The sequence below is a fragment of the Bos javanicus genome, chromosome 19 (assembly GCF_032452875.1).
Source record: "Bos javanicus breed banteng chromosome 19, ARS-OSU_banteng_1.0, whole genome shotgun sequence".
NCBI classification, from domain to species: Eukaryota; Metazoa; Chordata; class Mammalia; order Artiodactyla; family Bovidae; genus Bos; species Bos javanicus.
The window spans coordinates 58,448,116-58,518,143 of record NC_083886.1 but is presented as its reverse complement, the minus strand read 5'-3'; the positions used below and the strand labels follow the sequence as shown (position 1 = coordinate 58,518,143).

General features: G+C 50.6%; 2 protein-coding genes and 1 long non-coding RNA gene across 3 annotated transcripts; 1 reads left to right on the top strand and 2 right to left on the bottom strand.

Moving 5' to 3' along the window:
* Positions 1-9,985: 9,985 nt before the first annotated feature.
* On the bottom strand, positions 9,986-13,622 carry LOC133232916 (uncharacterized). The gene is made up of 2 exons (XR_009731502.1): positions 13,542-13,622; positions 9,986-10,261 (listed from the first exon to the last, which is right to left on the bottom strand). It is a non-coding gene; the product is annotated as an uncharacterized LOC133232916 (long non-coding RNA).
* A 139-nt stretch (positions 13,623-13,761) lies between these two features.
* Positions 13,762-31,692, top strand: CD300A (CD300a molecule). The gene is made up of 7 exons (XM_061392918.1): positions 13,762-13,845; positions 19,437-19,778; positions 20,553-20,700; positions 24,256-24,350; positions 27,118-27,155; positions 27,589-27,696; positions 29,684-31,692. The coding sequence occupies exons 1-7, from the start codon at positions 13,785-13,787 to the stop codon at positions 29,801-29,803; spliced, it is 912 nt and encodes a 303-aa protein (XP_061248902.1). The 5' UTR covers positions 13,762-13,784; the 3' UTR covers positions 29,804-31,692.
* A 21,460-nt stretch (positions 31,693-53,152) lies between these two features.
* On the bottom strand, positions 53,153-69,324 carry LOC133232913 (CMRF35-like molecule 7). Its single transcript, XM_061392916.1, has 4 exons — positions 66,170-69,324; positions 56,438-56,767; positions 54,790-54,877; positions 53,153-54,152 (listed from the first exon to the last, which is right to left on the bottom strand). The coding sequence occupies exons 1-4, from the start codon at positions 66,207-66,209 to the stop codon at positions 53,987-53,989; spliced, it is 624 nt and encodes a 207-aa protein (XP_061248900.1). The 5' UTR covers positions 66,210-69,324; the 3' UTR covers positions 53,153-53,986.
* Between the last annotated feature and the right edge of the window lie 704 nt (positions 69,325-70,028).

Here is a 70,028-nt window from a genome sequence, read left to right as displayed (position 1 = left end):
TTCCCACGGGCCTGTGTGGTCCCTGCCCTGCCCTCACGGAGGCCAGACTCTGCGAAGTCACAGAGAAAGATAAGCTTCCCTCACCCTGCCTACTTTTTCCATTACATTCTTCCCTGGGGAGTTTTTTTTGAGAAGGCTGAGGCTGAGACCCTGGGGAAGACTGTGTGTGTTCTTCGCATGTAGGGGCATGGGACCCACCCCCTACACACACCCACCCCACCCCTCCTTGCTAAATAATTGCAATTCGGAGAACTCAGGATGTGATATTCACGGCACGCTTTGGTGTGCTCTTTGCAGTTTTTCTGTGTGTAGCTAGCTCATCGTTATAAAACATGCCGTGTCCAGACAGCATGGGAACAGACTTGGGAGCAACATTTAGCTGGTTCATTCATTCATTCATTCATTTTTTAAGAAAATATTGTCATCGATTCATTTGGCTGCTCCAGGTCTTAGCTGCGGCATGCAGGATTTTTAGCTGTGGCCTGTGAACTCTTAGTTAGGGCACGTGGGATCTAGTTCCCCGCCCAGGGATCCAACCCGGGGCCCCCTGCATTGGGAGCGTGGAGTCTTGTCCCTCGACCACCGGGGAGTCCCTCGACCACCGGGGAGTCCCTCATCCATTCTTTAGTTCTTCATCAGTATTTGTGAAAGGCTGTCCCCTGCCATCAGGCTCACTGCCGTCAGTTTCCAAACTGAACTCCGTCATGTACACGATCCTCCTAACACCTCAGACCTGTGAACTCCGTCTCCGGGTGTCACTTGAGCTCCGAATCAGATGTCTCTGGGAGTTACGCTACCGCCCACCACCTGTGTGATTTCTGCAGCCGCCTTACCGTTTCCGTAAGGTGCTGCCAAACTTTCGGCTGCAAGGACGGTTACCTGTGAGTGTGCAGGTGTCCGGGTACCTGTGTTGGGGCTGAGGGCTTCCCTGGGGGAGGTGGTCAGACCGGAAAGTGGAGCCCAGGGGACCAGCCTGGGCGGGACGAGGGGGTCTCTTCCTTGGTCAGAATCACCAAGGCCAACAGGGGAGTTTGTGAGTCATCGGAAGGTCCCTTCTCCACTGGGACCACTGAGTAGGGAATCTGATACATTTGGTGCTTCACCATCTGCTAAAGTACCACAGACTGGGCAACGTAACGGAAATGTATCATCTCATGGTTCTGGAGCCCGGAAGTCCCAAAATCACGGCGACAAGGGACTTCCCTGGTGGTCCAGTGGTTACGACTTCGAGACGCCACTGCAGGGAGTGCAAGTTCCATCCCTGGTCGAGGAATTAAAATCCCACGTGCTGTGTGTGTGTGCATGCGTGCTAAGTCGCTTCAGTTGTGTCCTACTCTTTGCGACCCCATGGACTGCAGCCCACCAGGCTCCTCTGCTCAGGTGATTGTCCCGGCAAGAACACTGGAGTGGGCAGCCATTCCCTTCTCCAGGGGATCTTCCCGACCCAGGGATCAAACCTGTGTCTCCCGCGGCGCCTGCATTGCAGACAGATTCGTTACCCCTGAGCCACCAGCAAAGGCCACGCTGTGCAGGGCAACCAAAGGAAAATGAAGGGAGTCAGGAGGCCCAGGCCCACCTGACGCTGAGGGAGGGGCCTGCTCCAGGCTCCCCTTGGCGGGCTGACGGCCGTCTCCTCTCTGTCCCATCACGTGTTCCTTCTGTGCGTATCTGTAAGTCCGAATGTCCCCTCTTCAAGGGGGCGCCAGTCATATTGGGCCAGGGGTCACCCTCACGACTTCATGTTAACTTGACCGCTCCTGTAAGGAGCATCTCTCCAAATCACATCTCCTTCTAGGACTTCCTTCACCATATGGATTCAGGGGGTGGGGAGATGCAAGCCTTCCCATACCCTCCTGGACCAGTCTCAGGTGAGATTGAGGAGGGGAGGGCTGTACGCTGGGGCGGCTTGACAAGAAGGACCCCAGAAAGGGACTGGGTGCATAATGAAGCCTTTTTGGTTTTGGATTCTAGTAGGTTTTATTTGTAATCAATCATATGCAAATCAGATCAGATCAGATCAGATTAGTCGCTCAGTCGTGTCCGACTCTTTGCGACCCCATGAATCCCAGCACGCCAGGCCTCCCTATCCATCACCAACTCCCGGAGTTCACTCAGACTCACGTCCATCGAGTCAGTGATGCCATCCAGCCATCTCATCCTCTGTCGTCCCCTTCTCCTCTTGCCCCTAATCCCTCCCAGCATCAGTCTTTTCCAGTGAGTCAACTCTTCGCATGAGGTGGCCAAAGTCCTCGAGTTTCAACCTTAGCATCATTCCTTCCAAAGAAATCCCAGGGCTGATCTCCTTCAGAATGGACTGGTTGGATCTCCTTGCAGTCCAAGGGACTCTCAAGAGTCTTCTCCAACACCACAGTTCAAAAGCATCAATTCTTCGGCGCTCAGCCTTCTTCATAGTCCAACTTTCACATCCATACATAACCACAGGAAAAGCCATAGCCTTGACTAGACGAACCTTTGTTGGCAAAGTAATGTCTCTGCTTTTGAATATGCTATCTCGGTTGGTCATAACTTTCCTTCCAAGGAGTAAGCGTCTTTTAATTTCATGGCTGCAGTTACCATCTGTAGTGATTTTGGAGCCCAAAAAAATAAAGTCTGACACTGTTTCCACTGTTTCCCCATCTATTTCCCATGAAGTGATGGGACCGGATGCCATGATCTTCGTTTTCTGAATGTTGAGCTTTAAGCCAACTTTTTCACTCTCCACTTTCACTTTCATCAAGAGGCTTTTTAGTTCCTCTTCACTTTCTGCCAAATCAGTTATCCATAAAATAATGACTAACAGCTATTCTCTAATTCACAAATATAGCACAAAACCAAAATTCTTCCCAAGAAAACCTCTTCGTAAACCAAGATATTACCACTATTTAGCTTAGGCTTTAACTCAGAGGTTGAAAGGGAAAATCAGAGAACGTGTCTTTTATCAGTCATCGTGGTCATGCAGACACGGCTATTGTTCTGTTTCAAGCACGTCCATGCGTACTTCACTTGGTTCTCTCTGGGATGGGTACCGCTGCCCGGAGGTTGAGACTCCCTGGCACCACCCCGCTGAGATTTTTTTTCCCTCCTCCAGGAAAGCAGATGGCATTAATAAATAAAGAAAGACAATTATCTCTCTTGTCCGTAAGCCAAGAATGTTGAGATCCATGTGCCTCTTCCCAGATATGGGCTACAGATCTGGGTCAAGGGAGGGCAGGCACTGAGCACATATCACATGGAAAGTCTCTGTTTAGGAAGCTGCATCCTTGCCCTTCATGTGTCAATAGAAGAACAGGGAAGGGGCTGTCTACCTGCCACCCCCCCCCCCTCACAGCGTCCCAAGTGAGGTAAGAGAGCTGTGATTGGATACACCAGTGACCCACCGTTGCCTACAAGGAAAGCCGTAAAAGCCACAGGCATCTCCCCATTCGGAGCCCAGCGGTCAAGTGTCAGCCACACCAGCTGTCAGCCCGAGACCACCTGGGTGGGTAGTTAAAGACCCCGTCCTCCAAGGAGGTGAAACCTGTCCACGGGGTCATATTCCAACCGGAGGCCACAAGGGACCGTGGTCCTTGACCAGTTTCGGGCTCACTGAGATTATGAAGGAAGTTCAACCTTGCCTGGCAGGAGGGAGAGCCCCCCCCTCCCCCCGCCCCGGCCCGGCATTTCCAGGGTGCAAGGCACCGGGGGAGGGGGGGTTCTTTTCAGACGAGATTGGGCATGCTCAGGGTGGTATGGCTGTAGACAGAGGAGGGATCTTTTCAGATGATCATCCTGCCCTCATGTCCTAGCGGTGACCAGGGGAAGGTTTTCTGGCCACTCCTGGACATCTCAGCAGGGAAGAGGGGCTCTGGGGACCGAGTCAGGACCTGCTGGAAGAATGTTGTTTATTTTGCTGCTGACCTTGGAAGTTCCAGGTTTTATCTTCCTAAGGGTCCTGGGTTTCTTTACAGACTCCCTCCTCTCCCAAGTTTCAAATCCTGAAATTGTTTCCACTGCCATATGCTCCCTCCCTTCCCCCTTCCCTCCCACCTCCTCTTGGGACTGACTTTCCTCCCCCTGGGGTCTTCCATTTCCAGCCCCCTCCTCCTCTCAGTCCAGCAGGACCCAGTTCTCCAAGTGCCCCTGGGCAAGCCCATCCCAGGCTGTATTTTTATCTTCGGGTTGGAATGCATTTTTGATAAACTGATTATATGAGTTTCTTTGCCTTTAAGTGATTTATATTTGATTTTGAGATCTCTGGTTACTTTGATTAAGGAATAAGTATTGTCCAATTGTCTTTATCAATTTATCAGATATTTAACCATGACTTTTAAGTCTTTTGTCATTTATAGATACTTTTATACTGTGGCACTCTTACAAAAAAGGACTTTACAAGTTTCTGACTTTCAGAAGATAATACTGAACTGAGTAAAAAAGATTGAAGAATTCTATTGAGAAACTGGAGAAGGAAATGGCAACTCACTCCGGTATTCTTGCCTGGAGAATTTCATGAACAGAGGAGCCTGACGGGCTACGGTCCATGGGATCGCAAAGAGTCAGACAGGACTGAGTGACTAACCTTACTTACCCCGTCTTTGGACCCAGCGCTTGGCACAATGTAGGTCTCCGTTGAACGGTTGTCAAAAGACCGATTAATAGTGCCTGGGCATAGAGCGCCCCCTGGTGGAGACAGATAGTACGGCAGGATCTTGGATCTCGCCTGGAATACTTAACCTGGAGCGACATGTCCTGGCGCTCGGGTTCAGGGCAGCCTGTCCAAGTGTGAGGTCATGTGGCTAGGGAGGGAGTTGGGGTCCCTGGACAAAGTCTGAGGGGAAGGAATGGCCTGGGTCTTTGAAAGGCATGGCTCTCCTAGGATAGGCAGGGTTAGCCTGGTAGTGGGACCCAGAATCTAAGCTCTTAAGCGCTTTCAGTGTCTGTCTGTCCATCCATGCTTTCATCCGTCCATTCACTTTCAGCACCACCACTGTGGATCTGACCTCGTGGAAGGATTGCGGTGGGACGCCAAATCCCCCGGTCATAGGTTTCACTGTCATGTTGGGTGCCCCTGTTTGAGTCCTCTCCTTCCCAGGAGAGCTGTTGGGTGCTGGTCCAGGGGTCAGAGAGTGGCTCCTTGAAGTGAGTCCCTGGCGGACTTCTGTGCTGCCCGCACTGGCTCCAGGGTGCATCCAGGGTCTGCCCAGAACATCTTCTCTCCCTTGGCGGCATGCTCCCTCCTCCCGCTTCCTTGGGGGCAAGAATGCCCTGCCAGGACTCCACGAAGATCAACTGAGTCAGGATCTTGGGGCCCAGCTGGCTAGGGAAAACGGGGAGGGAGGTGAAGGAGGTGGCTTAGGCGTGGGTGTTTTCTTGAAAGCTCCCTGGGAGAGAGTAATATGCATCCAGGGTGGAGACCCCCGCCAGCTTCTGTGCCCACTCAGGTTTATGCTTCTTTCTGCTTCTCCCCTCGCCCCAGGCCCCACAGTGCTCTGCCGGTTCTTCTACCCTCTCCCCTCCCTACCTGAGCCATACGTACATGCACTCTGACCCCTGAAACTGCCCATGAGGAGCTGAGCCTCCTGTTCTCTAGAGCTAGAAACCTCAGCAGTGTTTAAGGTCTCATGTTCTGGTCCTTGTGGCCAAAACACATGCTCAGAAAGGGGTTGCTGTCAGCAGGGAGCCCTGCAAGGCTGCAACACCCAGGACTCCCTGCTGACAGCAACCGAGCAGAGCCTGGTGGTGGAGGACATTACCAGGAGGGCAGGGCGTGTGTGTGTCGGGGGGTGAGACCTGATTCTGTCTCTGCTTCCCAACCCGCTACCCTCTACCACCTGCAGCCTCAGCCCCGTCCCTCTTCTAGAACAGTCCATAGGTAGCCGAAGTGAAGCACCAGCCTGCCCACCTTAATGGGGCAGCTGGACCATCCCTGGCTGGCCTCAGAGGTGAGGGTCTAGTTGGGAGTCTGAGTCGCTCCTGGTCTCACTGGCTGCAGACCAAAAGCCCAAGAGACCCCAGAGCCTGAGCTCCAGTGTCTGCCATCCCTCCTGGTCTGAGAGCCGGGCACTGTTCTCTTTCCAGCTCCATCCCTTCTGCTTTCATCTCCTATTCCTCCACCACCTCTCTGAAGCCCCCACATCCTCTCTTCAAGGGCCTCGAGACTTCCCCTTGTTCCTGGGCTCCTGGCTGGGGGATCTGGAAGCATCAGTGCCACACCCCTGCATACCTGAACAGAAGCCTCTGTACTTCCTCACTTGCAGAGAGGGAAACAAAGTTCAGTTCAGTTCAGTCGCTCAGTCATGTCCGACTCTCTGCGACCCCATGGACTGCAGGACACCAGGCCTCCCTGTCCATCACCAGCTCCCAGAGCTTACTCAAACTCATCTCCATTGAGTCGTTGATGCCATCCAGCCATCTCATCCTCTGTCGTCCCCTTCTCCAGCCTTCAGTCTTTCCCAGTATCAGGGTCTTTTCCAATGAGTCAGTTCTTTGCATCAGGTGGCCCAAGTATTGGAGTTTCAGCTTCAGCATCTGTCCTTCCAATGAACATTCAGGACTGAGTTCCTTTAGGATTGACTGGGTTTGATCTCCTTACAGTCCGAGAGACTCTCAAGAGTCTTCTCTAACACCACAGATCAAAAGCATCAAGAAAGTTACCTGCCCCAGAAAGCCGGCAGTTCTGGCGATCACCGCCAGATGGCAACAGGGACCGCTCACAGCTGGCCCGTTGCATCCTTGCAAGGGTGCTAAGGAAGCCTCTTCACTTGTCCCTGTGCGGGCCAGGCGTGCTCAGCACTCAGTCGTGTCGTCTCTTTGCGACCCTCGGAACTGTAGCCCACCAGGCTCCTCTGTCTCTAGTCCCTGCTGCACCGCTTCTCTGCTGCCTGACTAGCATTCCCTGGCTCTGGCCACCTTGGGAATTAGGCCCAGGCCTGTGGGACCTTCCAGCACTGCCCCAAGACCTGCCTGGGCCAAGGCTAGGCTTGGCCATCTGGTCCACCCCAACTCGCCTGTCCAGCCCCTGCTCACTCCTCTCCCTGTCACCCTGAATCCCTGAGAACCCTGGTAGAAGCCAGGGGTCTGGAGCCAGGTGGGCATTCAGGAGCTGAAGCACAGAAGGTGCTGGAATTCAGAGCATGATGGAGCAGGATGGGCATGCTTTGGGCACACGGAGTGGACACCAGGCTAGGGCAGCAAGCTGTCTTGCTTTCAGCTCTGCTGACAAGCGGCACCCACACCGCAGCCCTTAATTCCCCGCTCCCCAGGGAGAGACAGGTAGACACCCATCCCCTCTGCTGAAAGTTTCTGATGACTTTGTCCCGGCCTGTTGACAGCCTCCCCTGTTTTCCCCCCCTTTGCAGGAAGGAGGCAATCAGCCCTCTGGTGTAGTGACATTTGATCAGGAAGGGTCTGGTGGCGAGGGGCAGATGAGGGGACAAAACCCAAGAGGAAAGACCTGCAGGGCCCAGCACGATGGACGGGGTGCGGTTGGGTGGAGAGACCAACTTCAACTCCACTTTTCCTTTTTTTCTCCTTCCAGCAATCCACCTGTCCAGAGCATGAGGCAGGCAAGCGTGCGTGCTCAGTTGTGTCTGACTCTTTGCGGCCCCATGGACTGTAACCCACCAGGCTCCTCTGTCCACAGGATTTCCTGGGCAAGAATATTGGAGTGGGTTACCATGTCCTTCTGCAGGGAATCTTCCTGACCCAGAAGACTGAACCCACATTTCCTGCTTGGCAGGTGGATTCTTTACCTCTGAAGCTCCAGAAGTATCAGTATAATTCAATAATATCTAGTCCATTTACAGAGTTGTACAACCATCACCAGAACTCAATTTCAGAACATTTCCTCAAAATTAGTATTGACATTATTTTCAGTGACTTTCTCCATAAAGGCTCAGAAATTATGGGACTTGCCAGAAGAGAGAGGATGAGGGAGCCTTTCCAATAACTCTACACCTGGGGCCCATGACCAGCCTGTACCATGAATTAATATTTTTATAAATCTTGCAGAAGTCTAAAGAATTGTCCAATTCCTTGCTCTGTGTGTTTTGCAAAAACTCTGATTTGTTAAATACGCAATTTTCACTAGTTCTTTTTTGTGTCTCTTCATTTTGTAACGTGCTAAGAGGCTCAGGAAACAGAAGTGGGCTAGACTTCTCTGGGTATCACGGTGGTGCAGGAAACCAGAAAGAGATAAAGGGAAGACAAAAGACACAGGCCAGGTAAGTCAGCACAGCTGGCTCTTGCCTAACCGGCAGGGCGTATAATCCTCGACACAATGCCTTGGAACGTGAATGGAGACACATCCTTGTCTACAATTGCTTCTTCTTGTTTTTCCTAAGTCGCTTCGGTCGTGTCCGACTCTCTGGGACCCCATGGACTGTAGCCTGCCAGGTTCCTCTGTCCAGGGCAAGAATACTGGAGTGGGTTGCCATGCCCTCCTCCAGGGGATCTTCCTGACCCGGGGACTGAACCCACGTCTCTTAGGTCTCTTACACTGGCAGGCGGCTGTTTTACCACTTGCGCCACCTGGGAAGCTCTTGTCTATAGTTCAGTTTAGTTCAGTTCAGTCGCTCAGTCGTGTCCGACTCTGCGACCCCATGGACTGCAGCACGCCAGGCCTCCCTGTCCATCACCAACTCCCGGAGTTTACTCAAGCTCATGTCCATGGAGTTGGTGATGCATCTATCTCTATAGTTAGCGCTCTCTTATTACAAAGCCCTGTAGTCTGCACTGGCCCTTTGAATCATACACATTCTATCAGCTTCTGAAAAACGTCTGCAGGAAGGCTGCTGTGGTTGAGACAGATGAGCAGTGGGATCAGGATGTATTTTTTAAAATAAGTATTTACTTATTTTTAATTAATTACTTTGGCTGTGCTGGGTCTGAGTTTCGTCATGCAGGATCTTTAGCTGTGGCTTGTGGGATCTAGCTCCCTGACCAGGAATCAAACATGGGCCCCTGGCATTGGGAGCACAGAGTCTTAGCCACTGGAGCATCAGGGAAGGCCCAGGATCAGGATGCTTAGAGGAGTGCTGGGGGTGGGGAGAAAGCTTCTGACCTTCCCGAGGTCGGGAAGGGAGCTAGGGTCACCCTCAGCATGAAACTCACACATTCAAGCTCAAGGAGAAGTGTGCCTCTCAAAGTCAAAGAATAGAAATCTGTAAGTGGACCGCTTCCTGGTTGATCCCGCACTAGCACAGGGGAAGGTGTCCCTGGTCTGGCACCCAGGCCTTCCCCTGCAGGAGCAGGTATGCCCTTGCCTGGGGCGGCCCGCGAAAGAGAAGGAGACAGAGGGAGGTGGTGATGATGATGGGGGCGGGGGGTGGTGGGGGCGGGGCGGGGATGCCCTGGCAAAGCCGTCAGTTTGGTTCCCGAGGCCGCAACACCCTCTTCCTCACCCTGCTCCTGAGTCAGCAGTGTGGGTGCCCTCCACGCCTTCCGGAAGCAGCCTCTCCCTGCCGGCCCTGTGTGCTCACTGCCCTTTGAGTCACGGGCTGGTGGGCAGAAGTTTCAGGTTTCCCACAGACAGATGTGGGTTCTCATAAGTGTGTTATCTCAACTTCCTGCCCGGAGTAGAAATGAACACGGGTACACGGCGGATGTTGAGGAAGATGGATTCACACCTCTGATCTCATTTTATGCCTTCCCGCCAAGGAGGCAGGGTGAGGAGTAGGGTTCCCCTTTCACAGAAGGAGAAGCTGACTGAACAAGGACGCACAAAAAGCCGGAAAGCCGCTCAGGTCCCCAACACAAAGGCTGGACCCTCCCCACTGTGCCGCCCCCTGTTGTCACAATCCAGGGCCCTGGGGAAGCCAGCTCCCCTCTCCCACCCCTCACCCTCAGCCCGGCTCCCTGCAGAGATCTTAGGTGATTCGGCAGAGATGCTGGAGGCCAGAGAGGCTGCCCACTTAGACACCGGCCGCTCGGTGGTCCTGGGTGCTTGGGAGGGGCTGGTGGTCAGTCTGGAGCCTGCTGCTTCCCCCTCCCTGGCGTCAGGCCGCTGGCCTCTGCTTGAACCTCGTTTGCGATGTAACCTAGGTGACACGCACAGGCCTACGAGCTCGGTTGGACAGATTTAACGGGCTTTCATCATTTTAAGTTCTGTCCCTTTCTTCTTCCTGGCGGTGCTTGTTTGGCAAGAAGACAAGAGAGACCTTGGTGGCCTGGCCTTCTCTGGACACATCTCCAATCTGGTTTTCCTTCCCAGGAAGTGCGGAGGAGGGGCACGGGTGTGTGTAAGCCTGGAGCTGCTGGTGGTCTCTGCTTTTGTGAGATCTTCAGCCTTTCCATAAAACAGAGGGCATGCGGTGACACCTGGGCAGAGGTGATCTCATCGGAAAGAGGCATTGCGGGGTTCAGAGGGGTGGGGAGAAGGAGGGGGTCTTCTGAGAAGGTGGCTGAGCCTGGCTCGGGGAGAGTGAGTGACAGGCATGGTGGGGAGGGGGGTCCGAGGATGAAGCAACGTCTGTGAAGAGCCAGCCACAGCCCTCCCGCTCAAGGAGCCCCATCCCTGGGTTCAACCCTGGGGAGCGCTCGACCACCTTCGCAGAGGGGCAGGAGAGGCCGCAGGTGGATGCCCCCCTGCTGACCACCCCCACCCCAACCGTGGGTGCCAGGTAAATTCCCCAGGCCCCCGCTGGACCAGGTGCCAGCCCCAGCTCCCTCCCCGGGGTGGAGAGAGTGTCCCTGGGGGCAGGCCCCATGAGCGGTAGCTCTGCACATGACAGAGAGCCTGGAGGACCCCTCGGGGGCCGTGAGGGCTCTCAGGCCTCAGCTGGCACGGTCACCTGCCTGTCTGCCCACCCGCAGCTTCCTCTTTCTCTCAGTCTGGACCACAGCGCATCCAGACCCAGACAGGACAGCATGTTGTTGGCCCTCATGTTGGTCGTGGTCGTTGGCCCCGGAACACGGGCTGGTTAAGCTGCCTGGGCCCTCAGAGGGTCAGGTCACGTGGAGGGAGTTTCCTTAGGGAGGGGCAGGAAGGCGAGGTGTGGCGGCCCCAGGGACGCTGGCTGGGCCAGGCAGAAACCGTGGAGTCAGCAGACACTGGTCTCACCCAGGCTCTGGCTGAAGGGAAACCAGATGCTTCCAGCCCCCTGTCTGTCCCCTTGGTCCCCCGCCTGTCTGTCCCCCTGGTACCCCGTCCATCCCCTTGGTCCCCAGTCTGTCCCTCCCAGCCCTCCGTCCGTCCTCACGGCCCTCCATCCGTCCTCCTGGCCCCTGTGCATCCGTCCTCCCGGTCCCCATCCATCCTCCCAGCCCCTGCCCATCCGTCCTCCCTGTCCCCTGTCTCTCCTCCTGGTCCTCCGTCCATCCTCCTGGTCTTCCGTCTGTCCTCCCGGTCCTCCAGACAGAAGCTGTGGAGTCAGCAAACGCTGGTCTCACCCAGGCTCTGGCCAAAGGGAAACCAGATGCTCCCAGCCAGCGGTCTGTCCCTTCCTGCCGCCCCTCTCCTGGCTGTTCCTCATTCGGAGTCCCTCCCCTTGCCCTGTGGATCCTGTGGTGATGAACTCCCTGGGTGGTGCATCCCACCACCACACACACCTCCAGAGCATAGTAGGTGCTCAGTGGCCGTCAGAGGCATCGCCCCCAGCCCCGCCCCCCACTGCCAGCTCCCCCAGATGTCAAGCTCTCCTTCTCAGCTGCTTCCTGCTTCTCAGTTCAGCCTCTCGGCCACACCTGACCCACTGTGGGTGAGACACGCCCTCCCTGAGGGACCCTTGGCTTTTCTTCCTGCGCAGGAGGAGGAAGAAGCAGGGCTGAGGGAGCCTCATCTCCCTGGGGCGAGGGTGGCGGCTCTGAGATTGCGATGCCCCAGGGAGGGAAGTTCTGCAGGGCCCCACCCCCAAATCTGGGTTCTCAGAGCTCAACGGGCAGCTGCAGGTCTGGAACCCCCTACCCATCACCACCATGTCATCCCTGCCCACTGGCCTCCGAGCACTGGCGTCCACACTGGGAAGAAGATCCAAGAGCCTGGGAAGAGACCATCAGAGCCTATGATGAGGGGCTCTCTGGTTGCAAGACCCCCCGCTCCAAGGAAGGGGGTTCAGGCCTGGAGCTGCGGGTTTCATTTTCCCCTACATCTCATGCACTGATAATCTTTGAAGGCCAGTGGGGAAAGTACCTCTTTCTTAATTTTCTGACATCATGGGGTAATTTTGCATCAATCTGTTTCTTTCTTAGGGTTTGTGGGCAGGTTAGGATGAACAGGATGGGGTTGGCAGGGATCAATTGCCCTGGCCTTTCCTCTTTGCTGGCAGGAGGAGAAGGGGACGACAGAGGATGAGATGGTTGGATGGCATCACTGACTCAATGGACATGAGTTTGGGCAAGCTCCAGGAGTTGGTGATGGACAGAGAAGCCTGGTATGCTGCAGTCCATGGGGTTACAAAGAGTCGGACATGATTGAGCAACTGGACTGAACTTCCTCTTTGCTATAGTTTAAGTGTTTCTCTAGGTTTCTAAGGACAGGCGCATCTGGCAGACTATTTGTAAAGCATATGTCTTCCTATCAAATCCTATTTTCTGGGACGCCCCTGGTTCTCCAGTGGTGAAGACGCCATGCTTCCACTGCAGGGGACTTGAGTTTGATCCTTAGTCAGGGAACAAAGACCCCACATGTGCATGGCAGGGGCCAAAAAATAAATTTAAAAAAATCCTATTTTCCTATTGCCTTTCATTAGAGGAAAGATATATTTCCTTGGGGAAAAAACTGGCTTGAGGACACTATTATCTCATCTTCAAGTGTTTGTATAATTATGATACTATTCTATTCCCTCCGATTAGCTATTGTTATTGACATTTTACAGGAGCTTCGGGTTTTGGTCAAGGTCACACCAGTGGTACAAAGGGTGGTTGTGGATGAGCCACAACCCAGCCTCCTGCTTCTTATCCAGCTGGTGCCTCCCCACTCTTGACCTTGACATTCAAGACCTTGACTTTTGGTGGTTGAAAAATATACATTTCTGGAAATGTTATAGGCAGAGCAGGAAGGGAAGGGCATTCAGGGGACTCCGGATGGGGGCATTTAGAGTTAATTATCTGCAAGCTCTCAGGTGGCATGTTAGGACTGGTTTCCGATGCTCGTGAGGCTGTTCTGCGCAACCTAGGGGCACGTGTCACAAGGAACATGTGTGTGTGTATTTGGAGCCTGAGCTCCACGTGGATTGGGGAAGAGGGGTCCATGCAGGCTTGCTGAGTCCCGCTCTGTGCTCAGCCCTGAGCTGGGTCCGGTGGGGGCTGCCTGGGAAGGAAGGTCACCGCCCGAGGACCTTCAGGCCAAGTGGAAGACAGGTTTCCACGATGAGAAATCACTCAGGGACTCTGGGGTCATGGTGCCACCTTGGGGGTGCGGGCCTTGAGCCAGGGGGCTCGTGGAAGGGCTGCTCCCCGGGGCAGTCACACTGTGGGACACACCCAGGGCCCTTGCTCCTCCCCGGGGCTCTCACCCCGACCACAGGGAAACCAAGGAGCCACTGGCTGGGTTAGACGGGAACTTCAGCCTGTGGTTTGGGGGTGGGAGGGAAGGGGAGGTGAGCTGGGGGCTTGGGAGGGCTTCTCACCGGAAGTACCTACAGAACGTGGCCGGGGGATCTCGGGCACCACCGGTAGGCTTGCTCCTCGGTGACCCCCATCTTCTCAGCAGCTCCAGGAACAGAACCGAAAAGAAGCCGAACAAGGAAGCAGCAAAGGCTTGAAGAAAAGAGAAGTGGGAGCCTGCAGGCCTGACTGTCCTCCTGGAGGGGGACTGAGACCTCAGGACCGGCTGGGCTGGCGCTGCGGCAGGCGACATCTGTGCTGGAGCGATGGCCCAGCTGCACCGGGCTACGTGGCTGCCCCCGGCTCTGCTGCTTCTCTGGGTCCCAGGTGGGGGCTGCCAGGGGATGGGGGGTGGGAGGGGGAGGGGGGAGGGTGGGGATGGAAGTGGGGAGGGTGACTCAGACTGGGGCATGGTCTGTCCACCGCTTAAGATGGACCCCATCCTCGGAGGGCATGGGTGAGGGCCCATCTCCCCTTCTGCATCCGTCTGGCCTTGCAGGAGCCACAGTGGGACACGGAGGAGGGGCTTTGCCGAAGGTTTGGGGATGAATTATTAGAGGAAGGAGGGCAAAAGGCAGGGCGTGCCAGAGTGGGTGGCAGGGTGACCGCCGGGCACACCCAGAACGTGCTCGTTGACAGGAGGTGCCCTCTGGGTCACGGGTCCAGGGGGTGGAGGAAGTGTGGGGACCAGGCAGGGGACTGGCCCTGGTCTCAGGGTCACGGAGGTGAATGAACAACCAGGGTGGCTCGAGGGGCCGGGACCTAAAGACCAGGGGGCTGGTGGTCTCCAAGGAAGGGAGATGGGGATTCCCATCCAATCGGGGAAGGCAAGGGGGACGGGGCAGGGAGGGGGAGGGCAGAGCAGCTTCAGGGAAGGGAGGAGGAGGCTTGCTCCCTGGAGGAGAGGGGTTCCTTGTGATGATTCCTCTCCTGGGCCTCTAGGAGTGTTCACGGCTCTCAGACAGCTCCTGCAGCCTTGGCAGTGTCATCCTTGTGTGGTCAGTGACTCAGGCATGCCTGACTCTGGATCCCAAGGACTGTAGCCTGCCAGGCTCCTCTGTCCTTGGGGATTCTCCAGACAAGAATACTGGAGTCGGTCGTTGCCATTTCCTCCTCCAGGGGATCTTCCCGACCCAGGGACTGAACCCCTGTCTGCTGCGTCTCCTGCTTTGCAGGCAGGTTCATTACCGCTGAGAAACCGGTCACCTTCTCATGACTTATGTTTCTACTGTCCCTCTAGGGGCTTCTTGTGTGTTCGCAGGATCTGCCTGGGTGGAGGGTCCACTTTTTCTCTGGTTTCCTCTCTCATTGGTCATGGGTGGAGGGTCCACTTTTTCTCTGGTTTTCTCTCTCATTGGTCATGGGCTCGTCCCACGATGCCCAGGACCGAGATGGCAGTGGTCATGCCTGCCTGGCCCCTGACCAGGCAGGTGTGCAGTGTTTCCATTTAGTGTAAAGGAGGCACTGCCTGTGTTTTTAAAAATAGCAGCATCAGGAGTCAGGTGCTTTTTCATGATCTATTGAGATGATTCTTTACTGTCTGAGCCTCCAGGGAAAGAATCCGCCTGCAATGTGGGCGACCTGGGTTCGATCCCTAGGTTGGGAAGATCCACTGGAGGAGGGCATGGCAACTCACTCCAGTATTCTTGCCTGGAGAATCCCACGGACAGAGGAGCCTGGGGTCCTACAGTCCACGGGGTCGCAGAGAGTCGGACACGACTGAGCGACTGAGCTCACACGATGCAGCACTGAGACGATCACACCTCACTTTTCGCTTTGCTTTGCTGAGTTTCACAGACGTTGCTTTTCTCCAATTGAATGTCTGCGGTAGCCCTACTTTGAGCAAGTCTATTGGCTCCATTTTTCCAACAGCATTTTCTCCCCTCGTGTCTCTGTCACATTTTGGTAATTCCTGCAAAATTTCAGACTCTCCACCAGAAAAAGATTACGACTCACTGAAGGCTCAGATGATGCATAGCATTTTTTAGCAATAGAGTATGATATTTTTAAATTAAGGTATGTAAATTGTTTGTAAGACATAATGCTAATTGTTGCACACTTCATAGACTGGAGTATAATAACGTAAGCATCGCTTTTTTCTTTTGGCTGTGCAGCATGTGGGATCTCAGTTCCCCAACCATGGATCAAACCCACACCCCATGCATTAAAACATGGAGTCTTCACCGTTAACCACCAGGGGAGTCCCAAACATAGCTTTTATATGTGCTGGGAAACTAAAAATTTCTTGTGACTTTCTTTATTGCAATATTTGCTTCACTATGGTTGTCTGGATGGAGGAGGAAATGGCAACCCGCTCCAGGATTCTTGCCTGGAGAATCCCACGGACAGAGGAGCCTGGTGGGCTCCAGTCCAGGGGGTCGCAGAGTCAGACATGACTGAAGTAACTGAGCACGCACAGTTCTCTGGAACAAAATCCCCAATCCTGGCACGGTACGCCTATAGTTTTTTTCCTTTGAACTATTCAAGTGGTGATTATATCAAGATATTTGGCCGGATTTTAGTCTTTGATATACATTATACTGACTTTGGGAGAAAGCGATGGCACCCTACTCCAGTACTCTTGCCTGGAAAATCCCATGGATGGAGGAGCCTGGTAGGCTGCAGTCCATGGGGTCGCTAAGAGTCGGACACGACTGAGCGACTTCACTTTCACTTTTCACTTTCATGCATTGGAGGAGGAAATGGCAATCCACTCCAGTGTTCTTGCCTGAAGAATCCCAGGGACGGCGGGACCTGGTGGGCTGCCATCTATGGGGTCGCACAGAGTCGGACACGACTGAAGCGACTTAGCAGCAGTAGCAGCAGCAGCAGCATACTTACTTCATAATAAGAATTAGGCTTCCCTGAAGACTCAGATGGTAAAGAATTTGTCTGCAACGCAGGAGACCTGGGTTTGATCCCAGAGAGAAGGGAATGGCTACCCACTCCAGTATTCTTGCCTGGAAAATCCCATTGACAGAGGAGCCTGGCAGGCTATAGTCCATAGGGTCACAAAGAGTCGGATACAGCTGAGTGACTAAGCACGTATGATAAGAATTAGGAAGTTTTTCCTGTTTCCTTATTCTCTGCAGATGTTTAAATAAAATTGGGATTGTCTGGTCTTTGAAAGTTTTGAGAGAATTAACTTGTGAAACTGAGTTTTTCTCCTCAATTTTTGGAATGGAAAGAAAAAGGAACTTCTTTCTTCTCTTTTCTCTCCAGTTTACTGAGGCATAATTAACAAGTAAAAACTGTGTATATATATATATATGGTGTACAATTACAGTGATGTTTTGATACATGTATACACCATGAAATAATTACCATATCACTTCACATAGTTATCTTTGGGAAAGGACTCCTTGCTAACACTTGTAGGTACTGGTCTACATTTTAAAAAAATCTATTCTGGATTAATATCGGTAATATATACTTTCCTAGAAAATCACCAGTTTGGGGGACTTCCTTGGTAGTCTGGTGGCTAAGACTCTGTGCTCCCAACGCCGGAGGCCCAGGTTTGATTCCTGGTCAGGGAACTAGATCCCATATGCCACAGCTAAAGATCCCAAGTGTGGCAACTAAGACCAAGCTCAACTAAAAAAATAAATACATGTTTTTTAAAAAATGAGAAAATCACTAGTTTTGTCCAAGTGTGCAGACGTTTTTGTAGAGGCCTGCGGTTTACCTATTTTTCTTTTTAATGGTTTACGTGTGTCTTCTTTTTATTTTTTCTTGATCTGGTTACACACAAGAATGTCTGTTTTGTTGTTTGTTTCTCCCAGTTGAAAAATCAGCTTTTCAGCGTATACACTAGTTGCAGTGTTTTTTGTTTCCTGATTCACTAACTACTGCTCTGGCTCTACTCTCTCTCCTGGGTGGGGTGTGAACGGCCGGTTCCTCTCCGCTTCTTGTGCTGGATGGTTCACACGTTTATCTGGGATTTAGTGGGATGAGATTTTGTGATTCTGAAGTAAAACATTAGGAAAACAGAGGAACGCCCTGTTAGAAGAGACAGAGACAGATAAAGAGGCAGACAGAGATAGGCACGCAGAGAGAGGGACAGAGAGAGATGATGAGACGATGATGAGACCCAGAGAGACAGAAAGTGAGAGACAGAAGGAGAGAGAGGACAGACAGAGAGAGAGAGAGATAAGGAGAGACAAAGACACAGAGACAGTGACACAGAGAGACAGACAGACACAGGGAGAGAGACAGACGGAGACGGTGCAAGGGGAAGGCAGGCCCCGGACGCAGAGGGCTGGGTCCCGTGGGTGGAGGTGAAGGGGGCCCAACCCAGGCAGGGGAGCCGGGAGCCAGGCTGGAAAGATGACAATTCACAGTCGAGGGGACACAGGACGTGGAGTCTGGATGTGGGCAGCAGAAGCAACGTCATAAACGAAGGAAGGGCTGGGACGTTTATCTGTTAAGCACTCGGTATGTGTCGATTTTACTGATTTGTTATTTTGTAGAAAATCATACATTCATCCAGATTTACACACTTACCTGTAGAGAATGTCTTTTTTTCTATTTTTGGCTGCACTGCACGGCTTGTGGGATCTTAGTTCTCAGAGGGTTATCTATGTTCATTAGACTGAATTTTCTGAAATGTCAGCTTTCTTGGCCAGACACAGAGGGATGCCGACAGCTTCATGTGGTTCAACCTGATATCATTCTCCAGGCATTTGGTGCCCATTATCTCATCCAATACTCCCAAATGTCTGCGAGGCTTACCAGTCATCACCACGTTACCAGTGAGGCCTCTGAAGCTCAGAGAGGTTAAGTAACTTGTCCCAGAACACACAGCAGACTTGTCATAGAACTGAGACTAAAACTCAGATTCTTCTGATGCCCTTTCCACGCCACAGTAGCACTGGCCACGGAGCATCTCAGGAAACATCACACCCACCATGGGGCTGGAGAAGGCGTCTCTGCGGGGCATCTGCCACCCAGGCCAGAATAGGACCCCCTGACGGGCTCCCAGGAGTGGGAGGATGGGAGCTTGTGGTCAGCTTTGGGCAGCTTTGAATGGAGAACCGTGTGGGCTGGGGGAGGTGCTCACGCCCAAGTGTTTGCTGAGGGCCTACTATGTGCCAGACACATGTAGACCTTTAAGATACAAGAAGAAGGCCCCAGAGGCTTACGTTCAAGTGTCTTCAAGTGATTTAAGAGCCTGAAAAGCCAAGTCAAATTAAAGACGCCTAACTCTAGCGAAAGACAGCAAGCCACACCCTCCACCACTGTGGGGGCCCCATCACAGAATTACAGGGCTGGTGAGGAGCCGTATCCACAGGGGCCGGGGGGGGGGGGCATGTCCTCGGCTTGGAGGCCAGCGTTAATGTCACACACACGCCACCTTAGTCCCCCGGCTCTGTAGCAGAGGACTGTCTGGGACAATGGCAGACGCCAATCTTAGAAATAAAGCATAAGCTTCCTTGAAAATTAAGTCAACAGGAGCTAGGCAAGCTGAAGTAAGACCCAGGGTGAGATGAAGACTGTCAGTAAACTGTGTGTGCGGGTGACTTTTCATCCGCAAAATTTGCCAGGTATGTCCGGTGCTTCTGTGAACCATCTGGCAGCCCTCTCTCTGCCTCGGGGCACAGCCCCTTGGTGGGAACACATCAGCTGCGAGCGGTTCTTCAGGTGACTGAGCTGCTCTGGGCTGGGGGCATCCTGACAAGCTTGGAGGTGGGAGGTCCCTGGTGGGTGAGAGGTGGGAAGGGCAGAGGAAAGAAAGTTGGGGTCTGGAGGAAAGGGCAGCTGTGGTCTTAGGGCTGACAGATTGGAAGGGGCAGAGTCTCAAGGTGTATTCAGGCTGATGCGGGGCAGCTAGCAAGAGATGGGGGAACTTTTGGGGGTGACCCGCAGGGTGTCCTGACCCAGGCCCACCTGATGGAGCTGGACCTGGTTGTGTATTCCAGGCTGTTTGTCCCTGAGCGGCCCCAGCAGCGTGACGGGCATCGTGGGGGGATCCCTGAGCGTGAAGTGTCGGTACCAGGAGAAATTCAGGAACAATAACAAATACTGGTGCAAACACTCATGTTTGTTATCACCGAATATTGTGGAGACCACAGAGTCAAAGACAGAAGTGACGCGGGGCCGCGTGTCCATCAGAGACCATCCTGCAAACCTCACCTTCACAGTGACCTTGGAGAGCCTCAGAAAGGAGGATGCAGGAACGTACCGGTGTGGGATTGATACATCATGGTTGGAAGGAATTTTTCGAGACCCTACCTTCCAGGTTGAGGTATCTGTGGTCCCAGGTGAGCCATGCACACCCCTCCCCCTGTACCAGCAACAAGGTCACCTAACAGTCTCAGGTTGGGATAGCCCAGGCAGAAATCCCATCAGAGAGCAAACTCTGTGTGTGTGTGTGTGTGTGGGGGGGGGGTGTATGTATATTGTGTGTATGTGTGTGTGTGCTCACACATGTGTGTGTATGTGTAGGTGTATGTGTGTATATTGTGTGTGTGCGTGTGTGTGTGAGAGAGAGAGACACAGAGAGACAGTCAGGGCTCTGGCACATCCCCTCGGTCTTGAGCGGTGAGAAGGTGCTTGTCAGGGAAGGGGTGGCAGAGAGGCGGGGTGTGCAGCTGAGAGAGGAGGGTGCCGTGGGCCTCCCTGCCGAAACCCGGGGAGCTGTGTGGGGAAGGTGGGGAGCTGAGTGGAGAGGCGGCAGGCGGGGCGAAGATGCTGAACACAGTGGGAGCGCTAACACGATCTGCAGTCCAGGCAGCCGTCTCCGGCAGGCTCACGAGGCTGTGACTTGGTGTCGGGGGGGAGCAAGACTGGGGGTGGGGGTGACTCTGGGGCCTCAGGAGGACCCTGACCTCATCATGGGGCTGGGGTCAGGGCTGTTGGGGGCGGTACCTGTGTCCCATTTGGAAATGCTCACTTGGCCCTGGGAGGATCCTGGCCATGGGGTCCTCCATCCTGCCCACTTCCTGAGTGATTATTTTGTGTGAAATCAACCCAGAACGGAATCGGGGGTTGGTGGAAGAGTCAGCGGGGCTCCCTGAGTCTGATTTGTATTTCAGCACCAAGGCCAACCCGACCGACTGTCACAGCCAAGACCTCGACAGTCACAACCAAAGTTTCAACTGTGTCCTTCACCACCCTGGCCACAGAGGGCACCACCTACAGCGCCAGCAGCCAGGAGGAATACGACCCCACGCAGACCTGGAGGTAAGGTGCCCTAGGCCTGTGTCCTGGAAGCGGGCCTCCTTTGCCTTGGGGTCTATTTGGTCAGGAGCCCTGTCCCCATTGATTGGGAGCCTCTGGCTCCCTTTGCACCCAGGCTAGAAGCTGGTCTGCGTCTCCTAGCTTGGCTTGTAGGGGCCACACTGGACCTGCCCTAGGCTCTGAGAGAGGGCTCAAGCCGGGCAGAAGCTGGGGGTGGAGGGAGGGAAAGAGACATTTAATGAGAGCTGGTGAGATGATATCCTGCCAGGCGCACGCTCAGTGCCCCACCTGGGCGTCATCATCTGCTCCTTACAATCCTTCACCACCATCACCCTCAGTTTATGGATGAGTAAACTGAGGCTCCGAGAGGTTAAGTGACTGAGTGGGTAATACAGTCACAGAGGCAGACTGCCTCCCAGGCTGAGTTTATATGATTCCGAAGTTTTAGGTTCTTTCTTCCAAATTTGTGATTCTCGACCTTTTTTTTGGCAGGGGGAGGTAAAAAAAAAAAAAACCCAGGAGAATCTGACATTTATAGTTTCTCTCCCTGGAAATATGCTTATTGTCTGAAATCATTTCTGGGATTCACAGACTCCCTTTTTAAAAAAGTAATCAATTAATTTTTATTTTTGGCTGCATGGGGTCTTCGTGGCTGCACTGGGGCTTTCTCTAGTTGCAGTAAGTGGAGGCTACTCTCTAGTTCTGGCACAAGGGCTTCTCATTGTGGTGGCTTCTCTTGCTGCAGAGCATGGGCTCATGCTCATGAGTGTGAGCTCAGTAGCTGGGGTGTGTGTTAGTTGCCCAGTCGTGTCCAACTCTTTTCGATCCCATGGACTCTGGCCCACCAGGCTCCTCTGTCCATGGGATTCTCCAGGCAAGAATACTGGAGTGGGTTGCCATGCCCTTCTCCAAGGAATTTTCCCTACCCAGGGATTGAACCTGCGTCTCTCGTGTCTTCTGGGTTGGCAGGCAGGTTCTTTACCACTAGCGCCACCTGAGTTGCGGTGCACGGGCTTAGTTGCCCCGCGGCATGTGGGATCTTCCTGGACCAGGGATCGAGCCTGTGTCCCCTGCATTGTCAAGCAGATTTTAACCACTGGACCACCAGGGAAGCCCAAGACTCCCTATTCTGACACCACCTGGCGCCCTGCAAGTCGATCCAGAACTGGCCACCTGGGAGTCAGCACAGACTCCAGCATCCTGTGAGGCTCGTGAGGCTCAGTCTTGTAAGATGGCCTGACTTCAGATGCCAGAGCTCTTTGGGGATGCTCAGATCATCACATTTCTGATCAGCTGGATACACAACCCACTTGGGTTTGGTACTTGCGTAGGTAATTCACAGAATGTAGAGAAGTGTTATATTATAGTTTTATCATAAAGTATAAAGGTCAGGGTGCTTCCCAGGAGGCGCTAGTGGTAAAGAACCCACCTGCCAATGCAGGAGACATAAGAGACCTGGGTTTGTTCCCTGGGTTGGGAAGATCCCCTGGAGGAGGGCAAGAATATTCCAGTATTCTTGCCTGGAGAATCCCCATGGGCAGATGAGCCTAACCATGAAGGCTACAGTCAACGGGGTCCAGCCTACGGCTGCAGGCTACAGTCCGTGGGGTTGCAGAGTCAGACACGACTGAAATGACTCAGCACACACGCATAAAGGTCAGGACCGGTCAATGAAGAGACATGTAGGGCAAGGTCTGGGAGGGTCCTGACTGCAAAATTTCTGTGCCCTTTCCCAGTGGAGCTGGGGGGCATCACCCTCCCGGGACTTTGATGTCTTTACCAACCAGGAAGTTCCTTCAAGTCTTGATGCCCATAGTTTTTCCTTGGGTTTCATTGCACAGACATGACTAACTGAATCATTGCCCGCACGACTGACCTCAACCCCCAACACCCTTTCCACTTCCCTGAAGGTCAGGCTGGCCAGAGCCCCAAATCTCTCATCACATGGCTGGCCCTTCTGGTGACCAGCTCTCGTCCTGAGTCAGGGAAAATCTCAGGCAGATCCAAGGGGCTTGTGAATCACAAAGTTGCTCCTATTACTAGGAAAACCTCAAGGATTTAGAGCCTCCCTTCCAGGAGCCAGAGGCAAAGGTCAGTCAGATTCTTTATTATAGGACACCCCACGACCCCTCCACTGGCTTCCTGACAATCCAGGTGACAAGCTTTATATCAGGCAAGGTGAGATTCAGGCCCCAAACATGCCGCCTTCAGAAATGATCTGCAGATGCACACCTGGGGAATGGAGCTGGGTTTTTTAAACAATAATTTTATTTGTCTATTTGTCTTTTTTTTTTTTTTCTGTGCTGGGTCTTTGTTGCTGCACAGGCTTTCTCTAGCTGCAGAGACTGGCGCTTACTCTCTAGTTTCTGTGCTCGGGCTTCTCACTGCAGCGGCTTCTCTAGTCATGGAGCACAGGCCTGGTAGTTGTGGAGCCCGGGCTTACTCCCTCCGCAGCTTGTGGGATCTTCCTGGACCACGGACCAAACCTGTTTGTGTCTCCTGCATTGGCAGGTGGATTCTTCACCACTGAGCTGCTAGGGAAGCCCCGGAGCTGGGTTTTGTATAGCTGAAGCTTGTACAGGTCTCAGGGGTGGGGGGGGGTGCATCTTTAAGAAAAAAAGACTAGAACATTATGGATGCCAGTTAGGCATAAAAGAAGGGGCCCAAGCAAGGGAGGCGCAGAGCCCAAGTTTCGTCAGTTCCCCAGGAAAGCAACTGCTGCTGTCTGAGTGTGAAGTGGTAGAGTTTCAAGGTGATGCTTTTGCAGCCAGGTTTGTAATTGCAAAAGACCGGGCAAAAGAAATGCCCATGGAAAGGGAAGAGTCAAATAATTTATGGTCTGTCCACGCAATGGAATACTATGCAGCTGTAAAAAAAAAAAAAACCCACAGGGAACTTCTGAATGTAGTGACATGGAGAGATCTTCAAGAAGCATTGTGAAGTAAAAGCTAGTGTTTATCACTGACTCAATGGACGTGAGTTTGAGCAAGCTCCAGGAGATGGTGAAAGACAGGGAAGCCTGGCATGCTGCAGTGCATGGGGTCGCAAAGAGTCGGACGCGGCTGAGCAGCTGAACAACAGCGTTTACACCAGCGGCTCCCAACCTTTTTGGCACCAGGGACCAGTTTTGTGGAAGACAGCTTTTCCACAGACGGGGGTGGGAGTGGATGGTTCAGGCAGTACTAAGAGAGATTTGGGGGGTGGGGGGTGAATGGGGAGGTGCTCACCTCCTGCTGTGTGGCCAGGTTCCTAACAGTCCCCTGGTGGGTACTGGTCCATGGCCCGGGGGTTGGGGACCCATGGTATATACTATGCCTCTTATATGTGAAAAAAGGACATATACAAAAACAATGTATATTCGTATTTTCTTGTGTTGAATAAAGAGGCTCTGGAAGGCTCTTAGGTGTACCGTGTGTGTCTGTAGGGGAATTTAGGTAGACGGGGGTTGCAAAGGAGGCTTTACGCTGTCTGCCTTTTTTTCAGTGGGCGCTTATCTACTGAACAAGAGAGGGAAGGTGGGACCCCCTGCCCCACCCAGCCCACCCTGTCTCCCTTCAGGCTCCACACGCTGCTGATCTCCTTGGCGCTCCTGCTGCTCCTGCTGGGGGGCATCTCACTGCTCGCCTGGAGGATGGTTCAGAGACGGGTCAAAGGTGAGTGAGCCCCCCACACCCGCCTGCACCCTACCCCGAGGGTGGGCCGGCCCCGCCCACACCCTCCGGTCCTAGAGGAAATGCGTCTGGGTTTCCAGAAGGGTCATCAGCTGTATCTCCCCTAGGACCACATGGCCCTGGGTGACCCTAGAGGGCAGGCCTGGGAGGGAGTGTCCGTGGTATGGCTGAGAGGAGGTGACTTTAAGGCAAGAGGCCTTTCCCACGGCAGGGCTGGGCTCGTGAAGCAACATCCCTCTTCCGTCTAAACCCTTCCGTGACCTCCTACAGCCTCCAAAGTCCAGGCCTGCCCAGCATGGTCAAGGCCCTTGGCAATCGGCCCATCCTCACACGCTGGAAGGCAGTGGTTTCTCAACTTCCTCCGCGTTTGCTCTGGGCACCTGGGGGGCCTGCCCTGCCCTCCACCAGCTCACTCCTGATCCCCTGAGTGCTGCTCTCCACTTCCTTTCCTCTGGGACCTCTTCCTGGCCCCCAAAGGGCAGGTCAGGGGCCCCTTCAGGGGGAGCCTCTGTTCTCCCGCCATCAAAGCCCTTGTCCCACCAGTTTGTCCCACCTGCTTCGTAGGCTGCCTCCCCACCAGCCCATGCAGCTCCTTAAGATCAGAGACCCTTACCCAAGAAGGCACGGGAGCAGTATGTGTTGAGTGAAAGTATTATTTAATATTATTTAATATTGTCACAGTGGCACCCAGGGAGCCTGTGGTCCAGCCACTCTCCTCTGAGCTCAGATTAAAAGAGAAAATAGGACGCCCCCAGCATCCTGTCTGGTGCTCAGTAAGTAGGGGCTCAACAAACGCTTGAGCAAATTAAATACATAGAAGAGCAGAGGAACCAGTGCGCTGTGACCTTCTTGCTGGTGGGTGGCCCAAGTGTTACCTGTGTCTGCTTAAAAAAAACTGCACAGCGTGAGAGTTGCGAGCTAGGTTTTATCTGGGGCAGAATGAGGACTGTGGCCTGGGAGACAACACCTTAGATAGGTCTGAGAAACCGCTCCAGAGATTCAGGGGGCGGGGAAAGGTCAGCGTATCTGTGATTTTGGTGAATGGGGAGGAACACAGGCAATCAAGCACACATTTTCCCAGGAGGTTTCTTTTAGTCTTGGGAAGCTTCTGCTACTCACAGCGAACAGTCGTCACCGTGAAGGATGTTCGTGCTTTTCTAGATACGGGGAGATGCAAGGATTGGGCTCATAAAAATCAGCCCCTGAGACTATCTGACTATCTGAAGACCTGTCCCTCCCATTTACCTGGCGCACAGATGCCTCATTCCTGCTCTCCACCCTGAGCTCCTTTCAGGGGGTGTTGAAGCAGCTGCATCAGCACCTGATTTGATCCTTGCAGAGGCAGATGGCAGGCACCCAGGGCAAGTGCCGGTTCGTACTTGACTCCTGTAGGACAGCAGCTTTCTGCCTGAGATGGGTGTGAGCCTTAAGGTTCCTTCCTGGACTAAGAGTTCTTAATTCCATGTGCACCGAGTACCTGGGCAGAGGGGATGTTTGTTCAGAATGACCGATGCTGAGCCTTTTGGGGCTGCAGTGAAACTCTGGTGGTTCTGCCCCACACCTGCAGTGCTAAACTGGGAGTTGGTTCTTACTGGGAGCAAAAGGGGAGACCCCGCCTTACTCTCTCACCTCCAGCATCCCCGTGGGGTCCAGCCCCTCCCTCCAGCACATCTCAGGCCTTTAGCAGCGAAATCGGCCTCAACATACGTATGCTTGATGCATGGAAAGAAAACCACTTCCTCTTCCCCATCTGCTCTTCCCATATCACTTCTGGGAACCATATTCTAAAACTTCAGCCCATACTTCTTTACCACATGGGGGTTTTCCCAGCCTGGGTTGCCTCAGATCTGTGGGTCCCAGAGATCTCCAGGGTGCCCTTCCACCTAAAAAGCATCCCTCCCCTTTAAAAACGGGGTGTGTGATTGCTGTAGAAAATTGGAAAAAGACATAAAACACAGAGAGAGAAAGAAATTCACCCTAATAAATAAAAAGAAGAACTTGCACCACCCAGAGAAAACCAACCACAGACGGTTGAGTCACATCCTTACGGTCTCTTGCAAATCTGACTTTTTAAAACATTTGCTCCGTATGTAATTCCACTTTCATTTTTTTAATTAAAAAATTTATCGTGTTGACTTGTTTTTGTTTGTGCTGGGTCTTCGTTGCTGCGTGCAGGCTTTCTCTAGTGGTGGTGTGTGGGCTTCTCGCTGTGGTGGTTTCCCTTGTTGGAGAACACAGGCTCAGTAGTTGTGGCACGTCAGCTAAGTTGCCCAGCAACATGTGGGATCCTCCAGGACCAGGGATCGAACCCGTCTGTGTCCCCTGCATCGGCAGGTGGATTCGTAACCACTGGACCACCAGGGAAGTCGTGTAATCCCACTGTTCAACTTTAACACACTGTATGATTTTCCCTGCTAATAATCTCCTCCAAATCCCTGAGTGCAGAGTTGACTTGTGTGAGTGGATCACACCTCGTCAAGGGATCTTTGCTAACGGGAGGAAGGCTTTGTGTTCATGTAGCCTCTGTCTCTCCCCTGCTTGGCATCTCGGCGCCTGTCTCCCGGCTGCCTCTGGGGTTAAGGTTAGGGTTAGTGAACCCTGTGGCCCTGCTGGCCCCAGCCTGACGCCTGCCTTGTGCTCACTCGTGGTTCCTCCCCTGAGCCCACTCTTGTCATTCACTTATTCATTCACTCGATCATCCTGCCTCATTCTAGGATTCAGTCTCCTTCCTCTTCTTTTGCCTCTTTAGCTGGAGAGAAACCAGAGCCGCCCCAGAGCCGCAGTCAGGTAAGGAGGGTTCCCGCAGGAGGCGAGTCGGGGTGGCCGGGAGGCACGCAGGGGATGCTGGGGACCCGATCTGTCTCGTTAGCTGGTGGAGGTCCATGTGGATCCCACACGGATAGAGCGAGGTGCTCACCTAGAGCTGGAAGAACAACGCCCGGGAGGTCTGGTCGCTAGGTCACCGTGAGCTCTGGCCAGCCTGTTCCCTCCCAAGGGAAGGGGAGGGATGGAGGGTCCTCCAGCCCAGTTGTTGACCTGAACATTCAAACACTCCCCAGAGAGGACCTGAGTGGGGGAGGGGGAAGGCAGGATGGGAAGGCTGGGGCACCCGGAGCGGAGAGGGGAAGGGGAGATGCTTGCAGGGACACGGGCCTCTCTAGGCTGGACTGCAGGGGGGCCTGTGGACACCCATCCAAACCCGCACTCCTGTCCACCCCAGGCTGCTGAGCAGACTGAGCCCTGCTATGCGAATCTGGAGCTGCAGACGTGGCCCCTTTCAGGAAAGCCTGTTCATCCCACACAGGCGGAGATGGAATACAGCACAGTGGTGAGTGCAAGGGCCCAGCTCCCGTCCTGGGGACCGCGGGCCGCGGCAGAGGCATCGCCATGTGGGGTCCGGCAGGCAGGGAGGGGAGAGAGGATCAATTGGTCACCTTGTGCTTCTGTAGGACGAGGATACACAGAAAACCAGTCAAGTGTTGGGGACTCTGGCGGTCCAGTGGCTAAGACTTAGCCTTCCAATGCAGGGGGTGCAAGTTTGATCCTGGTTGGGAAGGTGAGATCCCACATGCCTCTTGGCCAGAAAACCAAAATATGAAATAGAAGCAATATTGTAATAAATTCAATAAGGACTGTAAAAAAGGTCCACATCAAAAAAATCTTAGAAAAGAAAAGAAAATGAAGAAAGTGTAGATTTCGCCAGACCTTGGTGTCTTTGTGGCTGAGGGGTCGGGTGGGAGATGAAGGGGCTTTTGGAATGGCCAGTGGATAATCAAGAGTCAATAAAGTACAGCACTTATTAAGCACCTACTATGTACCATATGGACTTCCCCGGTGGCTCAGATGATAAAAGAATCTGCCTACAATGCGGGAGACCCGGATTTGATCCCTGGGTCGGGAAGATCCCCGGAGAAGGAAATGGCAACCCATCCCAGTACTCTTGCCTGGAAAATCCCATGGATGGACAGAGGAGCCTGGTAGGCTGCAGTCCATGGGGTCGCAAAGAGTTGGACACGACTGAGCGACTTCACTTTCACTTTCATGGACCACATGGGCTTTCCTGGTGGCGCTGGTGGTAAAGAACCCGCCTGCCAATGCTGTAGACGTAAGAGACACGGCTTCCATCCCTGGGGTGGGAAGATCCCCTGGAGGAGGGCATGGCAACCCACTCCAGTATTCTTGCCTGGAGAATCCCATGGATGGAGAAGCCTGGCGGGCTACAGTCCATGGGGTCGCACAGAGTTGGACACGACTGAAGCAGCTTAGCAGGCATGCACACTCACGTACCGTACACTCAATGTTAAAGCCAGTGGTTTCGCACTGTTTTGGTCCCATCATCTCTTTGGCATGAACTCTACTTTTTAGATTTTTACCAATGAGCCCCTGTGGGTCAAGCCGTAGGCACAGCATTGAAAAGTGGAATAATGGAAGACGTTGCCTCCCATCCCCACCCTGTGCAGGGTCATAACTCACCCTTGAGTGGAAAGAGTTTAGGCAGAGGTTGAGGGATTAGTTGTTAGAGAAGACGAGATGGAGGTTTGAGCATCAGACACGTGGCCGGGGACTAGCAACATCCTAGCTTTTCTAACTTGATGACTAATGACCCCAAAGCAGAGCCCAGGCGCTCCCCCAGCTCTGATGCTTGGACTTTGCACTGTGTCTTTGATAGTGATCAGGGCTCCTGGCCTTTCCCAATCAATAGAAATTGATCAGAGGCCAGACAAGAAATTCAGGCAAGGCTCTGTGGGGCCCCTGCTGCAGCAGGAGGGAGCAAGAACAAACAACAGTTTTCCTTGCTTGGGGGCCGGTGAGGGGAGGGGTGTGTCCAGGGGTGGGGCTAGAGAGGCGGCTTAGGTGTTTTGCCCCGTCTTGGATGTTGTTCTATGCAGGGGGCATGCGCAGCACACTGCTTTTGCTCCAGGCTCCTCCAAAGTGGCAGGTGGGTTTTTGGTCTCTTTGTGTCTCTAGTCCAGAATTTGCCCCAGCTATGCCTGCATGCAGTTATGTTTAGTCCCTTAGAGTTTCTTTGGATTTTGTTGCTCGAGGAGATGTTTGTCCAGGTGCAAGCCCTGCAGCAAAGGGTCCCAGGTCTGGCATGTCTCATCTTGACCAGGTGGGGGCAGAGCAGGTGGGTGGATGGGATTTTGGAGACCCGCCTTTGCGAGAGAAAGTGGCCAGGACGGTGAGGACCAGTGGAGCCTCCACCATCCCCCGCCAGTGGAACCTGCCTCAGGTGGCCCCTCTGATGTCTCCTCCCTAATCTGGGATTCCCACTTCCCCGGCCTCTCCTGAGCCTCTGGCCTCTGTCTCTGCAGGGCCCGCCCAGCGGCGATCTTCACTACAGCTCGATAGTGTTTGACCCCCGGAGCCAGGATTCCAAGGCCGACAGGATTCCCTCCGAGACGCCAGTGTACAGCATGGTTAAGAAGACATAAGCTCGTGTTTCCAGCCTTACCAACTGGAGGACTCTGCAGGTCACAGGAGGCCCAGGGATCGGCCTTCACCCCCGAGCCCCCCTCCACCTGCTCCTCTTGATGGTGACTGGCAAGGCAGCTGTGCTCCCCAAGGCTGCCCATCTTGCGCCATCAGCCAGGCTGGCTTCCCTGAGGACGTCCGGGAATGCGGTTCTGGATGGTCCGGTGGGAAACCTTCCATCCCACTGGCTCTCGAGGTCTCTCTCCTCTCTTCTCTGCTTCATCCCAGCTCCAGGTGGCTCCAGGCAAAGGTGGGACTCCTGTAGTATGGTACCTACGAATAGCTTTGTAAACCACAGCCCCATGGAAGTGTCTGGGGTTGCTGGAAAGTGGGGAGAACCGGCGAAGAGCCAGGAGAACTCAAAGGCATTGAAGACTGGGCCCCTGTCTTCTTATGGACAAGAAGACCAAGACTCAGGGAGAGGAGAGCCTTGCCCACAGCGCCAGAATGAGTGGCACACTTCTCTGGACTCTTGGGATTATTGTTAATCTAAGAGATATTAATAACATTGAAAGTATCTTAAGAGAGAAGAAAAAAGTTATTTAAACTTTGCAGCTGTATGTCTGCAATATTGTATTAAAAGTCCTTTCTTTTGAAGCCGATTAATATTTCATTGATGTATATATCACTTCGTGCTTGTCCATCCATCTGTCTGTCAACAGAATGCTTCTATATTTTAGCTCTTGTGAAAAATCCAAGTTATGAGCTTGGTGTACAAGTATCTCTTGGAGACTCTGCTTTCAATTCTTTTGGGCATACACCCAGAAGAGGAATTGCCGAATCATATGATAACCTATTTTTAATCTTTGAGGAACTGCGATACTGTTATCGGCAGTAGCTGTACCATGTTACGTTCCCACCACGAGTCTCCAGTTTCTTCACATCCTTTCCAGCACTTTTTTTTTTTAAATAGCAGCGAACCTAATGTATGTGAGGTGGTTTCTCGTTGCACTTTTGATTTGCATTTCCCCAGTGATTAGTGAGGTCGAGCACTTTTCAAGTGCTTATTGGCTATCTGTGTATCTTCATTGAAGACATGTCTATTCAGTCCTGTTGCCCATTTTCAGACTGATTTCTTTGTTGTTATTGAGTTGTCTGTGTATTCTGGATATTCAGTCTTATCAGATATATAATTTGCAAATATTTTCTCTCATTTTGTGGGCCAAATTTTTCCTCTGTTGAAGGTGTCTTTTGAGGACAAAAAGCTTGATGTTTCATGAAGTTTAATTTGTCCATTTTGTTGTTGCTGCTGCCTGTGCCGTTTAGGAAATCATTGTCAAATCTGAGGTTCTGAAGATTTTGTCCTTTGCTTTATTCTAAGAGTTCAATAGTTTTATGTCTGACTAGCTAACTTTTTAGACTAGCTTTGGCTTTATCCTTCTTTTTATAGCTCCTAAAGTTATAAAGGTAGGTCTTTTTATTTGAGATCTTTGCCCTTCTTTTTAATGTAAGCATTTAAATTTCCCACATAGCACTGCTCTCATTGTCTTCCATAAGTTTTGTAGATTGTGTTTATGCTTCCGTTCATCTTTAAGTGTTTTCTAATTCCCTTTATGATTTCTTCTTTGATCCATTGGTTGTGTGAGTGTGCTGTTTCATTTCCACAAGTTTGTGAATTTTCCAGTTTTAATTTTTTCCCTTTTCAAGTATTTATTGAAAGATGAATAAACATAAATTACATAGTCAGTGTCAATTAGTTTTTTTAATTCCATCTTATAATACCATGTAATGTCTTGTAAGAAAAAAAACTTTTTAAGCCTTGAGTAATGCCTTTACAGTGTGAACTGGACCAACCATCAGACGTGGCTCCTCCCCGTCTCAATGTGAATAAAATGCTATTAAAAAACAATGAAGAGAATCCAGTTTAACTTTTGTTATTTATTTCTAACATCAACCTGTTCATGAACAGAGAAGAAACTGTATGATGTCTATCTTTTTAAATCTATTAAGACCTAATTTGTGGCCTCATGTTTGGTCTATCCTGGAGAATGTCCCGTGTGTACTTGTGAAGAATGTGTGTGTTGGGCTGGAGTGTTCTGTTTATGTCTGTGAGATCTAGTTAATTTACTGCGTTGTTTAGCTCTCTATTTCCTAACTTCTCTTCCGTCTGATCATTACTGCGAGTGGCGTATTGAAGGCTCCAACTATCATAGTAGATCACTATGCCTCCCTTCGATTCCATCTGCTTTTGCTTTGTGTATTTTGATGGTCTGTTGTGAGGTGCCAATGATGTATAGGTGCTGTATCTTCTTGCTGTTACAACATACCCGCGTTTATGTTATATGAGACAGACAAAACTGAAGGTCTTTAGGTGGCAGTTTGTTGGAGTTTCTGCTACTTACAGGAAGCTACATTTCAAACTTACATAATGCTCTAGCTCACAATCTTTCCCTCTTTTGCCAGGAATGTTTGCTAAAACTTCACCACTCACCCAGATGGAGGGGATGTTGGTTTGGAAGTCCTCCAATATGTTCTGATCAGGTCCTTATACATCCACCTAGTCACTGGCTCAACAAAAGTTATCTGAACACTCATGAAAGTCAGTGTTAGTCGCTCAGTTATGCCCAACTCTTTGCAACCCCATGGACTGTAATCCATCAGGCTCCTCTGTCCATGGGATTCTCCAGGCAAGAATATTGGAGTGGGTCGCCATTCCCTTCTCCAGGCAATCTTCCCAACCCAGGGATAGAACCTGGGTCTCCTGCATGACAGGCAGATTCTTTACCGTCTGGGCCACCAGGGAAGTGCTTGACTACTCACTGGCACTCCTAAACGCAGCGGTGAAACCATAGCAGCGAACACAGTAGTGAAAAAGGTACATCAGACCTGTTCTCCGAGAGCTTGCAGTCTAGCAGGAGTGATATTAAACTGTGAAACGATCAGAGGACTAGCCAGATGGCCTCATGGAGCTGTGAAGCCTGGGCACGGCGCACGGTAGGTGGAACCCTTCACGTACAACATGGTGTTGAGTGTGTTCCCTGAAGCTGTTCGACGTGGAGTCCTGGCAACGAGACTTGAAAGGTGGACGTGAAGGAAGCTGTACCAGTCCTCAAGCGCCCAGTCGCTCAGTCGTGTCCGACTCTTTGCAACCCGTGGACTGTACCTGCCAGGCTCCTCTGTCCACAGGGCTTCCCGGACAAGAGTACTGGAGCGGGCTGCCATGCCCTCCTCTGAAAGATCGTCTCAACCCAGGGATGGAAGCCGAGTCTCCTGCATCTCCCGCGTCGGCAGGTGGATTCTTTACCACTGAGGCACCTGGGAAGCCCCGAAGGGTATTGAGAGACCCCGTAATGTGAACAGGGGCTCAGTCGTGGACTGTGCAGAGTAAGCACTCAGAAGCATTTGTTGACATGAACTGAATTTAGTCCAGTCGTATTCCAAGCTGGACCTAAAGTAACCCTTAGAGACATTCCGTTTCTAATCACAGAGTGACCCCTGCAGGGTGGTTTAAGACACAGAAGGACAGGGTAGAAGATACAATCAAAGATCCAAGGGATTATCTGCAGGACTCTTTCTCCCCAAGTGGGCTTCCCTGGTGGCTCAGACGGCAAAGAATCTGTCTGTAGTGCACGAGACCTGGGTTCGACCCCTGGGTTGGGAAGATCCCCAGGAAAAGGAAATGGCTACCCACTCCAGTATTCTTACCTGGAGAACTCCATGGACAGAGGAACCTGGTGGACTACAGTCCATGGATCACAAAAAGTTGTACACGACTGAGTGACTTTCACTTCTCCTCAAGTGGAGTGAATTTAAAATATTTATTTAGTCTGAGTTTTCACCAATTAGAAGTCTTCTGTAGGAGGCAAATTGAGCATCAGTCAAAAGATGTGCTGCTGGTTGCTGTAACAGCCACAGAAGTGAAAGTCGCTCAGTCATGTCCGACTTTTGCGACCCCATGGACTATACAGTCTTTATCCATCGGAGGGTAGACAGAATGACAACCACAATCACAGAAAACTAGCCAAACTGATCACATGGATCACAGCCTTGTCTAACTCAATGAAACCATGAGCCATGCCATGTAGGGCCACCCAAGATGCACGGGTCATGGTGGAGAGTTCTGACAAAGCATAGTCCACTGGAGAAGTGAATGGCAAACCACTTCAGATTCTTGCCTTGAGAACCCCATGAACAGTATGAAAAGGCAAAAAGATAGGACACTGAAAGATGAACTCCCCAGGTTGGTAGGTGCCCAATGAGATAGTTGGATGGCATCACTGACTCAATTTGAGCAAGCTCGAGGAGTTGGTGATGGACAATGAATCCTGGCATGCTGCAGCCCACGGGGTTGTAAAGATTTGGACACAACTGAGCGACTGAACTGAACTGGACTATACAATCCATGGAATTCTCCAGGCCAGGACACTGGAGTGGGTAGCCATTCCCTTCTCCAGGGCATCTTTCCAACCCAGGGATCGAACTCAGGTCTCCAACATTGCAGGCAGATTCTTTTACCAGCTGAGCCACCAGAGAATCCCAAGAATACTGGAGTGGGTAGCCTATCCCTTTTCCAGGGGATCTTCCCGACCCAGGAATAGAACTGGGGTCTTCTGAATTGCCAGTGGATTCTTTTCCAGCTGAGCTACCAACCACAACCACAACAGTAAAACTGTGGCTTGGCCATGGGGGCCAGATCAAGATGGCATCTGTCATAGCCACACGCTGTCCCCCCTCCCTGCCCCCACCCTGTGAATCTCTAAGGGATGCTTTTCCCAGTGTAGACTGCTCATGGGGATGGCGACCCCTTGGGAGCCCTTAATATCACTTCCTGACAGTGGGTATCAGCCAAGACCATCCAAGAAGGCCTAACAGCATCAGGGAAGGGGCGGGCTCTCCACCTCTTTACCCAGGAGTCTCGTTGATCTACACACATTTGCCCAACTTCCTTCCAGGAAGCTCTGCATACCAAAGGACATTGGGAAAGGCAATCTCTGCAAGACAGATATGTTTCTAATTTCTTTTATAGCTTTCCTCCAGGGACCCCGCGGGTATACTCCTCATAATTGCATCAGGAGGAGTGGCAACCTGGTGACTCTTCACTGAACAAAGATCTGCTTGAGGGTGATGTGTTCAGAAATGCCTCAACCTACATTTGACTAGACTTCATATTTTAAGTTGTACTAATCAAAAATTAAGCAACATATTATACAATCAAAAAACTCAAAATTTACAGGAGAATATACAGTGAAAATCAGGGTCCTTATTCTTCCTGTCTCTAGTCATCCAGAAATAACGTTAGTATTTCTTATATTTCTTCCCTTCTGATTATATAACACATATCCGAAGTGGTAAAGAATCCGCCTGCAGTGCAGAGACATGGGTTCGATCCCTGGGTAGGGAAGATCCCCTGGAGAAGGAAATGCAACCCACTCCAGGATTCTTGCCTGGGAAATCCCATGGACAGAGGAGCCTGGTGGGCTGTAGTCCATGAGGTCACAGAAGAGTCGGATAAAGTTGAGCAAGTGAACAGCAACAATATGTATGTAGATGACATGTAGACAATGTAGACATGTAGACATGTAGACATGTAGACGATGATGTATGACATATATACATATGCGTATATATGACATGATCATGTGTGTCTGACCTTCAGTTCAGTTTTCTTTTCTGTAAAATGGAAAATAGCCCTGGAAATCTTTGTTTGTGGTGGAGATAAAATGAAATAGCAGGGTACCTAAGTGACATAACACAGTAGCAATCAATGCAGCTGATATAAAACCCCACCCCTGCCCCTAGAGAGTTAGTTTCCTGTCACTTTTTCTCCCCAATCCTCCAAGACAAACCATCATCTGCTAAACCAGCCTTTGCTCATCCTTCTTACCTTCAAGCAAGTGATGCAGAGCCTTGACCTGAGAGGAGGACTCTGTTGACGTCATCGCCTCCTGGGGGAACTGGAGGAGTCTGGGGGGAATCCTTTATCCATAAGGGAACCAATCACTGCTCTTGCCTCCGCCTCCAAGACACAGAAAAAACAAAATTAAAGGAAAAAAAAATAGTTTGCTGTGGGAAAATAGTTTTGAAATGCTAATTGATGCAGTCTTGTCGTTCCTGGCAGTTCCTTCTAATCCATTAGATCCACTGGGTCTCCTGCCCTTAGGGAAGCCGGGGCACCGCAAAAAGAGCAGAGGGTAAAGGTTGCTTGCCTTTGTGGTTCCAAAACCATCAAGGCTTTATTTAAAGAGGAAGAAATGTGCCCAGACCATAAATCTGAGGGAGAGAGAGGAGGGAGGGAAAGCTTTCCAGCCTCAGACCAGGAAAGGGAGGCCTGGATGGGGGTGGGAGAAGGAGGATTTGGCCGGGGCGAGGGCGGGACCCCTATTTGGGGTTGTGCAAAGAACCTGCAGCTCTGCTGTTCAAATTGAGGCAGCCGTGGACCCACTGAGGCAGGGAGGTACGAGCTCTTGAAACGTGCTCATTCTATATTGAGACGGGCTGTGAGTCTAAGAAGACTTGATACAAATAAGAGGATGTATTTAGAATATCTCATTAATGACACAATGATTACATTTTGAAATGATAGTATTAGGGGGTAGGTATACTGTGTTTAAACATATTGCTAAAATCAATTTCACTTGCTTCTTTTCCTTCTAGAGGAACGGGTGAGCTGAGGATTACTCACACAGTGGAACGTTTTACAGAAGTGAAAGCAAATTGGTTTCTTTGTTTTAGAGAAGAGGAGCCACAGGCCAGAGAGGTGAACCCGAAATGACAAATGCCACTCCGATAGGTAACGGAAAATCTGAATCTTGCGTCCAGGACTCCTGGGATCTTAGTGCTTAGAAAAAAAAAAAGAAAAACCTTTATTATTTAAAAACAATTTCAAATTTACAGGAAAATTCTGAAAATGGCACATAGCACCCCTATCTACCCTTTATCTGGATTCACTCTTTAAAAAACCATTTGCCACATTCGCTTTGTTCTTCCATTTACGTAACTTTTTCCTGAATCATCTGTGTGTAGATTGCTTATATGATCTCTTTTGGACTAACTCAGTGCTCTCGCCTGGAAAATCCCATGGATGGAGGAGCCTGGTGGGCTGCAATCCATGGGGTCGCTAAGAGTTGGACACGACTGAGCGACTTCACTTTCACTTTTCACTTTCATGCATTGGAGGAGGAAATGGCAACCCAGTCCAGTGTTCTTGCCTGGAGAATCCCAGGGACAGGGGAGCCTGGTGGGCTGCCGTCTACGGGGTTGCACAGAGTCGGACACAACTGAGCGACTTACCAGCAGCAGCAGCAGCAAGCCGGCTGCAGCCAGATGCCCTTCTCGTGTCTCGGGATCCCAGTGGTGTCCAATAAAGTCCTTCCCCAATTGTGTCTTGCCTTTGTTTTACAATTCAGATTCCCCTTCAACATACAGCACTGTGTTTGGCACGGATTACCCGCATGGTAAGTATTCGCAGTATTAAATGTGAGTGAAAGTGTTCGGGTATGTCTGATTTTTTGCGACTCTATGGGCCGTAGCCTGCCAGGCTCCTCTGTCCATGGAATTCTTCAGGCAAGAAAACTGCAGTGGGTTACCATTCCCCTCTCCAGAGGATGTTCCTGACCCAGGGATCGAACCCGGGTCTCCTGCATTGCAGGCAGATTCTTTACCATTTGAGCCAGCAGGGAAGGAGAAAGGAAGCAGTATTAAATAATGTTAGGTTAATCATATATTCAGGCTTCCCAAGTGGCACCAGTGGTAAAGGGCCCACCTGCCAATGCAGGAAACATAAGAGACCAATCCCTGTTCTTGCCTGGAGAATCCCTTGGACAGAGGAGCCTGGCGGGCTGCAGTCCAGAGGGTCACAAACAATCAGACATGACTGAAGGCACTTAGCACATGCCGCACACAATCGTATATTCACAACTGGTCTAAGGGGTTGAAAGGTATTTCTAAATTAGCCAGAGTCCTTTAGAAAGATGACCCAGAGCTGACTCACTCAAGGTTAAAAAAATGACTTTAAAACTGTTTCCCTGCCCCCGCCCCCTCCCCCAAACCACGTGTTTTTAAATGTGGCTTGGCAGCAAGTTGGTTGCATAAACCCTCAGCCCGGAGCAAGGAAGGACTGGACAGCTGTCTCCACCTTGTGGCCATATTTGGAATCACACATTCTGCACACCAAGCCCATTTTCATTGCTCCAGCCAGTCTGTCAAGGCAGAAGAAATTCTGTTATTTTCCGGATCCTTGCAGCTGAGAAGGGGCAGGGCTTGAAGGAGGAGAAAGGACAAGACAACTCCCACTCAGCTTTGCAATGCCTCCATTGCCACTCCCATCCCTTGGGTATCACTGTGCTGAAAGCAAAGTCGATTCCTCCTCAACTTTGGCTTCTCTTGTTTGGTACCCAGCTGCCTTTTCCCAGTCCCTGGATTGTCCCCAGCCTGACTTCAGCAGGTCACAGGGAAGGGCAGTCACACCTCCTGTGGCTGATACAATGGGTCTGGGTCAGACAGAGCAGGTCTTAGGTCTCACCTCTGCCCAGACCCACTCCAGGATCTGGGACTGTCCCTCAAGGTCACTGAGACTCTGTTTTCTCATCCAGCGACGGCCCAGTGGCCCTTTAGGGCTCTCAGCCTCACCAGGCTCAGAAGCAAGCTCTTCTTTCTTTTTTCTTTTTAAGTAATAACTATTTATTTATTCTGAAAGAAATGGGAATACCAGACCACCTGATCTGCCTCTTGAGAAATTTGTATGCAGGTCAGGAAGCAACAGTTAGAACTGGACATGGAACAACAGACTGGTTCCAAATAGGAAAAGGAGTTCGTCAAGGCTGTATATTGTCACCCTGCTTATTTAACTTCTATGCAGAGTACATCATGAGAAACGCTGGACTGGAAGAAACACAAGCTGGAATCAAGATTGCCAGGAGAAATATCAATAACCTCAGATATGCAGATGACACCACCCTTATGGCAGAAAGTGAAGAGGAACTAAAAAGCCTCTTGATGAAAGTGAAAGTGGAGAGTGAAAAAGTTGGCTTAAACTCAACATTCAGAAAACGAAGATCATGGCATCCGGTCCCATCACTTGATGGGAAATAGATGGGGAAATTGTGGAAACAGTGTCAGACTTTATTTTTCTGGGCTCCAAAATCACTACAGATGGTGACTGCAGCCATGAAATTAAAAGACGCTTACTCCTTGGAAGGAAAGTTATGACCAACCTAGATAGCATATTCAAAAGCAGAGACATTACTTTGCCAACAAAGGTCCATCTAGTCAAGGCTATGGTTTTTCTTGTGGTCATGTATGGATGTGAGAGTTGGACTGTGAAGAAGGCTGAGCGCCGAAGAATTGATGCTTTTGTGCCGGGGACCAGCCCCGGCTGATCCAGGGTATTCGAAGGAGAGACGGCGTAGGCGAAGATCAGGAAACAATTGCTTAATTAAATGTTAATTAAGGATATAAAGAGTAATAGAATGAGGATAGCTCAGTAAAATTCAGTGAAGAAAAGAGGCTGAAATAAGGATAGCTCAGTGAGGAAATTCAGTGGAGAAAAGAGGCTGAATAATTCAGCCAGAAGTTAAGAGAAAGAACGACGTGGTGAGACCAAGTTTCGGTGAACAAGGCCCACACTTTATTTTTCAAAGTAGTTTTTATACCTTAAGTTATGCATAGAGGATAATGGGGGAAGGGGTAGAGTCTTGCAGCAAACCAGGCTTTCTTCCTGCAAACTTATCATATGCAAAAGCTTAGGTGATTTGCATCATCTTCTGGCTCGGAGGCCTGTTAACATTTTAAGACCTTTTCTTCAGAAAACTTATTTTTCTCTAAAGGTGATTGGTCAGGAGCCACCCTCCAAAAGCATTAGATAAAGTTGCATTCCTACAGAGCAAAGGTGTGGTGGGCTATAACAAGAAAAAGAATTAACTCAAGGGTCCCAGGTTACAAACATTAAAGCTACTACTTACACCAATTATATTAATCAATACACTGCCAGGGACACAGCAGGCAAGGGATATGGAGACTTAGCAGCAAACATTGGCCCAACAAGTGAAAATCCCTTCACCAATACAATTTCTAATTGATCTTTTAACTACTCAAAAGAATCTGTGTTTAGACAGTTTAGAACATCTCCTGCCTCTCACAGTTGGGAGGCTCTGAACAATCACATGTGGCCGGAAAAACCTATTCAGGCAGACTAGAGGATTTCCAAAGGAGTTTGTAGGTTAAACACTGTCACACCCAGGAATTATTAACTGGAGCTGTAAGCTAACTCTTTTTCAGAGAGGTAGTGGGGGACAGCCCCCCGTAAAGTCAGAGGTGTAGGTGAAAGCACAAAGCAGAAAGTAGGCAGACTCTGGTTTTGGGGGTATATGCTCGAGAATTTCCAGGGGGACTCCTGAAGCTCGATCCCGCCTTTGCGTATGCCGAGCCTCCTTCCTCATGACCTTTGTCATGGGCGGAGTTCCTCACGCTGGCTACCGGCAGTGATAGAATTCCAGTTGAGCTATTCCAGATCCTGAAAAGTGCTGCACTCAATATGCAATATGCACTCAATATGCAATATGCCGGCTCCCGGCACTTTTGAACTGTGGTGTTGGAGAAGACTCTTGAGAGTCCCTTGGACTGCAAGGAGATCCAACCAGTCCATTCTAAAGGAGATCAGCCCTGGGATTTCTTTGGAAGGAATGATGCTAAAGCTGAAACTCCAGTACTTTGGCCACCTCATGTGAAGAGTTGCCTCATTGGAAAAGACTCTGATGCTGGGAGGGATTGGGGGCAAGAGGAGAAGGGGATGACAGAAGATGAGATGGTTGGATGGCATCACTGACTCGATGGACGTGAGTCTGAGTGAACTCCGGGAGTTGATGATGGACAGGGAGGCCTGGAGTGCTGCGATTCATGGGGTCGCAAAGAGTTGGACACGATTGAGCGGCTGATCTGATCTGATTTATTTATGGCTGGGTCCAGTCTTCACTGCAGCATGCGGGATTTTAGTCCCCAGACCAGAGATTGATCCTGCATCTCCAGTGTTGGAAGATGGCATCTTAGCCACTGGATGGCCGGGAAGTCCCAGCAAGTTCTTAAAGGCTCCTTCTGCCCTGCCCGTCTGCCATCCACTTTGTTTGGTTGCCTCTGGGACTCCCTCCAGGCGGCCTTGACCTGGATTCTCAGTGTCTGAATTGTTGTCGTTGCTGTTCAGTTGCCTGGTCATGTCTGACTCTTTGCCACCCCAGGGACTGCAGCACGCCAGGCCTCCCTGTCCCTCACCATCTACTGGAGTTTGCCCAGGTTCATTTCCATTGCATTGGGGATGCCACCCAACCATCTCATCCTCAGACGCCCTCTTCTCCTTCCGCCCTCAATCTTTTCCAGCATCAGAGACTTTCAAATCAGTCATCTGTTCACATCAGATGCCCAAAATACTGGAGCTTCAGCTTCAGCATCAGTCCTTCCAGTGAGTATTCAGGGTTGATCTCCCTTAAGATTGACTGGTTTGATCTCCTTGCTGTGCAAGGGACTTTCAGGAGTCTTCTCCAGCACCACAGTTCGAAGGCATCAATTCTTTGGCGTTCTGTCTTCTTTCCGGTCCAGCTCTCACAACCAAACGTGACCACTGGGAGGACCACAGCCTTGCCTAAGTTACTTGTCTGAAAGTTACTTGCTGCCATTTCTTTGCTATAACACTCTTCCCAGAACCTTTGAATTTGACCCTCAGGACTCTTGCCCTCCCCTTACAGGCTGCGAATCTGGGCCACCTGGAGCAAATGAGTCCATAACACACCCTAAAGCCCAGGCCATGGGCAGACCCTGGGTTCCCATGTGACTGGAGGAAAAGTGTAAAAAGCAAATGACAGCGTTCTCAGAACTGTTTAGAGTCGTCACGTGGACCCACCGAATAGAGGCCTTGAAGCAAAGAACATTCTCCCTGTAAGAGACTTACCTTCCTCCCTCTCCCTTTCCTCCCTTCCTTTCTTTCCTTCTGTCTTCCTTTCTCTCTCTTTCTTCCTCCTTCCCTCCCTGCCTTCCTTTCCTTTCTCTTTATCAGTAATTGTTAAGCAAATCTGCAAGGCACCAAGACCTTTATTTAATAGTTACAGGTGGGAGCATAGCTAGTCACCCTTAAAAGGTAAAACCCAACAGCCCAGGTTGGTTGATTTCTATGATGAAACAGCCCAGTCAACCTCAGCTGCCTTATGCAAGCTGTAATAACGTGTATTTGCAAGTAATACATTAAAACAAGTGTAAGGATGCTGGCTGCACCAGCCAGGCAACTAACTGTTTAATAAGTGAAGTGAAGTGAAGTGAAGTGAAGTGAAGTGTTTAATAACCGATGTTGGCATCGGTTCGTTTGTGTGTCAGTTGTTCAGTTCAGTTGCTCAGTCGTGTCCAACTCTGCAACCCCACAGACTGCAGCACGCCAGGCCTCCCTGACCGTCACCAACTCCCGGAGTTTACTCAAACTCACGTGCATTGCGTTGGTGATGCCATCCAACCATCTCATCTTCTGTCGTCCGCTTCTCCTTCCACCGTCAATCTTTCCCAGCATCAGGGTCTTTTCCAATGAGTCAGTTCTTCTCATCAGGTGGCCAGAGTATTGGAGCTTCAGCTTCAGAATCAGTCCTTCCAATGAATATTCAGGAATGATTTCCTTTAGGATGGACTGGTTGGATCTCCTTGCAGTCTAAGGGACTCTCAAGAGTCTTCTCCAACACCACAATTCAAAAGCGTCAATTCTCTGGGGCTCAGCTTTCTTTATAGTCCAACTCTCACATCCATACACGACTCCTAGAAAAGCCATAGCTTTGACTGCATGGACCTTTGTCAGCAAAGTAATGTCTCTGCTTTTTAATATGCTGTCTAAGTTGGTCATAGCTTTTCTTTAAAGGAGCAAGCGTCTTTTAATTTCATGGCTTCAATCACCATCTGCAGTGATTTTTGGAGCCCCCCAAAATAAAATCCCTCACTGTTTCCATTGTTTCCCCATCTATTTGTCATCGTTAGTGTGTTCAGCTCAGTTTAGTCGCTCAGTCGTGTCCGACTCTTTGCAACCCCATGAATCACAGCACGCCAGGCCTCCCTGTCCATCATCAACTCCTGGAGTTCACTCAAACTCACGTCCATTGAGTCAATGATGCCATTCAGCCATCTCATCCTCTGTCGTCCCCTTCTCCTCCTGCCCCCAGTCCCTCCCAGCATCAGAGTCTTTTCCAATGAGTCAACTCTTCGCATGAGGTGGACAAAGTACTGGAGTTTCAGCTTTAGCATCATTCCTTCCAAAGAAATCCCAGGGCTGATCTCCTTTAGGATGGACTGGTTGGATCTCCTTGCAGTCCAAGGGACTCTCAAGAGTCTCCTCCAACACCACAGTTCAAAAGCATCAATTCTTCGGCGCTCAGCCTTCTTCACATTCCAACTCTCACATCCATACATGACCACAGGAAAAACCATAGCCTTCACTAAACAGACCTTTGTTGGCAAAGTAATGTCTCTGCTTTTGAACACGCTATCTAGGTTGGTCATAACTTTCCTTGCAAGGAGTAAACGTCTTTTAATTTCATGGCTGCAGTCACCATCTGCAGTGATTTTGGAGCCCCCAAAAATAAAGTCTGACACTGTTTCCACAATTTCCCCATCTATTTCCCATGAAGTGATGGGACCAGATGCCATGATCTTCGTTTTCTGAATGTTGAGCTTTAAGCCAACTTTTTCACTCCCCACTTTCACTTTCATCAAGAGGCTTTTTAGTTCCTCTTCACTTTCTGCCATAAGGGTGGTGTCATCTGCATATCTGAGGTTATTGATATTTCTCCTGGCAATCTTGATTCCAGCTTGTGCTTCTTCCAGTCCAGCGTTTCTCATGATGTTCTCGGCATAGAAGTTAAATAAGCAGGGTGACAATATACAGCCTTGACGTACTCCTTTTCCTATTGTCTGTGCAGGTGGCTAAATCTGGAAGGCAAGTGAAGAGGAGAAATGATGGTTATAAAGGAGCAGGGAGCTTGGATTGACGAGGGTCTCTAAGCACGTAACACTCAATAAACTGAATTCAAGGTGAAAGTCACCATCAAGACTCATAGATGCAGAGAACAAAAAAGTGGTTACCAGTGGGGAGAGGGAGGGGCAAGATAAGGGCAGGGGATTAAGAGATACAAACTTCTATGTATAAAATAAATAAGCTACAAAGATATTGTAGCACAGAGAACAGAGCCACCATTCTATGATAACTATAAACGGAGTATAACCTTTAACACTGGTGAGTCACAGGTCTCCCTCGTGGCTCGGTGGTGAAAAATCTGCCTGCCGATGCAGGAGACACGGGTTTGATCCCTCATCCGGGAAGATCCCGCACACCGCAGAGCAACTAAACCCGTTATAGCACAACTATTGAGCCTGTGCTCTGCAGCAAGAGCAGGCCACTACAATGATAAGCCCAGAAACCACAAGTACAGGGTAGCCTCCGCTTGCCACAACTAGAGAAAAAAGCCCGCACAGCAACGAAGACCCAACACAGCCAAAATAAATAAATAATTTTTGAAAAAAAACTTGTGAATCACTATATTACACACCCATAGCATATAATATTGCCCATCAACTATACTCCTATCATCCTCACTAAGACCAGAGCTGGACACTCAGCATCTTAGGAGCAATTTGGTGGATGTGTCTGTGTGTGTGTGAGAGAGACAGACAGACAGAGAGACAGAGAGAGAGACACACACGCACAGAGGTTGAAGATGGGAGAGATCAAAATTCCATCCATCCATCCTTGGCTATCACAGGCCATGTTTTCATACATGTGTATAAAATATATCTGTGATTATAGCTGTTGAAAAAAATCCCATCAGTGGAACTTTCTTTTTTTTAAAGTCTTTACTGAATGTGCTACAATATTGTCTCTGTTTTATACTTTGGTTTTTTGGCCTTGAGGCACATGGGGTCTTAGCTCCCCGACCAGGGATCCAACCTGCACGCCCTGCATCGGAAGGCCAAGCCTTAATTATTGGACCAGCACAGAAGTCCCTGGGAACCGTTTAGTTCGATAGATACTGACAGGTTGCCCTTCAAAAGGCCTTGCCCTCTGACTTTCCCATTAAGAATACCCAGCAGAGCCCATTTCCCTTCACTCTTGCCCATCTTGGATATTTTCAAACCTCTATTTTAATTTTCGTGTGATTGGAGACAATACTATCAATCTGCATTCCCTTACTTGGGAGTGACGTCAAACCCATTTTCCCGTGTGGTGACCGTTTTAATTTCTTTTCCTGTGGCCTTCGCACTCTGCTCCAGGGTGGCAGACCCATGCATGCAGGGAGCACAGCCCAAGTTCACGTGCCCGAGGAAGCAGTCCACAGTCTCCATCGGGAGCTCCGGATGGCACCTGGCCAGGAAAGTGCCGATCACAGGACTTTCTGCCTTCCTGGGGCTCCGGCTTAGAGAGCTACATCCACCCCAACCCTTTTCACTGAAGCATCTTTCTTCCTGGGTACAGAGCTCCAGGGGGTCGAGCTCAGAAGGAACCACTCTCTACCCATAGATGTTTGAGGTACTAAGTCCTCCAACTCCAAATTCTCACCTGGCAGAGGCAACACAGCCTGGTCAGTGATTAGAGAGGCCCAGACCAGGTGTCAGGAAACGGGCCTCCTCTCCTGGCTTGGCATCATGTGAGAAGTCGGGGCTGGCCAGGGTGGGGTAGATCACGCGTCATCCATTTCACGAATGTTAAAACTGAGGCCCAAGGAGGTGAAGGGATGCACCCAAGCCTGCACTATTTGCACGGAGCCTGGATTCTGGCTCTAAAGAGACCTGAGTCTGTTCTTTTTTTCCCCCTTTAATTGAAATACGGTTGATTTACAATGTTGTGTTCATTTCGGGTGGACAGTAAACTGAATTCCTTCACATATGAAATGGGGTGGAGACTGGCCTTGCCCAGCAGCCAGAGTTATTGAGAAAAACGGGGCGGTGGATGTTGTGAAATGGGGTTTGCTCTGTTTGCACACGCAGTGTGTGTGTGTGCGTGTGGGTGTGTGACAATACGCTATCACTGACCTGTGATGCAAGTTCCCTTCCCACCCATAATCAGCGGGGTGGATGCTCTCTGACCTCCCTCCATGAACTTTTCTCCTTGTTGCTGAATTTAGGCTCAGCACAGCAATTTAGGTCCATTTAGTCAAAGGTCTGTCTGGTCAAAGCTATGGTTTTTCCAGTGGTCATGTATGGATGTGGGAGTTGGGACTATAAAGAAATTTGAGCACCAAAGAATGGATGCTTTTGAACTGTGGTGTTGAAGACTCTTGAGAGTCCTTTGGACTGCAAGGAGATCCAACCAGTCCAACCTAAAGGAGATCAGTCCTGAATATTCATTGGAAGGACTGATGCTGAAGCTGAAATTCCAATACTTTGGCCACCTGATGCAAAGAACTCACTGGAAAAGACCCTGATGCTGGGAAAAACTGAAGGCAGGAGGAGAAGATGGTTGTCATGTCTCATGTCATGTCTCATCCTCTGTCAAGAGGATGAGATGGTTGGATGGCATCACCGACGTGATGGACATGAGTTTGAGTAAGCTCCAGGAGTTGGTAATGGACAGGGAAGCCTGGTGTGCTGCAGTCCATGGGGTTGCAAAGAGTCGGACATGAGTGAGCGACTGAACTGAACTGACAGCAATTTAAGTGGGGAGAGTGGGAGTGATGCTGAGATGAGATCAAGGAGAATGCATGTGAGCAGCTTGAGGGCCAGACCCAGCATACAGAAGGATGCACCAGTCCCCTTGGGATCGCTCTGCCTCATGAAGTGGGCCACGGAGACCCTGGGGTTTCGTCTGGCTGGACCAACCTCCCCACGTGCATCTGAAGAGGATGGATGTAGAAGACTGTGCAGAGGCCTCCTGGTGTTACATCCCTTGTGTGAATTTACCCGGGCCTGGTCCTCATCCTTGCAAATCTAGAACCCAGACTCCAGCCAAACAGGCAGAGATGCTCAGACTCTACCACGGCTCAGCTCAAAGGATTCATTTGGGGGACAGTCCCTTCCGGAACCTGAATGTCTTGACCTCATGCCTCCAGGCAGGCTTCAGGGCCCCTCTCCAGTTTTCTGGTCTCAGTTATATGAGAGGTTGCCTAAATCATGAAATAGGCAGAAGGTAGTTCATAAGCCTGGGTTAGAACTGGCGTCACTCCACTGGGGCATCTCCTTCTGCAGCCAGGCTGGCCTCAAGTGGCCCTCATCATCTCTATCTTTCTTTGTGTTCCAAATATTCTGCAGTTGGCATCATGTTCTTTGTTCAAATAGAGTTTCTCAACCTTGGCTCTGTTTATCTCCTTGGAGTGATTCATTTTTTATCTGTCTCCCAGGGTTAGCCTTTCTTAGCTAGACTTTTATTATTTTTCTTTTGTTTTTTCCTACTTTTATTATCATGAGTTCTTTCTTCTTCTTCACCTTCTTCATATTCTCCCATCTCTTCCCCCCACCCTTTCTTTTCTTCCTTTTTTTTTTTTGGCCACACCATGAAACATGCAGGATCTTAGTTCCCTGACCAGGGATTGAACCCTTGCTCCTTTCATGGGAGGTGTGGATTCTTAACCACTGGACCTGTCATGACAACCAAAAGCATCTTGGACATTGACAGATGTCACCTCATTGTCTCCGGTTGAAAACTTCTGGTTTAAAGGGTTTGCTTGACTTATTAAAGTTTGAAGTTGAGACTTCCCTGGCAGTCCAATGGTTAAGACTCCATGCTTCCACTGCAGGGGGCCTGGGTTCAATCCCTGGTCAGGGAACTAAGAGCCCCACAAGCCGTGAGGCTTGTTCAGAAAAAAATAAAAGTGAAGTCAGATCATGACATTGGTCCTTTGAGCCTGGCAAATATTCCGTGTGTCTTTCTAAACTCCCCCTCCCTACTGCCCAACACTGAGTTTTATTTTAAATGAACTCCTTCTTATAGGGCAGGCACCCACTCACGTACTGACACCCCCACATTGTCTGTCATTTCCTCATTCCTGTATTTATTAACTATTTACTAGATACCAGGTGGTGTCCACACCGGGGATGGAGAAATAGATGAGATAAGCACGGTTCCTGCTTCCTGGCTTTCCTCTTCCTCATTCTGCTCATCAGCACGGAGAACGAGCATATGCGGGTGCCTGCTGTGCAGAGAGAGGGCTCAAGCTTTCTCGAAGTTTAAGATGAAAAAGCCATCAGGAGACACTGTGTCTATATCTTCACCGCACACAGGACATTAGGAGGAGGGGGGCAGGGAAACCAGAGACAGAAGGTCACGCAGCGCAAGGACCACAGTCCACACATCCTGATCCCGCTGCAACGCTCTCTCTTTTTAAAAATATTTATTCGTTTTTGACTGTGTCAAGCCTTGCTTGCCACACGCAGGATCTCTGTTTCAGCGCTCGGGCTTCTCTCTAGTTGTGACTCGTGGACTCAGCAGTTGTGGCGAGCGGGCTTAGTTGCCCCAAGCGGGCTTAGTTGCCCCGAGGCGTGTGGGATCTTAGCTTCCTGACCAGGGATCGAACACGTCTCCCCTGCGTTGGCAGGCAGATTCTTAACCACTGGACCGCCAGGGAAATCGCTGCCATGTTTTTGGTACTCATTATTCAGGATTGGATGTGTTTGTCCCGATAAGATCAACCCCCAGGCTTTCTCAGGGCACCTTAGGAACCCAGGCTTAGCCAACGATGTGCAAATCCAAGGTGTTGTTTTTTTTTTAAGTCTAAAATCTTTATTTTTTAATCTGAAAGGGCCAAAAAGAGTTACCCAGGAGAGGAGAGACTAGAAAATCCTTACAGGATCCATCCTGATTTATCCTCAGAAATTCTTGGCTTCTCAGTATGATGTTTGATCATCTTAACTCTCTGACCCAACCCTGTCCCTAGTCTCATGTCCCCTCTTCCCACCATCCTGAAAAGCCCACCCCTCTCCATTTCCCCAAGCAGGGCTGGGGGCAGCCTCAGAATACTCCCTTTCCAGCTCTTGCGTGTCTTGATATAAAAACAGCAGCAAATCTCAATCTTATGTGGATTTTACCCCGGTGCCATTAAAATTTTTCTATTGGCCACCTTAAAAACACTTTTAAAAAGTTGAAATTAATTTTAGTAGTATTACTCGATACACTGGAGAAGACTCTTGAGAGTCCCTTGGACTGCAAGGAGAGCCAACTAGTCCATCCTAAAAGAGATCAGTCCTGGGTGTGTTGAAGCTGAAACTCCAATACTTTGGCCACCTGATACAAAGAGCTGACTCATTTGAAAAGACCCTGATGCTGGGAAAGATTGAGGGCAGGAGGAGAAGGGGACGACAGAGGATGAGATGGTTGGATGGCATCACCGACTCAATGGACATGGGTTTGGGTAAACTCCAGGAGTTGGTGATGGACGGGGAGGCCTGGCGTGCTGCAGTCCGTGGGGTTGCAGAGTCAGACACGACTGAGCGACTGAACTGAACTGAACTGACTCGATACACTCAAAATACTATCATTTCAGTGATACTGGAGATATTTTAAATTCTTTTTTCCATAGCAAGTCTTCAACACCTAGTGTGCACTTGGCACTTGCAGCACACCTCAGGGCTGGCCAGCCACGACGTCACATGCTCCGTAGCCACAGGCATCCTGTGGCCGCCACATTGGTCTGGATGCTGGTTACCTGGCTCCCAAACCTCCAGCCCAGATCTCCTTGGTGTTTCTCTTTCCTCTAGTTTCTTCTCCCACCTCTTCCAGCTGTGTCTTAATTTCACTGATGCAGCAGTGACAGAAAACTCCTCGTACAGGGTTAAGAGCCTGATGCAAACCAGACTATGAGCTTTTGTCTTGGTAATGGAATAAGCAGAATGCATGCAAAGTTGTGTTTAAACTACAGAAAGTGTCTGTCCTCCCGACGCCCCATCACAGCCCCGTCCTGCCTCTGGCCAGCTGCCCTTCCCCTCCAAGGTTCCCACTTTTTCTCTTCGTAGTCAGGGTAATGCCCTAAATAAAAGTCTTCAAAGTGAAGAGTCTACCCATCTTTCTGGTTTGATGACTAGGGTATGATTAGCGTTGGGTTTTTTTTCCTTCCCACATTTGCTTTATTGAGATTAGTTTGGGACTTCCCTGGTGGTCCAGTGGTTAAGAATGGCCTTGTATTGCAAGGGTATGCAGGTTCGATCTCTGGTCTGGGAACTAAGAGCCCACATGTTGTGGAGCAACAGAGATGACTGGCAGAGGAAGAGTGGGGGGAAGGGTAGTGTGCAGCAGCAAGGGGATGGGAGAGGGTTGCCCAGAGGGACCCAGGTTCCAGGTCCCCTCCCTGCTAACTCTCCCAGTTGAGTGTTAGGGGGAACTCAGGAAAGCCCCCAGAGGTGCATCTGGACTCCCCTTCTGGGAGGAACCTTGACTCCCAGCTTCACAGGAGGCAGGGTCCCCAGATAAGGACAGAAACAAAGCCAGCCATGAGGATCTGGGAAGTTGTGGGCAGGTGGAACAAAGCCAGGCAGACAAGCCAGTTGTGGGGAACGGAATTTCAGAGAATAGGTGAGCGAAGTGCTGAAAACTTATTCCTTTCGCCTCATTTATTAAGAAAACAGGGCTTCCCTAGTGGTTCAGATGGTAAAGAATCTGCCTGCAATGCAGGATACCCGAGTTCCATCCCTGGATCAGGAAGATCCCCTGGAGACGGGCATGGCTACCCACTCCAGTATTCTTGCCTAGAGAATCCCATGGACAGAGGAGCCTGGTGGGCTACAGTCCATAGGGTCGCAGAGTCGGACACAACTGAAGCGACTTAGCACGCACTCATTAGGAAAACATCATTCAGGACGCATCCGTCATCAAGAAGAAAGCTCCCCGAGTCCTGGCTTGGGCTCCTGTTGCTTCTCCCGCCCTGACTCGCTTCTCTCTGCTCTGGGTGAACTTCCTCTGTGGTTGCACAGATGCTCAGAAGTGAAGGCCCATGGATATGAGCTCACAGGGAAGGAGAAGTTGTGCTTTCCTCTAAAGAGCAATCCGCATCCGCTCTCTCTACCTCGGCCAACACTTGGTTACAGAACCCATTAAAACCACACATGAGGAACCATCGGCGTCTCCAGCTATTGGAGGGCATGAGGGCTTGGGTACCAGGCTCCTGCTAGAAACACACTGGCTGGAAAATATCATCCCAGCTGTAGTGCTGACCTGCTTCATTTCTGTCTCTCTCCCTGCCCTGGAGAGTGGGCGTATTAGTCAAGTGTTGCCTGACAGCTTTCATTGGAACCCAAGAGGCAATTCCCAGAAGCATGAGTGTGTGTGTGATTGTATGTGTGTGTGTGTGTGTGTGTGCATGAGTATGTGAGTGTGTGTGTGTGGCAGAGATGGGGTTTAGGACAGACAGGTGATGCCTACTTCAGTGGATTTTCTTTGATGACATTGTGTGAGTAACAACTCACCCACAGTTTCTCATAGAGATCAGGGGCTAAGTGAATATCAGCTGCAAAGCACTGTGGGGAAGTCACTGTCAGCAGGTTTGCAACCACCAACGGCTCAGCCACCTGAGCCGAGGAGGCAGCTGGACTCTGGCTTTGCCGCCTGCAGAGCAGAGCTGCTATGTCACCTGAATCTGTCTGGTTGGATCTTCGGAAGGCTGGATCCAGGAGGAGGGGACTCGGGAGCTGGAAGACTGTGGGTTCCCAACAGGGTGACTTGGAGTCTTCAGTCAGCTCAGCTCAGTCTCTCAGTCGTGTCCGACTCTTTGCGACCCCATGGACTGCAGCATGCCAGGCCTCCCTGTCCATCACCAACTCTGGCTCAAATTCTGTTCTTTCTGGGAACTTGCAGGCCCATCACTGACCAGAACCCTAAACCAAGTGCAAAGAGGGAGAAGGTTTCTCATTGGCCAAAGGACAAAGAGAGGGGACTAGGGAACCCCTGCGGAGGTGGGAGAGGGGAGGCCCCAGCCACCTTACTGGGGACGGGGAAGATTCCTTTCTCCTTTACCCTCAGTTGAGGCATCTTCTGGTGGCCTCTCAGGGCTGAGAACCAGGGCCCGCCTATTAGGACAAAGGGCAGGATTGATGGGTCTTCACAGGCGTTCAAAAACATTCCACGTAGAACTAGGGAATGGAATGTGGTTGGCGGTGGGGAGGGGCTGGAGGGGGTGGGGAGGAATAGGAGAGGCTGGTCAAAGGGCACAGACTTCCAGGTCTGAGATGAGTAAATCTGGGCTCTAAGAGTATGGGGACTTCAGCTCATCAGCCTGTGCTGTATCCTGGGGATTTGTAAGAGGGTAGATCTCATGTTCTCATTGCACAAAAAATATTAAAACTGATTAAAAAAAATAAGTGTGTAAAGTGGTGACTGTGTTAACTTGATTGGGATACTCATTTCACAATGTGTATGTATCTTAAATTAGCACGTTTTAAAAAATCACATTTACACCTTAGATATCGTCGCTGTTGAGTCACTTGGTTGGGTCCACCTCTTTGGGACCCCATGGACTGTAGCCCCCCAGGCTCCTCTGTCCATGGGATTTTTCAGGTAAGGATACTGGAGTGGGTTGCCATTTCCTTCCCCAGGGGATCTTCCCGAACCAGGGATCGAACCTGCGTCTCCTGCATTGGCAGGCGGGTTCTTTACCACTGAGCCCCCAGGGAAGCCCAGTAAAGCTGGGGGAACAGCCAAAGGGAAACGTTCCAAACGTGTGTCTGTCCGCGTGCTTGCCTGCCTAGGTGTGGAGGGACTCGTCTCAGGCGGAGGTGTTTCTCCTCAGTGAAGTGCGGCTGCCGCTGGTGTGAGGACCGTGGCCCGTGACGCAGAGAGACCGAATCCCAGAGCGTCCTTGACGCAAGTGAGGCGCTTCAAAGAGGCGGCTGTCCCTCAGACATTTTAAATTATTATGATGATTTTAAAGAACATAACTTTTTTTAAAACTGTTGAGCCGCACAGCATGTGGGATCCTAGTTTCCCCACCAGGGATCGAACCCGCGGCCCCTGCAGTGGAAGCTCAGAGTTCTAACCACTGAGCCAGCAGGGAAGTCCTCGAGGGCATCACTTCAGAGAGGCAACGAGATTTCCCTCAGACAACTTTAATTAACCAGATGTACACGTTATTTAGAAGAGACACCACCCCTTCCCTCAGACGGCTTTTATATCACCTTCCCTGACCTTGAGGTGGTTTCTGAGGCCCCGGGGCCCCAAGGAGACTCTGCAGTCCTGCTGAGGGGGGAAGTGAAGGCCGGGATCCTGAGTCTCAGCCCTCGGGGAGCCCAGCCCCTGAGAGGTGGGGGACAGGGGGCTTGGGGAGCCAGAGCTGAGCGGGGAGGGGGAGGATGAAGGGGGAGAGTGAGGGGGAGGGGAGGAGGAAAGGAGGAAGGGGAGGAGGAGGGGGAGGAAGAGAAGGGGAAGGGGAGGGGAGGGTGAAGGAGGAGAATGAAGGGGAGGGGAGGGGGAGGAAGGGGAGGGGAGGGGAAGGATGAAGGGGGAAGAAAAAGACCAGCCCCAGGGCCCCTCCTCAGCCCCCTGGACACAGAGCTGTGTCCTCACTGGGCAGAGGGGACATCAACCTGTCACGGTCCAGAACCAGGACTCTCCCCAGAATCACCCTCCTTAGGATGTGTGTGTGTGTGTGGGGTGGGTGTGTGTGTGTGTGGGGTGGGTGTGTGTGTGTGCACGTGCGAGTGCATCAAGTCAAGTGATGGTCATGAGCCATCAAAACCCAGCTTGAGATTCATGTTAATGTGTGACAGAAAACAACAAAATTCTGTAAAGCAATTATCCTTCAATTAAAAAATAAGTTAAAAAAAAAACCCAGCTCAACTAGCTTAAGGAAAAAAGACTACAAAATCCCATATGTCAGAAGCCCAGTCAAGGAGCGCGCTGAGCTGGTCTGAGGAAGGAGGGCCCCCTCCCCTCTCCTGTATCCCTGTGGCTTCCCCCTGGACTTTGGTCCCCGGCCCTGCGCCCCAGTTCTTCCAGCAGTGGGAGCACAGTGGTCTGAACTTGGGCTCTAGCCCAGCAGCTCCCAACCATGAACCGTGAACCCCAAGTGTGGGTCCAGGCAGGGCACTTGCAACCCAGAGAAGCAGGAACAAGATGCTGGCCCTCCAGGTGGGGACCGCACATCAGGAGCAGTGGCCCTGAGCCGGGCGGGGCAGGGTGGGGTGGGCGCGTCCTGTGACTCCAGGGTGTTTCTTCCACAGCTGAGTTTCCTCTGGAAATGGGGTGCGGTGTTGGAAGGCTCCGCTCATCTGTCCGTCTAAACGGGGGTGTCCTTGGTCAGAAGCCCAGAGGACAAGTTCGCATAGATGGGCTGTCCCCGCTGCTCCGCAGGGTCCCTCTGACGTTCCTCCAACCAGAGCACAGCACCAACCAAGCCGAGCAAGAAGGGCACCTTCAGGAACACCAGGAGCACGTAGTGGGTCCTGGGAGGGGGCGCAGAGCAGTCAGAGCCCCGGGCTCCTCCATGCCCACCCCCCCAGAACTTGGACACTGGGGAGCCTTACAGGGAGCAAAGCCTGTGACCCTGCGCTCGGCAGCCCCGTCTGAAGACTCACAGGGACTGCTTAATGGCTCAGTCCTGAGGGCTCCTTGGAATAGCTCAGCTTTGCAGCTTTGCTCTGTTCTGTACCCACTTTCCTCTCCAATTTCACCTTTGCCTGAAGCACATCTCAGCGCAGGAGATGCACCTGCCGGTCACCCACGGCAGGCTGGCTCTGTGTTCTCACCACTCCCATGACTGCCAGCTCCAGGTTGCTAAACCTGGAGGTTTGTATCTCGTCTCCCTCCGCATTCAAAAGTCATCTGTGCTCTTTTGTTGAATGGGCAGAGGACCCGCGACCTCCCCTCCAGCAGGGATGCTAATAGAGGAGGAGTCTGCAGAGCAGACCGGGGCTCAAATGGGAAGATAGAGGATGAAGAGGGGCCTGGGCGGAGGGGCACGGTGGGTGGGCTTGGGGCCTTGGCTCTGACCGAGGTGGGCTCCAGGATAAGGTGACTGACTGCATGAGGGTTGACGGCCCCATAGGAGAGGCCGCAGAAGAAAGGACCACAGCTACTCACCTTCTGTAGGGGCGGGAGGACGCGGCTAGACGGCTAGTGGTCGTCTTCCTGGAGACCTGGCTTCCTACTACGGCCAGAGCAGCTTCCCCTACACACAGGCAAAGTCGCCCCAGGTAATCAGCACAGACCTGGGGTGCGTCCTCCCCTCACCATGCCCCACTGCACTCAGCCCTCACAGGAGACCCCCTTCCCCTGGTCCAGGGGGCTTCCTCTCTCTGGCTGCAGTCCCTCTGGCTTCTCCCCTTTCTACCAGGTCATCTGAACCACAATACACAGTCATGTCCCCCCCTCGTTTCCAGGTGTGGCCAAAAGGAATAGAATTAAATACGTCAGTCCCAGTCTCCCAGTTCATCCATCCTCCACGTGTAGTGGGAGGCTGCTCTGTAGCCCCAGGAGCTCAGCTGGGTGCTCTGTGATGACCTAGCAGGTGGGAAGAGGCGGTGATGGGTGCTCTGTGATGACCTAGCGGGTGGGAAGAGGCGGTGATGGGAAGGAGGTTCAGAAGGGACGGGAAATTGTATGCATATGGTTGATTTACTTCACTGTACAGAAGAAACCAATGCAACATTGTAAAGCAAGTATCCTCCAATTAGAAATTTAAAAGAAGAAAAAGGATGTATATAGTAATATATGACCAACTGAATCCCTTTGCTGTACAGTGGAAATTAACACAGCATTGTAAATCAACTATGGTGTTGGATCCCTGGGTTGGGAAGATCCCCTGGCGGAGGGCACTGCTACCCACTCCCGTATTCTTGCCTGGAGAATCCCAAGGGCAGAGGAGCCTGGTGGGCTACAGTCCGTGGGGTTGCAGAATTGGGCATGACTGAACAACTAACGCTTCCACAAATCAACTGTACTTCAAAAAAAATAAATTTTTAAGATGAAAAAAAATTACATTCTGATTAAAAAAGAATTCAAAAGAAAATGAAATAAAAGTAAGCACTGCGTTTTATTCTGGAGAGAGAGAAAAATCACACCGCAAGTGGAACTTTTTGGTTGAAGGTGGTGGGAATCCCTGGTCCTTTCTGCTCAATAATGCCCAAGCAAACGGGGCTCAAGAACAGATAGTTCTGGAAACAGGGCATCTAGTTACTGGCATGGAAATGAGCGAGGGGGATTCCAGAAGACTGGTGGATGAGAGGACCCCTTCCGGTGAAATAAATAGTGAACAGCGACAGTGATGAAGGAGATATATATCTCATTATGAGAAACTATGGAGATGATTTATTGTGAGCAGCCTGGTCTCCAGAGAGCAGAGGCCCCAGAGCACCCTGGGTGGCCGGGTTCCTGGGGTTCAGCACTGGGACGCACTGGGTTACCCCAGATGTCCCTCTGTGCCCCTCTGCGTAATGACAGGTCCCGGGTGTGATGACCACAGGTTGGCCACTTCCTAGAGTGATGCTCTGGGACATCACTGCAGGGGCCTCAGAGAGACCTCGGGGATGTGGTGGGCAGCCGGGCTGGGAAGTGATGCTCTGCCTTGGTCTCTTCCCCTTCCTCCCCATCCGTCTGTCCCTTGGTCTTGCTCACACTCACTCTCAGACGCCATCCTTTCTCTCCTGCCCTCGGGGAGGGGTGGGGAAGGGACTTCATTCTTCCAATCCTGAGCACCAGGGCCCCGGCGCATAGACAAGGAGGCTCTTACTTGGACCAACAGTCACTTTAATTTGTGTCCCCAGGTTGGCTCCAGGGTTCTCAATCCCGCACCAGTAAGTGTCTGCGTCATCCGGCCTGAGCTCCTGCATGGTCACTGTGAACGAGCGGTTTCTCTGATCGTCCCTGATGGACACGCGGGCTCCTTTCTCTTCTCGCTCTAATCCCTGGGTTTCCACAAGGATCCGGCATGAGGCCCACTGTGGTCCCCGGCACCACCACTTCTTACTGGTTTCCCATCCAGAGTCGTAGTGACATTGCACGCTCAACGACTCCCTCTCCCGGCCCCAAACGGACTCTGGGCCTCGGATGGACAAACAGCCTGGAAAACAGAACCCAGAATCCAGCTCCTGCCAGAGCTGGGCCAGACTGATGTCCGAGCTTGCACCAGGGTGCCTGGCCTTCCCAGAAGCCCCCAGCTGATGCCTCAAGTCCACCTTCTCCTCCCCACCAGCTGCCTGGGTCTCTTTGGTCCCCGTGTCCCTACACCTGCTCACCACATCTGCTTTTCTGGCACTTTCTTTCCGTGTACTCTCAACACTGTTCTCAACCGGCTCCTCCTCTTCTCCAGCCACCAGGTCCCCAAGGCCTCTGCGGGTTCTCTTCTCTCCCTTCCTCTTTAAATCTTGGTGTCAACAGTGGTGCTGTGTTGATAAATGCCTAACAACCCGTCTTCGGGGGTAAAAATAGTCTCCGGTTTGGAGTGCTTTCCAATTTCCGGAGCGTAAATATTCCCACGGCTGACGTCAGGCTATCCACGTGACATCACTGGGCACCAAGGCGGGAAGAGGCGTCCCCAGTCTGAGCCAGCTCTCCCGAGGAGGAGCCAGAGGAGGAGCCGGGGTCCCCCCTCCAGCCTTTATCTTGTCTCACTGTATTACGCCCCCAAAGAGTGACTCTCCATTCCTTTGGTTTCAGTTCTTGCCTATATGCTGATGATTCCCAAATCCACATGTGTATCCCCGACTCTCCCCTTGGCCCCAGCCTGCCTGTGCACATGCTGAGTCGCTTCAGTCGTGTTCGACTCTTTGTGACCCCATGGACTGTAGCCCGACAAGCTCCTCTGTCCGTGGGATTCTCCAGACAAGAATACTGGAGTGGGTTGCCATGCCCTCCTCCAGGGGATCGTCCCGACCCAGGGATGGAAGCTACATCTCTCACGTCTCCTGCACTGCAGGCAGATTCTTTACCACTAGTGCCACCTGGGAAGCCCTGGCCCCAGCCTACTGCTTGCAAATCCACACCAGACGTCTCTTTCCCAGAGTCAGTAGTTACAGAGCTATGACGCTTTTGAGGGGAGCTGCGTCGCACAGCTTTGGGGATCTCAGTTCCCCGACCAGGGCCTGAACCTGGGCCACAGTAGTGAAAGTGCAGAGTCCCAACGCCTGGACCACAGGGGACGTCCCGACAGTCACAGAACTGAACGCATCGCTTCTTCCATCCCGACTCACTCTCCTTCAGCACTTCCTCTCTCTTGTGGAGGGTTGGCGTGGATGAACCAGCAAGGGTCTGCTGGGAGTGGAACTGGGTGTTCTGTTTTCTGTGAACTGAACATTTAAACTCACTATGTTCAGAAACACAGATACTCTGTCCTTGGCCAGGACCATTTGTGCATTGCCCACGGGGCGATACGCTCACAGGAAGCCTCTCTTGACCATCCCACGGCCCCAGAGCCCCAGGGCCAGGGCGAGAGCTGGGGTCTGTGCAGGAAGGAAGCAGTCAGGTCTGTTGCACCAGGTGTCACCTCTCACACCTCAGACCTTCTCCCTGAAACTATTTTAGTTACTTGGGGTTTGCACTTATGGAAGCAGAATAACTCCCTCCCAAGACGCTCAAGTCCTGGGCTTCCCCTATGGTTCTTTGGCAAAGAATCCGCCTGCAATGCAGGCGCTATCGGAGACGCGAGTTTGATTCCTGGGCCAGGAAGATCCCCTGGAGTAGGAAATGGTAACCTACTTCAATAATCTTGCCTAGAGAATCCCATGGACAGAGGAACCTGTTGGGCTACAGTCCATGGGGTCACAAAGAGTCAGATACAACTGAGCGACTAAGCACACATCCTAATTCCCAGGAATTCACAGATGCGACTGAAACAAGGCTCTCAAGACGGAAAGCTTATCCTGGGTTATCCAGCTGGGTCCATTGTAATCACAAGGGTCCTTAAACGTGAAAGCAGAAGGGACTTCCCAGGCGGTCAAGTGGTCAGGACTCCACGCTTCCACTGCATCCCTGGGTTCAATCCCTGGTCAGGGAATGCAGATTCCTACCAGCCACGTGATCAAAAAGGAAAAAAAAAAGTGAAAGAGCTGAAGGAGAGTTAGTATCAGCATCAGAGATCTGAAGACAGAGAAAGGGCTCTCGAGCCAAGGACTGTGGGTGGCTTCTAGAAACTGGGAAAGCTGAGCAGACAGGCTCTTCTGTAAGGCATCCAGAAGGAGGGAACCCTTGCTGACCTCCTGAGTGTAAGCCAGTAGGACCGTTTTGGATTTCTGACCTTCAGAACTGTAAGAAAATAAGTCTGTGTCATTGCAAGCCCCAAGGCTTGTGGTAATTTGTTACAGCAGCCACAGTGAGTGGAGCGGAACCCTGTAGTGCCTGCCCACCTTGTCCTCTGTCTGCCATTCATCTGTGGAAAAACTTTACCCCTGAATAAGTTTCATTAGAGAAGTGAGAACACGAAGAAGCCAAGAGAAACCATCAGGAGAGACCAGATGATAGCGAAGCCGTCCTTAAGCATAGTCAGAGACCTTTAGTTCCTTCCCAGGGGCTACAGATAGCATTGTGAGCCACGTTCTGTGAGCAGTCTTACAGAGATGAGCCCCTCGCCAGGTGGAGAAGTTAATTACAGATGACCAGATTATAGCCATGACATAAGCTGCCACAATTCCAAGAACTGGCCTCAGGGAAATGAGAACAAACCGACCCTAGAACCGAAGACTAACTGTACTTAAAATAATACGATGACACTGGTCAGACCACTGATGACCAACTTCAAGTTGACTGTCAGAACTGACTGTGCTGTTTCTGCATGGAGCCCCCTCCTGCAGTCTATAAAAGCTCTGGCCTCTTGACTGTCAGTGGGAGGGGGATCAGCCTTTCGGCAGGCATCCGTGCCTAGCACCCACCCCGCCCTGTTGCTGGCATCGAAACTAAAGCAAACTTCCCACCAACCTGGTGTCTTTAATGGCTTTTGAGCAGCGAGCAGCCCGCCCCTGCTTTTGGTTATAAGAAAGTAGTGTAGATTTCAATCAGCAGAACTAATGCTACTCTCTCCTTAAACCAGCACCACCACGAGCACCTCTAACTGGAGACCCTGGCACCTTCGCTGCCCTGTCCTCTCCCTCCCCGTCCACAACAACGGGTAACCAGTTAGTCAGCTCTCCCTCAAAAACGGGGGCTTCCCTGGTGGCTCAGTGGGAAAGAATCCACCTGCCAATGCAGGAGACTTGGGTTTGATCCCTGGGCCAGGAGGACCTCTGGAGAAGAAATTGCCAACCCACTCCAGTATTCTTACCTGGGAAATCCCATGGACAGAGGAGCTCGGCGGGCTACAATCCATAGGGTCACAAAGAGTCAGACAGGATTGAGCGACTTAGCCCAGGACACCCCAAAAATGCTTGTCCAAATGACTGTCTTGTTTCCTCTGCCGTCAAGGTCCACGGGGACAGCCTGACATAGAAAGAGGCTGAGCTTTGGACCCAGAAAGACCTGTTGGCCACAGGCTAGTTGGGAAACTTTAGGTTGCTTCCTCTCTGAGCCTTGCTTCTGTATTTGTAAACTGGCTAGCTACTTTCCACCTTGCAGGTTCTTCTTGGGGATGTGAGCAACCCTCAACACTCAGGAGTTGCCCCATCAGTGGTAGCCCAGCTGCAGCTCTGCTGCCTGGGTCACAGCAGCAGCACCCCTCGGGGTTCCCCAGCCCCCACTGCACCCCTCCTCCTGTCTCGTCTGCACATCGCCACTGGAGTTTTTTTTTTACCAAAATTGTCCCCAGATCCTCCTTAATGACACTTGCCATGAGCACTTAAAATCTTTCAGGACCTCTCCTGCAGCCACTTCCCGCTGCCTTGGAATGATTTTAAATGCCTGAGTTTGCTACACTTAAAATGGATAAGCAAAGACCTACTGTCCAGCACAAGGAACTCTGCCCCATGTTACCGGGCAGCCTGGATGGGAGGAGAGCTTGGGAGAGAATGAATACATTGTGTGTATGGCTGAGTCCCTTCTCTGTTCACAAGAAACTGTCACAACACTGTTAATCTGCTCTGCTCCAACACAAAATAAAGTTTTTTTAAAATGTCTCAGTGTGGTCGTTAGGTCTTTTACAGTCTTGACCCCCATTCTCTGTCCAGTGCCACTTCCTGTGGCTCCCTGCCTCCCACTCTGCCCACCCCCACTTTCTTCTTTCCCTGACTCTGGCGCTGCCTCCTAAGAAGCTGTGTCACTGCCCTTCTCCTTCCTTCCAGCTAGAAAGCCCTTCTCCCAGCCCTGCCTGTCTCCTAGGCATTCTCCAGGTCTCTTTCAAGGTTCAGCCTCCTCTGCAGCCTTCCTCCTTTTGCCCCCACTGCTCCACAGCCCTTTACGGGAAGCTGAATGCTGCACTGGAGTTTTACCATCCTTAGCAGTCTCTCTCTCTGCCTCCCTTGCTAGGACGCTCCGTTCCAAGGAGCAGAGATCTTGTGTTTGTTTCTTTTTCTCTCTTCCCAGCCCCAGCCCCTGTGACTTACACAGTGTCTGGATCCTGGTTGGTACTGTTGAAGTTTGTGATTAATTTTGAAAAGAAGCTGGTCATTATGATCTCAGAGAGACTCATCCAAGTCTAGGATCAACTACAGTTTCCACACCAATGAGAAATGATGTGTAAGGTGCTAGCTGGATTGCTATCCAAACAGTGAACACTGGAAACAAATCCAAAGCCACCAGTGGGAGGCGGGGCTAATAGATTGTGATCTATCCGACACGTGGTTCAAAGAAAAAGACAGGGACTTGGCTGGTGGTCCAGTGGCTGATTCCCCACTCGCACAGCGGGTGGCCCAGGTTCGATCCCCAGTCGGGGAACTAGATCCCACATGTTGCAGCTAATACCCAGTGCAACCAAATAGCTACATACACGTTAAAAGAGAAGACAGATCATAACGACGAGAAAGACGTCCCAGACAGATTGCTATTGTGTTAAAACAAGTTGCCTGACAGAGTGTGTGTGATTCCACTTCCTTAGTATTTTGATAGCCCATGCATAGGGGGGAAAAATTGATCTTTAATAAGTGGTTAGTGTTGAGTTTGAGGTTTTTGAGCGGAAATTTCACTTTCTAAGTCACACATTTCTATTTTGTCAAAATCTTCAAAAACATAATTAACCGATAATAAGTAAGTAATGCTCAAAATTCTCCAAGCCAGGCTTCAGCAATATGTGAACCGTGAACTTCCTGATGTTCAAGCTGGTTTTAGAAAAGGCAGAGGAACCAGACATCAAATTGCCAACATCCGCTGGATCGTGGAAAAAGCAAGAGAGTTCTAGAAAAACATCTATTTCTGCTTTATTGACTATGCCAAAGCCTTTGACTGTGTGGATCACAATAAACTGTGGAAAATTCTGAAAGAGATGGGAATACCAGACCACCTGATCCGCCTCTTGAGAAACCTGTATGCAGGTCAGGAAGCAACAGTTAGAACTGGACATGGAACAACAGACTGGTTCCAAATAGGAAAAGGAGTACGTCAAGGCTGTATATTGTCACCCTACTTATTTAACTTCTATGCAGAGTACATCATGAGAAATGCTGGACTGGAAGAAACACAAGCTGGAATCAAGATTGCCGGGAGAAATATCAATAACCTCAGATATGCAGATGACACCACCCTTATGGCAGAAAGTGGAGAGGAACTCAAAAGCCTCTTGATGAAGGTGAAAGTGGAGAGGAAAAAGTTGGCTTAAAGCTCAACATTCAGAAAATGAAGATCATGGCATCCGGTCCCATCACTTCATGGGAAATAGATGGGGAAACAGTGAAACAGTGTCAGACTTTATTTTTCTGGGCTCCAAAATCACTGCAGATGGTGACTGCAGCCATGAAATTAAAAGACACTTACTCCTTGGAAGGAAAGTTATGACCAAACTAGATAGCCATATTCAAAAGCAGAGACATTACTTTGCCAGCAAAGGTTCGTCTAGTCAAGGCTATGGTTTTTCCAGTGGTCATGTATGGATGTGAGAGTTGGAATGTGAAGAAGGCTAAGCGCCGAAGAATTGATGCTTTTGAACTGTGGTGTTGGAGAAGACTCTTGAGAGTTCCTTGGACTGCAAGGAGATCCAACCAGTCCATTCTGAAGGAGATCAGCCCTGGGATTTCTTTGGAAGGAATGATACTAAAGCTGAAACTCCAGTACTTTGTCCACCTCATGCGAAGAGTTGACTCATTGGAAAAGACTCTGATGCTGGGAGGGATTGGGGGCAGGAGGAGAAGGGGATGACAGAGGATGAGATGGCTGGATGGCATCACTGACTCCATGGACATGAGTCTGAGTGAACTCCGGAGTTAGTGATGGACAGGGAGACCTGGCGAGCTGCGATTCATGGGGTCGCAGAGAGTCGGACACGACTGAGCGACTGAACTGAACTGAATAAGGAACATAATTAACAGCTTTTTTTTTCATTAAAAAGGAGTCAATTAAGAGAATTGCTAAAAAAAGACAGGAATTGATGTAAATTAAAATCTTATGTAAGAGTCAGCAGAAAGGGTCATTTTTTTCCCTTAAAAATCAATAACACAGCTATAGTAGGAAGCAAAAGCACCGTGAATACAGATTCTATCTGCTGGTGATCATAAACAGCAGAAAACAGGTATGGATACTTGGACACACAAACGCCACCCACCCCAGGGTAGGGAATTTAACAGAATCGTCCAGCACTCATAACGTGATGCGGCTTGTTTTTTAAAAATACATGGGAGGTTTTTATAAACAGAGATTATGATGGATAATAAACTGTTCATTGGACCTACGTGTGTTTTCAAGAGTTTTTTGTTGTTGTTGATTTTTAGTTTTTGTTTTTTGGCCTTGCTGCTGCAGCTTGCAGGATCTTAGTTCCTGACCAGGGATTGAACCTCCGGGCCCCAGCAATGAAAGCAAGAAGTCCTAACTACCAAACCTCCAGGGAATTCCTCCAAGAACTGGTCTGAAGGAAGAGAGAAAAATGATACGACAGTACTGCTGACCTGGGAGCAGAACTCTGAGAAATGTAGCTGATGGGTTTTAAAAGCCTAAGCCTGTTTGGGGCTTCCCTGGTGGTTCAGACAGTAAATAATCTGCCTGCAATGCGGGAGACCCAGGTTTGATCTGTGCGTCCAGCGAGAAGATCCACAGGAGAAGGGAATGGCTACCCAACCGGGTATTCTTGCCTGGAGAACTTCATGGACAGAGGAGCCTGGCTGTTTGAATTTCAATTTCAATTTTTTTTTTTTTTTTTGCTTTCGTGAATTTGAGATATAAACTTTCTTTTTCATGTCAAGCTTTCAGGAAAGTTTGCCCTCTGTGCAAAATTCTTGGGTGGACAGTCCTGTCTCAAAATCAAGATCATGGTTAATCTCCACATCTAGGCTGATAGCGAGTGACAAATGACGCATAAAAATGAGTCAAATTCACCCAAGGGGGGCTCAGAGCAGAGGTCCTATTCCAGAGGGAGCGTGTGTTGTGCAGTGGGGTTTGATCCTGTCTTAGTTTCCATTTATGGGGCTGGGGGGTCTGGGCTGGTGTTCCCCAGATGTCATGCCAGCCCAAGCTAAGAGAAATAGTTTCTGGGTTGCAAATCTGGGCCCCTGGCTATTCTTGCAACACTTCGCTCTTTGGAGAACAGAAATCTCTTATTCCATTCTCAGGGTTGTTGGGGGTCAAGATACCAAGCAGATGAATGTCCAACCAGAAGCTGGGTCGCTGTGACTTCACCATGCCCACCTTCTCTCCTGCCTTTCACAGAGGAAACCCAGGGCGGCTGATGGTGTCTAGACGTGAAAACTTGACTGGCTCGCTTTTTTTTTTCCATCCTTGACTAACTTCATGCACAAGTTCGTTCAGAATTGGAAGAGGAGGGACTCATCCCCTCTCACAAGGCCAACCCTCCCCCCAAGCCACCAATCGGCCTGTGTGGCTGTGCGAGTGTGTGTGTTATTCTGTGTCCCTGTGAGTGAATATATGTGTGTGTCTGTGTGTCCATACGAGTGTGTGTGTGTGTGTATTGTGAGCGTGTGAGAATATAGACGTGAACTGGCATGGATTCCATAGGTATGTATGTGTGTTGGGTGAGTGTGTTGTGTACATGCATGCAGGAGCATGTGATCCCAACACAGTCCATCCACACCCTTCTCCTTGGCCTCCCGGTGAGCTGGACGTTGAGGTTAAGAGAGAGAGGAGATGGAGGGCTGGGCTTGGGACTCAGATGGAAAGCTGGACCCCGGGGGTAGATGCAGACATTCTGAGCGGCCATCCTTTGGGAGTCTGGGCCGTCTGGGGTCGCTGTTAGTGACATGGCCGTCACAGACAAGCCAGTCCCACAAGCCATCCACAGGTATCATCAGAAGGCTTCTTCAGCATCAATACCATCAACAATGGCAGTGAGAATTTGGGGACGCCCACAGCCCTACCATCTGAATGGTAGAGTCCTACATCATTAGAGCTAGAAAGGGCTCAAGGACTCCTATCCCATCGGAAATCCAACAAGGAACCAGAACTCGGCTCTCCGGACTCCTTGGCCGTGCTCTTTCCTGCGGCCCCTCCACGGAGTGGTCTGTGAGCGTCACATGGTCAGTCCCCAGGCCTGGAGGGTGACCCACACCTACTGCCTACATTGTGCAAGCTTCCACACTGTTTCCTGGACGCTAGGGCAATGGTTTTCCATAGAAGAGAAGCCCCTCCTGTCACCCAGCAGTTTCCTCTTTGAAAGCCTCCATTCCTGGGCAGGATATCCCGGGCCTTTCAGAGTCCTATCTGTGGCGCTCCTAACCTCAGTTCCAACCAGTTACCCCAAGCCTCTCTGAGAATTCAGAGCTCCCTCTGCACGAACCCAGCGTCCTTTCTCAAGCCTCCAACCCTTGGCATGCAGTTCCCTCTCTGAGGAACATTGGTCCCTCTTCTCCACGTGAAGAGCTGATCCTTATATTCTCCCAAGCTCATCAGATGGACAGTTGCCATGAGACTGTTCTGCTCGGCTCGTGGGAACTTAGTTCCCTGACCAGAGATTGAACCCAGACCCTCAGCAGTGAAAGTGCAGAGTCCTAACCGCTGGACCACAAGGGAACTCCCAGCTCCTCTTTTTAATGGTCAGTCCTATTTCTCTTTTCCCTTCCTCAGGGCCAGATGCCTGCCTGGTACAAAGAGGAACCTAGTGAACTTTCGCTGGATGAAGTAACAAAGTCAGCTCTCATTTCCCCAAGATATTCTTCCTCGTACCTGGGACAAGGGCTTCTCAGGCTGCACAGTGGTAAAGAACCCACCTGCCAAGGCAGGAGAGGCAAGAGATGTGGATTATAATCCTGGGTCAGGAAGATCCTCTGGAGGAGGGCATGGCAACCCACTCCAGTATTCTTGCCTGGAGAACCCCGTGGACAGAGGAGCCTGGTGGGATAGTCCCAGGGTAGCAAAGAGTTGGACACGACTTAGTGACTTAGCATGCACACATATCTGGCACAGACCCTCCACCCCCTCACCCCCTGCAGTGCCCCAGCCTGCTCACCTGGGAGACTGAGAAGAAGCAGAGCTGGGGGCAGCCTCATGGTCCTGCCTCCGGGTTCCTCTCCCCGCTGACTTACAAACTGGGAAGCACGCCCAGGTGCCAGCTGACTCTCAAAGCTCTGGGCACAGGCAGGTTGGTGCCCTCTGCCTGTTCAGACCGCCTTTGAGTTTCTTACTCATTCGCTTCCTTTTATAGAGTGAGTGTTTCCTGCTTTTAATTATTCAGCATAAGCAGTGCTGTTTCTTGGTGGGGCTGGGTCACAGGGCATGAGAGTGTGCACTAGGTAAGAAAGAGGAAGCTAGGGAGCTGTGCAAGGGAGAAAGGGGGCCTGTGTCTGCAGAGGGGTCAGAGGAGCGGGTATCTGACCTACCAGGCCTTGGGTCTGGTGTCAACTCCAGAAGTGATTCTCCATGAGAGCAATAGGTCCCAGCAGCAGGAAACTCTCCAACTCACATGTCAGGTGTCCATGCTTGGCACACCTGCTGATGCCTCCGTCCAGGTGTTACAGCCATGTGCATAAATGTGCCGGCTACGAAATGAGACGAACCAGGGCTCTAACCCCATGAGCACCACATATAAGCCATAGAACTATGGACAACTTACGTAATCTTTCTGAGCCTCAGTGTTTATATCTGTAAAATGGACTAATAAGAGTCGTTATGAGAATTTAATGAGGAAACGTATGAGAGGTTCCAAAAACAGAGTTCTGGGGTATGGTTAGCACGGTGTGTCCTTATTCGTACCCTGGGCAAGACTTCAGACTCTAAATGAAGAGTAGGATTAAAATAAGCACAGGATGGGGCTTCCCTGGCAGTCCAGGGGTTAAGACTCTGTGCTCCCACTGCAGGGGGCTTGGGTTCCATCCCTGGTCCGGGAACTAAGATCCTGCATGCCACAGGGTGTAGCCAAAAAAGAAAAAAGCCCAGGACAAGAGGCTGAGAAGAAGCCAGTGGACTGGGTTTCCTCACTAATAATAGGACAAATTCTAATCTTCACCAGATATCATTTAATTCAGATCACAATATATATAACCCAGGAGTAAAACTCTTTAAGAGCAGTTCTGAGAGGCAAGTGAGGGTGTTTCTTTCCAGGTGTCCAGAGCCAAATTGGACAGGGAGCCGTCCCTGGAAGTCCTGTGCTTTGGTGGCTCAGCACACATTCAGAAGGGCTGGGGGGAGTAAGAGGACCTTAGTCACGTACCAGGGCGCAATGGGCCCGAGAAAGTGAGGGGAAGTAGGAAAAGTTTTGGGATATGAGTCTCCCCCAGGTTTTCTCAGAACCAGTCAGTTCACTGCCCCACCATCTTCACTTCTCTGGGAAGGTGGAGCAAGTCTGCTGCTGCTATAAAAAATGTAGGGAGTTCCCTCGGATATGCAGATGACACCACCCTTATGGCAGAAAGAGAAGAACTAAAGAGCCTCTTGATGAAAGTGAAAGAGAGAGTGAAAAAGTTGGCTTCAAACTCAACATTCAGAAAACTAAGATCATGGCATGTGGTCCCATCACTTCATGGCAAATAGATGGGGAAACAATGGAAACAGTGAGAGATTTTATTTTGGGGGGCTCCAAAATCACTGCAGATAGTGACTGCAGCCATGAAATTAAAAGACACTTGCTACTTGGAAGAAAAGTTATGACCAACCTAGACAGCATATTAAAAAGCATTATTTTGCCAACAAAGGTCCGTCTAGTCAAATCTTTGGTTTTTCCAGTAGTCATGTATGGATGTCAGAGTTGGACTATAAAGAAAGCTGAGTCCTGAAGAATTGATGCTTTTGAACTGTGGTGTTGGAGAAGACTCTTGAGACTCCCTTGGACTGCAAGGAGATCCAACCAGTCCATCCTAAAGGAAATCAGTCCTGAATACTCATTGGAAGGACTGATGCTGAAGCTGAAACTCCAATACTTTGGCCACCTGATGCAAAGAACTGACTCATTGGAAAAGACCCTGATACTGGGAAAGATTGAAGGCGGAAGGAGAAAGGGATGACAGAGGATGAGATGGTTGGATGGCATCACTGACTCAATGGACATGAGTTTGAGCAAGCTCCGGTCGTTGGTGATGGACAGGGAGGTCTGGTGTGCTGCGGTTCATGGGGTCTCAAAGAGTTGGACACGACTGAGGGACTGAGCTGAACTGAACTGAATGTAATAAAGGAGAGAAACCACATTACCCTGAATACTCATTGGAAGGACTGATGCTGAAGCTGAAGCTCCAATACTCTGGCCCCCTGATTCAAAGAGCCAACTCATTGGAAAAGACCATGATGCTGGGAAAAGTTGAGGGCAGGAGAAGGGGGTGACAGAGGATGAGATGGTTGGATGGCATCACCAATTGAATGGACATAAACTTGGGTGAACTCCGGGAGGTGATGAGGGACAAGGAGGCCTGGTGTGCTGCAGTCCATGGAGTCGTAAAGAGTTGGACACGACTGGATGACGGAACAACAACATGCAAAGCATTATATACAAATCCAGTACTTTTCATGAGAAGCTAGGAATGGAAAGATATCTATAAGGAAACATTCTGCAAACGTTAAAACCAGTAGTAGGGACTTCCCTGGGAATCGAGTAGTTAGGACTCCATACTTTCAATGCCAAAAGTGAAAGTCGCTCAGTCACGTCCGACTCTTTGCGACCCCATAGACTATATAGTCTGTGGAATTCTCCAGGCCAGAATACTGGAGTGGGTAGCCGTTTCCTCCTCCAGGGGATCTTCCCAACCCAGGGATCAAACCCAGGTCTCCCACATTGCAGGCAGATTCTTTACCAGCTGAGCCACACGGGAAGTCCTGCAAGCCTCAGGGCACGGCCAAAGGGAAAAAAGGCAAATCATGAAAAGGCTTCCCTTTAAAAGCAGGAGGAAGACCAGGATGTTCATAAGGATGACTTCGACTCAAGGCTTTGATTGGCTCATGGAATAAATAGAACGAGAAACAAAAGAAATGAGAACTGGAAATGAAGAAACCAAATTCCAAATTATTATAGGTGATTTGATTGTCTACACATAAAGCTAGAAGGAGGTGGGTTTTAGCAGGGTTGCTATATGTTAGAGTTTCTCTTTTTATTTCTAGTTTCTTGAGTGTTTTTCATATTGAAAAAGGGTTAAATTTTATCAAATATTTTTTTTCTGCTTCAGTTGAAATGATCTTGTGGTTTTTTTTTTCTCAACATAGTTTATTCTTCCTTTTAAATTTGATTAATTGTAAAATTTATATGGAAGAGGGAATGGCCAATATTTGCAAAGACTCCTAATGTCAGACAACAATGTGCAGTAATGTCCTATCAGATAGAAAGACTTTTAATAAAGCTGTAAGAACAGTTTTCAGAGTCAATTAGACAAATAAAACGGGATAAAGGCTCTAGGAAAAAAGTCCAAGAATACACAGAAATCAAACGTAGGGACAAAGCTCTGTGACATTGGTCTTGGCAATGATTTTTTTAATATAACACCCAAAGCATAATCAATAAAAGCAAAAATTAATAAGTGGGACTGCATCAAATTTTAAAGCTTATGCACAGTAAAAGAAGCAATCAACAAAAATGAAAAGGAAACTTACAGAATGGGAGAAAAAATTTGCAAACCATACTTCGGAATAAGGGGTTAATATCTCAAATATATAAAGAAATCATACAACTCAACACGAAAAAAAAAAATCCAGTTTAAAAATTGTGGTGAGGAATTCCGTCTCTGCAGCCCAGTGATGAGCAGTCCACTCTGTCACTGCCTAGGGCATGGGTTCGGTTCCTGCTTGGGGAACTAAGATCCCACAAGCCTAAAGGGGTGGCCAAAAAGAAAAACGGCAGAGAAACTGAGTAGACAGTTTTCCAAAGTGTCCATTTCATGGCCAACAGGTCC

Coding starts and splice junctions, on each gene's coding strand:
- CD300A (XM_061392918.1), top strand. CDS start 13,785: ATGGCCCAGCTGCACCGGGCTACGTGGCTGCCCCCGGCTCTGCTGCTT. Junction 20,701..24,255: donor GACCCCACGCAGACCTGGAG/GTAAGGTGCCCT, acceptor GTCTCCCTTCAG/GCTCCACACGCTGCTGATCT. Junction 27,156..27,588: donor CGCCCCAGAGCCGCAGTCAG/GTAAGGAGGGTT, acceptor TGTCCACCCCAG/GCTGCTGAGCAGACTGAGCC.
- LOC133232913 (XM_061392916.1), bottom strand. CDS start 66,209: ATGAGGCTGCCCCCAGCTCTGCTTCTTCTCAGTCTCCCAG. Junction 56,768..66,169: donor GCTTCTTCTCAGTCTCCCAG/GTGAGCAGGCTG, acceptor TCTGTTTTCCAG/GCTGTTTGTCCATCCGAGGC. Junction 54,878..56,437: donor TAAAGTGACTGTTGGTCCAA/GTAAGAGCCTCC, acceptor GCCTGTGTGTAG/GGGAAGCTGCTCTGGCCGTA.